At 38.5% G+C, this 72089-nt stretch overlaps 1 long non-coding RNA gene and 1 pseudogene across 2 annotated transcripts; one reads left to right on the plus strand and one right to left on the minus strand.

Moving 5' to 3' along the window:
- The first annotated feature begins 3564 nt into the window (after positions 1 to 3564).
- On the plus strand, positions 3565 to 24853 carry LOC308605124. The gene is made up of 3 exons (XR_014013608.1): positions 3565 to 3691; positions 22564 to 22729; positions 24143 to 24853. It is a non-coding gene; the product is annotated as an uncharacterized lncRNA (long non-coding RNA).
- Positions 24854 to 70451: 45598 nt separating this feature from the next.
- On the minus strand, positions 70452 to 70963 carry LOC308605084 (annotated as a pseudogene). Its single transcript has one exon. The product of its transcript is annotated as an uncharacterized misc_RNA (transcript).
- Positions 70964 to 72089: the final 1126 nt, after the last annotated feature.

Genomic DNA, 72089 nt, shown 5'->3' on the forward strand with positions numbered 1-72089 from the left:
TAATAGGAAATACTTAGAAAAGATCCTAGAATATAATAGTATATGATGAAATTAAATTATTGTTACTATTCTTCAGTTTCTAGTATTTTTAAAATAAATACTGACCCACAATGAAGAATAATTGTATTTCTAGTCTCTGAAAGGTTCATTAAATAATAATGAATGATAAATTCCTTTTTCAATTCGAAAACCAAATTTAGTAATCTCTTAGAATATTATTATAAACTATGTTTCAGAATTAAAACCCTTCCCCACAAAGAAGAATATACTTTTCTATGTTGTGCTATCATTTGATAGGAGGATGGTATTATACCAGGAGTTGGAAACTCTACACAGAGAAAAACCATTCATGCTGACTGCAAATGTTACCAGTGGGAGGAAGATTCTAGTATATCTAATTTCATCACTGATAAATCTATGAGTGACAATAGATCTGCCTTTGAACTAAGTCTAAGAAATTCTCTTCTCACATGCAAAATGTTTTTGCTTAATTTTATGGTCTACAGCTTGAGAGCCATTTCTTATCATTTAGAATTGATAAGGCAGCCAGTTTCCTGCCGTAGAGATTTAGTCCGATAAAATCAGGTTTTATCAGATTTCATCTTATTTTATCAGATACAACTCCTGATTTTCTTTTAACCTAAGTCATGATTATAATCTTCTCTGTGCAAGAAAAAGGGAATATTTTTACTAGATCATCTGTGATAAGATTTGTGACGTTTTTCCCGCAAAATATTTAAGTTTTGAGATTATTTCCTCTTTCCTCCAGGACACTATAAATAAACTTTTCCTATGTGACTATTTGGTTTTCTTCAAAATATATTAGATCATATTTATCACAGCCATATTCTCTATTTCAAGTAGAGAAGATGCTGTGTATCGCTTAACTTAGCAGGACTTTTTGTTCAGATTTCCAGATAAGGCATAAAATCAGCTTTAAAAATAAAAAGGGTAGGCTGTTTCCCACAGAGTCCACCGGTGTTCATAGGATGAGAAACTGGCCCCCGTGTTGTTTGATAAAAAAGGAATTCCTAGTACGGAGCTATTTTTAGTGCATCTGATGGAACATCAGTGCCATCCACATTTCCTTAACATGTTGTGCTATATTCTCCCCCCGAACATTCCAGGATTGTTTCATTACCCAAAGTAACAGGGAGAAGTCACTTAAGATTTTTCTCTCACAAAGGAGAAATGAAAAGCTGTTATTATTATACTAACACATGTTTCTCTTTCTGCATCAAATATACAACAGCATTTGTACCTCTGCTAAAAATGATCACACACACTGAGAGATGGACCAAGCCTTCCTGGAATTTTTAATTTATTTTGTGACTGTAACATCAATATGTTTAAATTACATGTTTATTTCTGTCTACATTTTGGATGTGGCCCCTAGTGACTAAAAATAGAAGTTTGTGTTACTTTGCTGCATTGATTTATTTTCCTAAGCAATTGACTAACAGTTGTTGACTTCTTTGTACAGAGAGATCTTGGATAAAAACAACACGCTGTCTCTCTCTCTTTTAAATAGAACACAAAAACAAGTAAAGAAATGTTTTTAAAAATCTGTTAAGCAAAACCTTGGTCAAAGTATAATCTGATTGTCCATACATAGAAAGCTTGTATTATAATTATAATTGTTCTTGAACATAATTGTAACATCTCTCCCCCTTCCCAAATATGCAATTTTGATTTAACACCAGGTTGATAATCACCTGACCAAAATTAGATTTCTTGATCATGTACGGACAGATAGCAAATTTGCAGGTTAGTAATGCAGATGGAAAGAAATTATTTTGGGTAATTTCCTTTTGACTAAAACTACTTTTATCACAGCTCAGTATCCCTCTTATCACATATAGTTTCCAAGACTTTATTAAAGACATTTGTCAGAAAGAAAATCTGGATTACAGGTAAGAGTAGTTAGATATATTCATATATATATATACATAGAATATAATAGAAGTTGGAACTGTGTATGGCTATGTGTGTGTGTGTGTGTGTGTGTGTGTGTGTGTGATAGTGTATAGGATCACATAATAAAACAGTTTTCCTAAAGTTAGGAATTTGAAGGGTGACTATCATATAATGCCACGCTTTTTGAGTTGCAAAAAGTCTACTGAACTTTATAGATTTGAGGTTTAAAGCTTAAAGTTTTCCTTTGAATTGTTTCATTCTAAAACAGTTGACCACCTGGTTTTTAAAAAGGAGGGTTTCAAAATATTGCAAAAGTGAAATGACTCATAAAACAAAATCTAGACAAGTAGAAATAAATTTTAAAAATTAAAATACAAATTTATTTTAAAGGCACATACGTTTTGCATTAAGGGGAAAGTGTAGCCTTCCCAATCATCTTTTTCTCTCAAATATTCAGAGTGCATTTTTAGCACATTGTGCCCACATTCAAATGTCAGTGGTTCATTATTTTAAAAACAGCATCTCTTTTAAATGACAAATATTGAAATATAAATTCTATTCTTTTCCTAGGGTCTTGTACACAACGTCTCTTTTATGGCTTTGAGATCCTTGCTAGGAAGCTTTTAAGTGTTCTTTTTGTATTCTTTTTGGAATTCTGCATAGGAACTAAACCTTTTTTTTCTGCTTGAGAAATGTTACCTGAAAGAAAATCACTTTCAACTGTTGTGACTCCTTACAATTTGTTTCTTCTCTTTTGTCGACAATACACTTCCCAGCATCAGTGAGTTTCAAATACCTCTGTTTTGATTCAGGGATAGAGTATTATCGTTTTTATATTAAAATGAAGAACATACGTGGGGATATATTGACACCTTGTCAGATGTATTAACCCCAGGGAGGATGGAAGGAGGGACACAGGGATGAATAACACTCTTGCCTGTGAGTCTCTACTGAGGGTTAGGAAAACATCCTGGCGTGTCCTTTTGTAGCTTATTGGTTTCCTGAGCTAAGTTAGGGATTAGGACAAGAGGCGTGGCTGAATCTCTTCCTGAAGATTGTGATTCTGAGACTCAGAGGAATTGAGACCCAAGTTTCCCACAGCAGAGCCAGAAAAATAAATAAATAATAATTAGGCCTGCACCTCTGACATTTAGCCACTTCTGTGGGTATTGTATCTGGGGCCTGATACATTTTCTTTACCTAGTTGAGGCTGTAACTGCTTAGAGCAAAGAGCAGATATTTGGTTCGCACTAAATACATACATATTTTCTGAACTCTACACATAATAAATAAAAATAATAACCAAATCCTTAAAGTCCACTGAGGCTGCATGGGCCCTCTCCCTTGTGAGATAATCTGTAGGGCAAGGTGTTCTTATAAATCGATTCAAAAGGAACTACAGAGTGATAAACTTGTGGATTTTGTCAGAATGAGAATTTGTGTTCAAGATTTCATTAAACAAACCATTTTTGTAGATCTGTTATTATCACAGCAGAGTTTGGAAGGGCTTGAAGTTGCCCAGAAGTTTACCAATTCAATTTAACAAATAAATAGGCACCTATGATGCACTAGGCTGGATAGCAGATGCTGGCGGGTAGAGAAATGTATTCTAGTCTCTTATTTCTCTCATTTTCTCTTTATAGCTGGACCTCAACTTATTAAAAAAAAATAAAAAGCCCACACCCTTGAGGGAGAGTATTCCTGAGGCTTTGGAATTCAACATCTTTGTCCTGACTTCACCCCTACCAGTTGTGCGACCAGAGCCTTGGCCTCTGTAAGTAAGCATGGTCTTCATACATGTATGACAGGTTGTAACAAGAGTTGTAGTGATGTATACAAGGTACATGAACGGGCACATGGTGACTTCTCTTATTTTCTTTTCTTTCTTTTTTTTTTTTTTTTTGTGGTACATGGGCCTCTCACTGTTGTGGCCTCTCCCATTGCGGAGCACAGGTTCCGGACGTGCAGGCTCAGTGGCCATGGCTCACGGGCCCAGCCGCTCCACGGCATGTGGCATCCTCCCAGACCGGGGCACAAACCTGCATCCCCTGCATCGTCAGGTGGACTCTCAACCACTGCGCCACCAGGGAAGCCCCAATATTACTTTTTGACCCAGTATTGGAAACTAGGTTTTGGCCTCCTTCTGGGAACCATAATTTCCATTTATGGAAATTAGATTCCAATCTTATTACTAATATTCCTAGTACCTCTCTCTACCTGCAGGATCACTCCTTGCTATTGCCAAACTCACTCCTACCTAAAAAGGTCCTGGCAGCATCCCCAAATCCCACCATACAGGCTGGGTCTCTTGTTCTGAGACACCTCCCTCTTGTTGATGATTGCCCTCCTAGTTCTCCAGGCATTGGTTTTGGGAGGATCAGAATCTTCAGCTGTGGCCAGCTGTTGCTAGTCCTGCAGCTACACTCTGGACTGCCACATTGATTTAAAGTAATATCTTTCCATAGCTCACATTTAGCATTGTGATGTATTTTAGACCCCACACATATTTTTGTATCTTAGGGAAAATGCAATTAATGTGATGCTAGATAAAATTTTTTTGAAAGCTTTATTTTGCTCAAAAGAGTCAAAGTTGTGAGCTATCTATTTAACTATGGCTATTGAATGCCTTGGTTCATAATGTCACAGTGTTTTTACAAAATATTTGTGTTTTTATTTCTCTGGTTAAGAGGGAAAGTTGAGTGCCTAAAGAATTTACAAGAATAAAATATTTAATGTTTAATGGCCTTGAAATAAGTTTTTTTCCCCCCTAAAACACTGTTAGTCATAGACACACTTTCAGCTTTATATTCTTTTTAAAAAAATCTGTATTTTAGGTTTATCTTGTATGGGACTCTCTGTGCTTCCTGGACTTGACTATTTCCTTTCCCATGTTAGGGAAGCTTTTGACTATAATCTCTTCAAATATTTTCTCAGACCCTTTCTCTTTCTCTTCTTCTTCTGGGACCCCTATAATTTGAATGTTGGTGTGTTTAACATTGTCCCAGAGGTCTCTGAGACTGTCCTCAAATCTTTTCATTCTTTTTTCTTTATTCTCCTCTGCAGTAGTTATTTCCACTATTTTATCTTCCAGGTCACTTATCTGTTCTTCTGCTTCATTTATTCTGCTACTGATTCCTTCTAGAGAATTTTTAATTTCATTTATTGTGTTGTTCATCACTGTTTGTTTGCTCTTTAGTTCTTTTAGGTCCTTGTTAAACGTTTCTTGTATTTTCTCCATTCTGTTTCCAAGATTTGGATCATCTCTACTATCATTACTTTGAAATCTTTTTCAGGTAGCTTGCTTATTTCCTCTTTATTTATTTGATCTTGTGGGTTTCTATCTTGTTCCTTCATCTGCAACATATTTCTCTGTCTTCTCATTTTGTCTAACTTACTGTGTTTGAGGTCTCCTTTCCACAGACTGCAGGGTTGTAGTTCCTCTTGCTTCCGGTGTCTGCCCCCAGTGGGAGAGGTTGGTCCAGTGTCTTGTGTAGGCTTCCTGGTGGGTGGGACTGGTGCCTGTGTTCTGATGAGTGGAGCTGGATCTTGTCCTCCTGATGGGCAGGGCTGCATCAAGTGGTGTGTTTTGGGGTGTCTGTGGGCTTAGTATGAGTTTAGGCAGCCTGTCTGTGGATGGGCAGGCTTGTGTTCCTGCCTTGCTTGTTGTTTAGTGTGGGGCATTCAGCACTGGAGCCTGCAGTCAGTTGGGTGGAGCCGGGTCTTGGGCATATACCCAGAAAAAGAACATAATTCAAAAAGACACATGCGGGCTTCCCTGGTGGCACAGTGGTTGGGAGTCCGCCTGCCGATGTAGGGGACGCAGGTTCATGCCCCGGTCCGGGAAGATCCCACATGCCGCGGAGCAACTGGGCCCATGAGCCACAACTACTGAGCCTGCGCATCTGGAGCTTGTGCTCCACAACAAGAGAGGCGGTGACAGTGAGAAGCCCACGCACCGCGATGAAGAGTGGCCCCCACTCGCCACAACTAGAGAAAGCCCTCACACAGCAACAAAAACCCAACACAGGCAAAAATAAATAAATAAATGAATTAAAAAAAAAAGTTGGCATGCTTCACCATCCCTAAATTTATATATATATATATATAAAAGACCCATGCACCCTAATATTCATTGCAGCACTATTTACAATAGCCAGGACATGGAAGCAACCTAAATGTCCATCAACAGAGGAATGGATAAAGAATATGTGGTGCATATATACAATGGAATATTACTTAGCCATAAAAAGGAATAAATTGGGTCATTTGTAGAGACATAGATGGACCTAGAAACTATCATACAGGGTGAAGTAAGTCAGAAAGAGAAAAACAAATATCGTACATTAATACATATATGTGGAATCTGAAAAAATTGGTATAGATGATCTTATTTACAAAGCAGAAATAGAGACACAAACGTAGAGAACAAATGTATGGATACCAAGGGGAAAGGGCAAGGTAGGATGAATTGGGAGATTGGGATTAACATACATACACTATTGATACTATACATAAAATAGATAACTAATGAGAACCTGCTATATAGCACAGGGAACTCTACTCAGTGCTCTGTGGTGACCTAAATGAGAAGGAAATCCAAAAAGGAGGGGATATATGTATACGTATAGCTATATACGTATAGCTATATATAGCTGATTCACTTTGCTGTACAGTATAAACTAACATAATATTGTAAAGCAACTACACTTCTATAAAAAGTCTGTATTTTAATGTATAGTAAAGTTTTTAAAATACATCAAGGTTTGTATTCTTCCTTAAGCAGAATCCTTGAAAGGGCATGTGATGGGTCACAGATTTTGTTTTTAAAAATCTGTGTTAAATAAAATAGAAAAATAAATTAAAGATGAAAATTTAAGTTTAAAATTATATGACCATTATCCAGCTACAACAACTGCAAAGAGAGAAAAGATGCAAGTTTCTCTTCTCTTTTTTAATGCAATAGATGCAAAGTTCTTGACAATAAAATGAACCTAAATACATACTAGATAATAATCAACTCCCTCTCTCCACTCTGGCTCATCCCCAGTCACTGCATGGATGAAACATACCCTCTTCTCAAACCTCCCAGAAACATGTTATGTATGGTAAGCAAAAAATAAAGTTCTTTTTCTCTCCTATTGCTTCATCCTCTCAGTAACCCAGGTGTTGTAGCCAGCCCAGTGTTCACCAGAACAGATGACCAGGGAAGCCATCACAGTCATCTGAGGGGTGCCCCTTCCCTAAAATAGGTTTCCCACTGCCTGCCACGTGGCAGAGTTCTGCCACTGGAGATTAATTTGGGGTGGGGGGTAAGGCTCTTTATTTCCAAGCGTGAGCTATAATAATTATATTAAAAAATTTTTATCTTTCAGAGTATAAGACCTTCAGGTCCTAAAATATAAGACAGAGGGACTTTAAGCTGGCTAGGAGATAGAGCTGAAGCGTAAAGGAAAAGAAGACCTAGATAATAAAATGAACTTATTTGTAAAACAGAAACAAATTTACAGTCATAGAAAACAAGCTTATAGTTACCAAAGGGGAAAGAGCGGGAGAGGGATAAACTAGGAGTTTGGGATTAGCAGATACAAACTACCATATATAAAATACATAAGCAACAAAGACCTACTGTATAGCACAGGGAATTATATTCAATATCTTGTAATAAACTATAATGGAAAAGAATATGAAAATGAATATATATAGGATGAATATATATAATGAAATGTATAATGAATATATATCTATAAAAGTGAATCACTTTGCTGTACACCAGAAACTAACAACAACATTGTAAATCAACTATGCTTCAATTTAAAAAAAAAAGAAGAAGAAGACCTAGCCCATTGAGAAGGGCTACAGAGAGAACATGTAGATGGTGGGGGACTCAAAAGGACAAGTGTCTCTTTCCTTCTTTTCTTTCCTTTCTTGCTCTCTTTAGTCTGCTTTGAGTGGGTGGCCCCTAGGACCACCCGATCACACCAGCACATTCAGGCTTTTCTCAGCCAGGTAGTAGCAAGTGAAATTATATCCTTGTAACTCTTTAGTCTTATTCTCTGTCTTTAAAGCAAAAATCCAGAGAACAAAGAAACTCAATCTTTTTATTTATGTTTTATACCTTGACATTTTAAGTTACACTAATAGAAAAGAAGCCAGAATCCATAATTATTTGGGAAAAAGCACGAGGAAAGGAGAGAGATCTTTATTAAGCTTATGTCAAAATATAACTTGCGGGCTTCCCTGGTGGCACAGTGGTTGGGAGTCCGCCTGCCGATGTAGGGGATGCAGGTTCATGCCCCGGTCCGGGAAGATCCCACAGCGGCTGGGCCCGTGAGCCATGGCCGCTGAGCCTGCATGTCCGGAGCCTGTGCTCCGCAATGGGAGAGGCCACAACAGTGAGAGGCCCGCATACCGCAAAAAAAAAAAAAAAAAAAATATATATATATATATATATCACTTGCTTTGAAGTTTCTAAAGATGAAAAATTACAGTGCATTGCATATAACTTTATATCATTATAATAGCTGATTTTTTTCATATATGCTTCTAAACACTTCTTTTTAAAACACTTTTGCTTTAAAGTAATGTCCTTTCAGAACTCATATTGATTATTATTATATATTTTAGAGAACCTAGTATATTTTTCTGTCTCAGAAAAACATAATTGAACATAATGGAAATTGAACACTAAGTGAAAGTTGTGGGAAAGCCTCATTTTGTCCTGAAAGATTGAAGCTGTGAGGTATTTGAGGCTGGGATGCATTTAACATCATAGTTAGTGCCATATGTACATGATTCTGAGCGCTTTACATTTATGATCAGTACAATGATGGATAAGGCAGGCACTATTACTGTCCCCATTTTACAGGTAGGGAGACAGACGGTTGAATTATTCCAGAGCCACAGAGCTGGGGTTTGAACTCAGGTAGTCCAGAGTCATGATCAGGAGCAGTACTTTATGTCACCTCTTTGGGACAACCTTGTGACTATGGAGAAAGGAATATTCGAGGATGAATCTTATTTTATAATGAGCTTCCTCTGCTGGGAAATGTATTTTTTTATTCAACTCTACAGGGAAAGGAAAAAAGCAAAAAAAAAAAAAAAGCACTAGAGTCTATCATTATATTCCCTTGATATACATGCTCATTTGTCACATTTCCCTGATGTTTCCCTAGTCATTATAGGGAAACAGTGGTCTAAGCTTAGCTCCTTCAGCCCAGCCCTGCACTGTGGTTGTGTCTGGACCTGGTGAAGGGAGTTTGCATGACAGACTGGAGAACTTCCTGAGAAAGGACTTCTCACAGGCAGACAAGATACCCAGTTTTTAAAAAAAAAAAAAAGCCTTAGCTCTCGGCAAAGAGGGCCAATTCCAAATACAGCATGAGATTTGGCTTCATCCATTTATCTCCTAACCCAGATGCTCATGGAATCATGTCCGCATCCTGCGAGGGCTGTGGGGCTGTTTCAGTAGGAACTTTGTGAGACTTTGTGCTCCTCAGGGCACAAGGGGCGCTGCTTTGATTCTTCTACCTTTCTGAGAAAGGGGTTCTCTCTCCTCCGGATGCAGAGCCCTATGTGACATGCTGATGAGTCCAGCAGCACATGCCGTGGGCACCTCCAGAGGAGCACATTGGTGGTGCTGCACCGGGATGATGGCGGGCTGCCCAGTGAGAGTTGAAGCAAGAACCCACCTCTTGCTTCAAACTATATTTCACCTTATCAAAATATACATGTTCTTGGCTCCAGGCCATGGGGACAGGGACATCACTGGATAGTATGGTAGTTAGAAATGGTGGCTTTGGAATGAGAAAATGTAAGTTGAAATCCTGGATTTGCCACTTGCCACTTCTGTGACCTTAGAGAAATCACTTAACCACTCTAAGCCTCAGTATTCTCATCTATAAAATGGGGATAATGACAGGTTCTACTTTGCACAATGGTTGATTTAAGTTAGGGACTGGCCAAGAGGCAGAACTGAGGATAGTATGTAAATAACTGCATACCATTTAAAATGTAACTATTTAAAAATTTAAAGGCTATTTTTATGTATGGCTTGTGTGCCATACACAGACAGGCAGTGGACCGGATTTGGCCTCTGGACTGTAGTTTGCTAACCCCTTTATTAAATGAATGAGCTACCTTGATGCCTGGCACATAATAGTAGTAGCTCATATGACTACCATTATTCCTTAAGGCTCTTGCACTCAAGTAAAGCAAATCTTGAAAGCGAACCCAGAGGCTGGTTAAATTATGTACTTACCAATGACAGAGAATTTTTATTTTCTTAGCAATAGAACCTCCCCCTATTCCCTCAAACCTATGCAGGGATTTTCTTCCTTCCTCCCACCCTTCCTTCCTTCCTTCCTCTTCTCCCTCTCTCTTTCTTTCTTTTTCTTTTTTGAATGAAGACTTTCATAAAAGTTCTGACACAGAAACTCCCAAGAGGCAGTCTTTGGAAACAACAGATGACATGTTTTTTTTTGGTTTTTGTTTTTTGTTTTTGCTGTATGCGGGCCTCTCACTGCTGTGGCCTCTCCCGTTGCAGAGCACAAGCTCCGGACGCGCAGGCTCAGTGGCCATGGCTCACGGGCCCAGCCGCTCCATGGCATGTGGGATCTTCCCGGACCGGGGCACAAACCTGTATCCCCTGCATTGGCAGGCGGACTCTCAACCACTGCGCCACCAGGGAAGCCCAGATGACATGTTTTTTAAGGTGGAAAGGAACAGCTAACTTCTGATTGTCTTTCCTTTCCTTTTTTTTTACTTGTTGGGGTTTCCAAACTGAGAGTGAAAGCTGAATTGTTCAGTACAACAAAAGAAATGATAAGGATTGTGTGTTTGTTGGCAGATGGGTATAGAGTTAAGGAGATGGAGAGATAGTTGGATTGGAAAGGGGCCTTGAGGAAAGAACAAATGTGGTTTAAATAAATATTTTAAAATATTACACTGAAAACTTTTCCCTATTTTCCCCCAAACTTGCATTATTTGCTCATGTTTTGTTAAGCTGGATCTCTTTTAGGGTGAGAAAATAGGGAATGTGAGAAGGGTCTCACTAGGGACAAAGGGCAAAGCCACAGTCAACCATGGAGTCTGGTCACCTGAGTTTCATGCAGTTTAGTTCATTGATTGAGAACACAGTTTAGGAGTCAGATAGAACTGGTTCCAACCTAAAACTCCAGTTTTTTTTTTCTTTCTTTCTTTTTAATTAACAGTACAAGTTGGGAAAGCTACTTGACTTTTATCAGCGTTAATAGCTTTATTTGTAAAATAAGTAAAACTCATTGTTTTCCTAATGAAATAATGTCTGTAAAACATTTAGAACAGAATCTGCTAAGGAATGCATGCCCTTGAAGGGCTAATTATTATTGTACATCTTAACAGTGTACACTGGGAGACACTGCTGGTGGGAATTGCAAGTAATCAGGCCAAGCAGCTCCTCTGAGGGCAAAGGCTATGGACTCTACAGGTGGAAGTCAGAGGCAAGAAGACCACAATGGCATAAAGTATCAGTGATGAATGTTTCTGAAACTCTTCTGTAAAAGTCACCCAAAAGCAAATGAGGGAAGCCTGTAGTCCTGGGCTCTGGTGGAGCAGGTCCAAACAAACCCCAGACATGGGATATCAGATAAGAAGAGGTTCCATGTTTAGACTTGTTGGCTCACCCCAGAAGTCCCAGTGATGGCTGACAGCACTTGCCTATTGAATCTTTTGGATTAGATAATTCTCTGTGATGGGGGCATCCTATGCATTGAAGAGTATTTAGCAGCATCCCTGGCTTCTACCGGACAGAAGCTAGTAGCACCTCCTCCAGGTAGGAAAACTGAATATGTCTTATTAGCTAGGTAGCCTAACGTCCCCTGGGGAACAAAATCATCCCTGGTTGAGCAACACCGATCTATGTGGACAGTTTCATTCTCCTCTAAAGACTTTCAGAAATAACTGTACTGGGTGGACTTTATGGAAAACTAAAGGCTCTTCAGGAGCAGGTGGGGGACAAGCTGGTGAAACACAAGTTACACATACAGGATACAAAACCTGAAGGATATGCACACAAGAGTAAGCTGTATAGGGCTTTTTCAGGATGTGTGATTTCTTTTCTCAGTCTCAGCATAGAATTGAATATCCTGAAGTATAAACTGTTAAGTGTTAGCTTCTGAATCCCAAAAGTCTAGAGACCTTCTAATGCCATCTTTGGCCCTTAGGGCCTTTACATTTGCTGTTCCTTTGCTTAAAAACCTCCTCCCTGAGGACCAGTGCTTCCACAGCCACCTTTTTTTGCTCTACCATTGTATCCTGTGACAGTTCATTTTATGTGTCAACCTGACTGGGTCATGGCGTGCCCAGATATTTGGTCAAACACTATTCTAGGTGTGTCTGGGAGGGTGTTTTTGGATAAGATTAACATCTGAGTTTGTAGATTGAGTAAAGCAGACTGCTTTCCCTAATGTGGGTGGGCCTCATCCAATCAGTCGAAGGTCTGAATCGAACCAAAACACTGGCCCTCTTTCAAGTAAGAGGCCACTCCTCCTGCCTGATTGGTTGAGATGGACCACCAGTCTTTTCCTACTTTTAGACTCAAACAGAAATATCAGTTCTTGTTGGGTCTAGAGCATGCTAGCTTTCTAACTGGAACAGCTTTCCTGGTTCTCAGGCACTCAGACATGGACTGGAACTACACTATTGGCTCTTGGGTCTCCAGCTGTCCAACTTCAGATCTTGGGACTTTTCAGCCTCTACAATCACATGAGTCAGTTGCTTATAATAATCTCTCTATATACATGGAGATGTATATATATATAATGTCCTGTTTCTCTGTAGAATCCTAATATACAACCGCCGCTCCCCCTTCCTTGACCAACTCCTCTGCATCTTTCCTCTCTCAGCCTAAATATTATCTCTGAGTATCCTTCCCTGAACCTTTAGATTGACTAGATGCCACTTCTTTGGACTCTAGCCTGCTTAGTGGTCTATTGCAGCCTTTAAAGTTTCCTCAAGGAAGAAACCATATCTTGTTCCCTCATGTAATTCCACGGCCTAGCGTGGTGTCTTACAGAGAGCTGACAATCACAAGGAATTTGTTGAATAAATGCTTAATTGCTTCATAGGAAGTAAGCGTGGCTTGAATAATCATATTTTTATGCTGTTTAAAAATCTCTCTATATTTCAGCTACTACTTAGGAACAAGAACCATTTTATTAACAAAGCACCGTAGAAGTCATTGCTATTTCTTTTTCCTTTTTTTTTTTTTTTTTTTTTTGTGGTACGCGGGCCTCTCACCATTGTGGCCTCTCCCGTTGTGGAGCACAGGCTCCGGACACACAGGCTCAGCGGCCATGGCTCACGGACCCAGCCACTCTGCGGCATGCGGGATCTTCCTGGACCGGGGCACGAACCCATGTCTCCTGCATCGGCAGGCAGACTCCCAACCACTGCGCCACCAGGGAAGCCCCATTGCTATTTCTTGAAACCAAAAAAAAAAAAAAAAAAAGTGCTATCAGATTTAGAAGCAACCTGGTGAGTGGGAAAGGATCCACTAATGAGGCTGAAACCTACTCTAAAATGTGAAAGTTGAAGAGCCCTTACCTCACTTTGGGTCGAATAGTGTTCTCTTCTGTATTTTTTAAAGATTGTATTTGGAAACTATTTTCCCCATTTTATGCCCTGTTATTTATTATCCTGCTCAGTGGATTTTTGCATTAGAGGTCTATTCCTGCCCGGTTAGCCCTGAGGGAAAGGATGATACAGAACTCTCATATGTCTCTGTTACTATGTATTATTACTTGGAAAGTGTCAAGGCAAATGCCATGTAAATAAATAAAATGCTCCAGACGCTTTAGCTCTCACTGCTAAGCAGTGGGGGGAAAAGAGCAAATGTTTAAGTTTTAAGAGATAGACTTAATAAGAAGCTGCCATTTTCCATAGCGTGGGAGAAAAAGCATATTCTCCTCAAGCATGTGTAATCTGGCACTGAGGATTAATAGAATACTACTGAGTCTGGCTTTGTTTTCTGTTTGCTGTTATTTGGTTTTGTCACAGCCTGGCAGTCTCAGTTCTATTGAATTTAGTGTATATATTCAGCTATCAAGTAACAAAATTAATCTATTGAAAGGATTTTTATCTTTTATTAGGAGAGGCTAGGCAAAGCTGTTTCATTTTCCATTACTCTGGGGACTCACTTTTGGTTAATCTCTTTCTGATTTCCCCAATCATGTGGAGAATCAGTAAAATCCAGCCAGATTCACCTTCCTCTAAACTCCACATGAGGGAACTCAGTTACTTTCAGACAGGGTGAATCTCCTCCCATGTACTCTCTTTAGGGTAGGGTATGGGGAGCTTCAATCTATTTATATCTTCTGGGCAGCTGAGGGCTGACATGTAAATGTGGAGATTGTCAACACAAAGAACATAGTGTAATTATTTGGAGAAAATTACAGAGTGCACTTTTTCCCTCCAGAAGGGTTGAGAATTGAGTGTTCTGGTGAAATGAACATCTTTGACAACAGAGACTCACCACACTGTCCCGAATGCTACCCGTACTTGCTATACATGGATTACAATCTTCACGCAATTAATATCCTAGACCTTGGAAGACACTGTTCTAGTCACATACTATGTGACAGCTACTCACCAAAGATGGCCTCTAACGAACCATGCCTCCCAATATTCAAGATCTTGTACTGCCCTCTTCACATTGAAGCTGAGCTGATCCTGTGACTTGCTTTCCCAATAGAATGGGGTAGAAGTGACAATGTGTTTGCATTTCCGAAAGCCTGAGCAGTCATGTAACAGGTCATATTGTTCTGAAGGAGAGACCTCATGAAGATACTATATAGGAAGGATATATGAAGAGAAGCCACTCTGAGTTTGTATGGAAATAGAGACAGAGACCAAAAAAGATAGAGAGGGAGAGGGAGAGAGAGACAGAGAGAGAGGAAGAAATCCAGCTGCCCCAGTATCCCACCTAAGCCTAGCTATCCCTGCCAAGGTGACAGGCACATGAATGAAGCCATTTTGGACATTCCATCTTTGAAACTGAATATGCAGCCACTATTTGACTGAAGTTGCCTGAGGAACTACAGGCAAGACCAGCAGAAGAACCATACAGCTGACCTCCAGTCAACCCACAGAATCATGAGAAATAACGGAATGAGTGTTGTTTTAAGACACTAGGTTTTGAGGTGATTTGTTATGCAGTCATAGATAACCAAAGTAGGAACCCTAAGACCCTAAAATAATTTAGTTCAGTCATCCTTATACTATAGGTGAGGAAACTGAAGACCAGAGCAGCGAACTCATTTGACCAAAGTTACCAAGTAACTTAGAAAAAATGCTGGGATTAGAACTCACATCTCTGGATTTCAGTTAAGACGTCTGTTCATTTTACTATGCTGAGTTACTTTAAATACATGAACACTTAAAACATCTCTGTGAGACCTACTTGAGAATGGACTTGAGGATATGGGGAGGGGGAAGGGTAAGCTGTGACAAAGCGAAAGAGAGGCATGGACATATATACACTACCAAACGTAAGGTAGATAGATAGTGGGAAGCAGCCGCAGAGCACAGGGAGATCAGCTCGGTGCTTTGTGACCGCCTGGAGGGGTGGGATGGGGAGGGTGGGAGGGAGGGAGATGCATGAGGGAAGGGATGTGGGAACAGATGTATATGTATGACTGATTCACTTTGTTATAAAGCAGAAACTAATTTAAAAAAAAGAAAAAAAAACAAAAACAAAAAAAAACATCTCTGTGACCCAGGAATTTCACTTTTGAGAATGTATCATTGGGAAATAAAGAAAAAACATTGTGTCTAAAGATGTTCACGTATTATTTATAATAACAATTGGAAACAAAGTGTAAGTCAAAATATAGAGGCACAGTTAAGAAATTTGTCTACACTTAAATAACATGTGGCTATTAAAAGTGATGCCTTTGAATAGCATGAAAAACACATGATATAATGTTAAGTGAAAAAAGTGGAGCACAACGAAAGCAGGACACAAAATGCTTTATGTGTCCTTAAAGTTAATACTTTTCTTTCCCAAAGACTAGACAGATGAAGCATATTGAAAAGGTATCACCAAAAAATTAACCATAATTAATAGGAAGTAGTAAGACTAAAGGATACATTTTCAGCCATTTTTCCTGTATTATTTCCATATTTTCATAAATGTATTGGAAAAAATAAATGTGTACTGTAGAGTAAAACTCTACTGATTTTAATTTAATGTTATTTATTTATTTATTTTGAAATTAATGTCTCTTATTTAAAAGACACTTTTGGGGTTTCTATGCCCTTTGAACAATACTTGTCATTTTACTGTCCTTTGCTGACAGAGGAGAAAAGGAATATAGTGTGTGATTTATTGCTTCTCCTATGGGTTCTTAATATGATCCTGATGTCAGCTTAATTTAATCTGTGTTTTTCATATAAAAGAATGGAACAAAATAAAATTCCATTCTAGTTATTTATATTCTTTGCTTTTTTCCCTCAATTCTACACAATCAGACTGTAAATAGTATTGCAAATACAAAATGTATGTTGTTCGCTATATGAGAAAATTAAAATATTCAATGATTACTTTAACTTGGTATTCCTCTTCCTATTTTCCATAACCAGTTTCTAAACTTAGAATGGATTAGTTCAAAAACGAAAACTGCCTGTCTCCTTAGTTACTGCTGTTGAAAGTTGTTACTAGCCTCTTATTCATTAATTAATTTACAGGTGAGTTGTTCACTCCAATGCCTACACAACAAACCTATTCTCAAATTATTTATTTTTATTGCTAAAATTTTATAGTTGGTATGATATATTGGAGAATAAAATATTAAAATTAAAGCTATTTTTATTTGTTAGCAACTATTTTAACATGTGAAATCTGATTAACACTTAAAAATCTAATTTAGATATTCTAAATCAGCTTTTAAATATGGATTCTCAAGTCCCTGTCTTTATTGCTGCTGCTTACGCTTTTAATTTCCCCAGTGCCTGGCTGTAACCCAGAACAGGTTTAAATACAGTTCCAATATCTGAAAAGGCTGATAATTTGAATCATAATACTACGGTGTAATAAGTAAAACAAGGAAGAAATACCTCTTAGGCAGGAAAGATAGGTCTGGGCCCAGGGACAGTCTCCTCCTGTATAAGTATTAGGCAGAAGGCAAAGCCACCTCCTTGTCTTGCAGTAATGAGGTCATGAGGCATGGAGGAATGGCATCGAAAACAGAAACTTTGTAGCATCTGACGAATGGCATGTGAAACAGAAACTTTGTAGCATCTGAGCAAGAAACTCTTGACCATGAAAACTATGGAGCATGAGCTTTGAGGTAGGCGATAGACAGGCTTTGGGTTGACCTGCTGCAACCTGTTTCACGGGACTTGGAGATAAACTACTGTTGGACTATGAGCCCTGATTGGGTGAAAGACAAAGCACCCCCCTCCCCACCCCGCCCCGCAATTCCGTCATTTTTGTGGTCAAGATTTCCCAGCCCAACACATGCGCAGAGGGGGTCTCAAGTTACCCTCTAGTAACCTTGGCCACATTGTAATATCCTTGTAATATCATTAGCATTGCCGTTTTGACCTCCTCCCTCACCCCCTCCCTGTGGTTTTCACTTAGGTGTTCATGGGAAAGATCAAGAAAGGAGCTTGGGGCTTCCCTGGTGGCGCAGTAGTTGAGAGTCCGCCTGCTGATGCAGGGGACACGGGTTCACGCCCCGGTCCGGGAAGATCCCACATGCCCTGGAGCAGCTAGGCCCGTAAGCCATGGCCGCTGAGCCTGCGCGTCCGGAGCCTGTGCTCCACAACGGGAGAGGCCACAGCAGTGAGAGGCCCGCGTACCGCAAAAAAAATATATACCTTAGATTTACTCTGTGTAGCCTACCTTGAGACTGCATACTACTACATATATAATAACAGTTATTTATCAAAGAAGATATCTGCTAGAAGTTGTAGATTGGACATGATACTCAGACAAGTTCTGGTGCCTGTCCAGTTCTTATTTCCTCCAGGAGAACTGTCATCCACACAGGGGAGTGCCCCAGAAGACAGATTTTTTAAAATATGTGACTCTATCCCTCACTACAGATGACTGGATTATAGGGAAACACGTGCTCAGCTGGGCCAATTATACTCTCTCCCCCCCTGATTTTGGAGTTGGGACGCAGCAATTTGGGCCAAGTGTGCGTGCCAGACATTGAAGGACATGCAAACTTAGTGTTCTGGGGCTGAAGCTAAGGCAGCCATAGGGCGATTACTCTGCAACAACATGAACTGAGAGATAAGCAGAGAGAATGGATCTTCAGCACGGAGCAGGATAACTAGAGACAATGGGGAAAAGATAGCTGGGTTTTCAATTCTGGAGAACAGCCGTTGTTCCTAAAGGCTTCCCGGCTCTAGCTCTAGCTCTTGGCCAGCCCTGGCCGTGTTGCTGCCACTGCTCTGTTTCAGAGGTTACACTGAGTCTTTATAGTATGTTCCACTCTTTTTCTTAACTTACTATGCGAATCTGTTTCTTGCCACCAAAAAAGCTTTGCCTAAGTCAACAGCCTTTTTCTAATTTATAGTAATGTGTAAATGCCAGCTTTGCCAGTGGTATTCCGTAGGAGACACTAAGCTCTTTGGTTGTATGCTTTGAAGGGCAGGGCCCTTATCTTACCAATTATTTATAGGTCATAGCACAGTGCAGAATATAGAGTAAGTGCTCCCCCGAGCTGTGCTTAATTAAATGAACAAGGGGGGCTTAAATGAAAATTTGGTATATCTGCACCACCCATTTTGTGATTTGCCCAATTATTCTTGATACCAATGGATTGTTTTCATATTTTTTTACTTGTTTCTTTACATTTGTAGACTGTACAATTGTCTTCTGCCAGCGTAGCTCTAAAGTGTTTATGTCATTAAATCACACATGAGGGGAAGCTTGTGTTCTCATTTAACTTTCAATCCAGACATTTATAAGGGCAATGAAAAATAAAGAACCCTCTAGGCTACTGTAATGTTCATGGCCTTTTCCCACCTTGCAAGTTTTCATAGATATCTTATTTGGAGTTTGTTATAGGTCAGATGAACTGAATGGATGAGATTTTCTTTCTCCCGGAGTAAGAGGCCATTATCTTCCATAGAGGATTCAGTCAGTAACAACCAGAATGCCCCCTGCCCTTTCCTTTTTAGTTGAATAAATCATGGTCATGACAGTTCATCCATTTTTCCTTTGATCCTGATCTTCATTGAATCATACTGTACTGTTTTCCACAAACAGTGATTTTTCTGCACCCAGGGGTGGAAATGGTGGCCATAGGGAAGGGGAGGGAAGTAGACAAGGTCAAGGGAAGAGGGGATAGTATTGAATTTTACTACTTGAAATATAAAGAATTCCTGGAGAAGAGCAATGGAGATTAATGGAGGGACACTTTGAAATTAAGAAATCAATTTTTTTTCACTTTTTCTCTGCTCTCAAACAGTTATTGTAATCATCTATCTTTATCCATTGATATGTTTGCTAAGTAGGCATTAACATTGATATATCAATGTTAGACAAGATGAAAGTTGTCTGCTAACTTGTGTTTGATGAGTTCTGAGTCATTTTTTTCATGAAAACCACAAAATCAAAGACAAAATTCTGGAGCTGGAAGAACTTCAGGAATTACATAATAATTATTCATTTTGTCATGAATATTAATATTTGTTTCAATTCCATCTTATTCAAACATTTCATTTCATTTTGTACATGAGAAATACAAGGCTTCATGATGAAATAACATTAATTGAAAGTTAGTGGCTAAACCCAGATCTTCTGACTCAATGCCTTCCCCGGTACATGACAATAACATTTCCTCAGATTTTTTGATATTTATTTGTGATGACTAGTATACATATTTCTATGTTTACCTGAGTGTATAACATTAAATATCCTTCAGTCTTGGAATTTGTTCCTCTAGGGATGAATTTATTGCTCTGAAATCAATCTATAAATTAATTCTGCTAGTTGGCATATTCATACATAATGGGCACTTACTCTGGTTTCTAGAAGAAGAAATCTGGTTGAAAAATAATTTTGTGAAAGTTGAATAATGTATGATTAGAGAATTTTGCAGTACTCTTCCTTTCCTGCTTTCTGTCATTATAAGTAAGTTTTCTTGGTTAAAGAAAAATAAGTGAGAGTAAATATTTAGAAAAAAGTCTGACCTAACTTAAACTTCAAAGTTTACTTATTTCAAAGATATGAATTTGACATTCATTCTAGGCAAAATCTTGACTGGATATTTAAAAGACTATGAATATTTTAAGGAATAACTACTAGGATATCACATGAATTTCCTAAGACATTTGGAAGAAGTCACATCCAACTAAACTCATGTCCCTCTTTCATGGGCTTACCTTATTGAATAGTCAAGAGTATATAATAGGTAGATGACAAACATTTAGAGGCCTTTGCAAAGCATTTGTTAAGTTTTCTTATGAGATTTTAGTGAAAGAGATTGGAAAATATGGACTAGATTTAAAACAAATAGATTTGAAAAGAGTTGAATAATTTTATTCAAAATTGTTCAAGTAATAATTATCTTGTAGCTATCATTTATTGAGCACTTACTATGTGCCAGGCATTGTACTAAATATATCTGTTATCTCATTTAATATTTAATTTGATATTTAATGTAACCTACGAGAGATATATTCTGATTTTACAGACGAGGAAACTGCAGGTTAGGGAGTAAGTAAACTTTTCCAAAGTTACTCAACAAGCAAAAAGCGATGTCAATACATGAACATAAGTTGTTTGACTCCAAGACCTTACTCCTTACTACTAGATTAACATAATATTAGTGGAAGAGCCTAGTTTAGTTCAGTTGAATTATTCTCCTTGAATGAAATGTGGAGGGCATACCCCAGTGATTATAATATCATATCATTTTATTGATATTAAACTATAACTCATTTATTTTTATTTCTTATAGTTTTGCTTGATTTATTCCATTAATAACATTTTATTGGGCACTTAGGCTTTGAGTGACAGAATCAGGATCTAGAATGATATTGAAAATTGGTATTATGAAGTTGAAATGAACAAGATACATTTTAACAAATATAAATGTAAGAACTACTGGCTCTTGGGTCCAAGAAAGCAAAGTAAGAACCTGAGAGAAACAATGTATGTGGCTTAGCATATGTGAGACTCTGATTCATAATAAAAATATATATTTGTTTTTTGTCCCTGGCACAGAGCTCCTAAAACCCTTGGAATTTCTTAAGCAGTGAGAGCAATCAAGGTGTCTTTTGTTATGTTAACGAGGTAACTCTGGTAAGCTCCTAGGTAACCCACAGAGGGGCGAGATGGTTGCCAGGAGAACCAAGCAAGTGATTAGAGGGTTAGAACTTTCAATCCTATTCTGAATTCCTGGGAGGGAGAGAGGTTGGAGATTGAATCAATTGCAAATGGCCAGTGATTTAATCAATCATGCCTATGTAATGATACCTTCATAAAACCTCAAAAGAATGGAGTCCATAGAGCTTCCAACCGGTGAACATGCAGAGATTCTGGGAGAGTGGACTGCTGGGAGAGGGCATGGAGACATAGCCCCCCTTCTTACATACCTTGCCCTATGCATATTTTCCATCTGGCTGTTCTGGAGTGATATCCAATAAACTGGTAATCTAGTAAGTAGTGTTCTTTCTGAGTTCTATGAATCACTTTAGTAATTAATTCAAGCTGAAGAGGGGGTTGTGGGAACCTCTGATTTACAGCCAGTCAGAAACCAGAAGTGGGGGCAGTCTTGTAGGACTGAGTCCTTACCCTGTGATACCTGAGGCTATCTCCAGGTAGAGAGTGTCAGAATTAATGACTTGGTCAGAGCTAATGGCTTGATGGTGTAGAAAAAAACCCACACACACACTGGAGCATGTGTGAAAAAGACTTTGGGGTTTTGGTTTATAGTCAGTTCCAAGAGAGGCAACACTTTGATGTGGGAGCTCAGAGAACTTCTGTGATCACAAGAGTATTATTAGGGGGACTTCCCTGGTGGCGCAATGGTTAAGAATCCGCCTGCCAGTGCAGGGGACACAGGTTCGATCCCTGGTTTGGGAAGATCCCACATGCCGTGGAGCAACTAAGCCTGAGCGTCACAAGAGCCACAATTACTGAGCCCATGTGCCACAACTACTGAAGTCCGTGTGCCTAGAGCCCATGCTCTGCAACAAGAGAAGCCACCACCATGAGAAGCCCATGCAACGCAACAAAGAGTAGCCCCCGCTCACCACAACTAGAGAAAGCCCGTGCGCAGCAACGAAGACCCAACGCAGCCAAAAACAAATTAAAAAACAAAACAAACCAAAAAAACCCCAACAGTATTTATAGAACAATGAAGGGGGCAGTGCCAGACTGTTTTCCACTGATTGCACTGAACACCTCTGGAATTTTTAGTTCTAGGTGCTATAAAGTATATGGATATGTGTGCATAAGAAATTGCTAAAAGGGCTGAAATCCTGTCATAGAGAAAATAAATGAGGAATGTTTTGGTGGGGGAGAATAGCATTATAGCTATCTTTAAATATTAAGAGATCTTCCAAGTGGAATGTGGCCAGATACTGGTATACTAAGGAGAGGGTTTGGGCCTATGGATGATAACAAAAACAGTTTTTTTGTTTTAACAGGAGGAAGACATTTTTGATAGTGCCATTTCAAGACGGCATGGGCTGCCCCATTAGGAGGTGGATATTTAGCCGTAGAGGCATTCAAGCAGACACAAAACAGCAAATGTCAGAATTTTGATCAACAAATACAAATTATCTCCTTCCTAAGAGAACTCTAACTTATGTGGTAAGTCTATAACTTTGGATACAGAGGGCTGAAGATGCCAGATAATGTTACAAATAGTCTCAAAGGCAGCCAGGGCAGACTTACTTCTATTGGTATTTCTATGCTGTTCAACCTACTTAATTTGCTGGTGCAAAATATTTTGCATATTTGAAAATAGGGCTTTACAAATATTTGCCCAGAATAACTGTGGCTTGCTCTAATAAAGAGTTCCTAGACTTTATAAAAATTTAGTAGAGAAAACAAAGTAGTCAATCTGGTAAAAAACATATGGAAAAATATGGATGTGTGCCATATATCATATGATATCATTTTATATGTGGAATCTAAAAAATGATACAAATGAACTTATTTACAAAACAGAAACAGACTCACAGACATAGAAAACAAACTTGTGGTTACCAAAGGGGATGGGGGGAGATAAATTAGTAGTTTGGGGTTAACATATAAACACTACCACATATAAAATATGTAAACAACAAAGGACATACTGTATAGCACAGGGAACTATACTCAATATCTTGTAATACCTATAATGGAAAAGAATCTGAAAGAGAATATCCTGTCTATTTATCTACCTATCTATCTATCTGAGTCACTTTGCTGTACACTTGAAACTAACACAACATTGTAAATTAACTATACTTCAATTTAAAAAATCATTAAAAAAAAAAGAAAAATATGGACTTCCTTGGTGGCGCAGTAGTTAAGAATCCACCTGCCAATGCAGGGTACACGGGTTCAAGCCCTGGTCCAGGAAGATCCCACATGCCGCAGAGCAACTAAGCCCATGAGCCACAACTACTGAGCCTGTGCTCTAGAGACTGTGAGCCACAACTACTGAGCCCGCGAGCCACAACTACTGAGCCCACGTGCCACAACTACTGAATCCCGCACATCTAGAGCCTGTGCTCCGCAACAAGAGAAGCCACCACAATGAGAAGTCCGTGCACACAACGAAGAGTAGCCCCTGCTCGCCGCAACGAGAGAAAGCCCACGTACAGCAACAAAGACCCAATGCAGCCAAAAATAAATTAATTAATTAAATTTAAAAAGAAAAAGAAAAATATGACTATGTGCCACATCTCTCCCAGTCCCAGTCTGGTCCCTTCTTCTTATTAATTTATTTTTGTTTGTTTAATTCAAATGAATTAGAATCAGTAAACAGCATTTACACAGGAACTTCTGGGAATCATAGCTGTCCTTTTTATTTATTAGATGGTCATATAAACTGCGGTGTATCCATCTGCTAAAAGTCATGTTTTCATGGTGTTTTGAATCAGAGAATGGCTCCTCTTCCATGCGGTTTGATCCTCCTCTTCGGGGAGCACACATTACAGTCATGCTTTTTTAGAGAAAAAGTATCAAAAAGTGGTTTGTCTTGTGACTTTTTGACTTCTCCTCATCCCCTTCCAGCCACAATCTTCTCCCTCCTTCCAGACTCTGGGACTTGAATGTATAATTGCAGCCCGTTGTCTGCAACGTAATTATAGCCTCATTGACTTGTTGCACAGCAGGATGACAAGAGTGCTGGCTGTCAGACAGGGTCAGAGGTCAGCCATTACCCCACGGATTGCAGGCAGCAGCCTCATCAGGATTCTCGGGAAGTCTCTTCTCAGCCGTGGGACGGGTCTGCAGCTGCCTGTGTGCCTCAGCAGATGACTCTTTGCATGAAAACACAGACTGTTTTCAAGACACAACATCCCAAGATGCCATTTGACTTCTTGTTTTCTTATTAAAGACATAACCATTCTGAAGTGAAAGAAGCTATTTTCTTGTGCTTTCCATATAAATCTCAAGCGGGATCTGTACATAGCCAGCATTAAAATATTACATCTATTTTCCTTCATACAGTTAAGATTTTAAAATCATATTTAAAAAGAAAGTTAAATCAGGAGGCTACATTAGGATGGAAACTGCTATGTACTAAATAGGAAAATAAGTTGGACACAAACAAATGAATTGTGTTCAGACTGAAAATCCTATAGATCCTGTAAATAAAGGATCATAAAATCATGATGTAAGAAAATAAAAAGCACATCATATGTCAGTTAACCTAATCTTACAGGTGATAAAAGAATATTCCTTAAACAACATTTCTTATGTTTCATCTAGTCTGGATTTAAGTCTCTGATGGGATGCAAACTCAGATATATTTTTAGAGAAGGAATGTCTTAATATTACTGAAAGATCGTTCAATCCCATTTTCAAACATTTGAAATATTTCACATAACTGATATTTTCAAAACTTTAAACAGACATACTGATCTAACTCACGGTAATTTCAATGAATAAATCTGACAGAAAATATAATTGAGAATTTTCTCATCGAGTTTTCAGATTATACTAAACTAAGTGACAATGTTAATGTCTGAGAAGCCAGGATAAAATATAACATGACCTTGAAAAAAGTGTTTAATCTAAAAAAGAGGACATTTAGTTAGGTGGATGGGGGACAATAAAGTTTAAACACAAACATAATGGGGGTGGGGAAATAACCCAGTAAGTTTTGTTGTTAATGCAGTAAATAAGAGGTATGAATAAAATACTTTTATGAAACATGCTGATGTGATATCAGGATTGAGTAAACGTGTTAGACATCAGGAAGCATTCCTACTATTCTATTTTTACAAAAAGAGACGACTGTATTTCATTTCTATGACTTCATTTCATCACATTATTCATGTCCGGGAGCTGTAGTGACCTCATTTAGTCAGAGTTTAGAGCAGCATTTTAAACCTTAGAAAGCCAGCAGGTCATCAGAGAAAAGTCGTTTTTAGGTTTACCAGGCTGAGGTGCAAACATAGACATCAGGCTGTGGTGTAACACTGAGTAAGCAAACAGGAAATGAAAGCAGTAGGAAACCTAAGGCAGGCTGAGTTAGATTGGCCGCGGCAGGGTCAGAGATGGAGGAAGTGAGAATCAGGCTGTCACACCAGAGGTGTGAGCACCGGGGGTCACAGCGAGTGTGTGGGAAGCCCCAGTCCAGTTCTCTGCCTGCAACAGGGGTGTATGAGACACAGGCAATTCCAAAGATGTGGTTGGTTGTACGACCTCCTTCACCTGATCTTTCTGGTTAATGCTAAGAGAACTACCACCATTACATATATCCATCATAACAATAAAAGTCTCCTTTATGAGGGCTTACTATGTGCCAGGGCGTAGGATAGGGATTCATTTATTCATTCATTCCTTTATTCTATAACTATGTATTGAGCCTAGAATGTGCCTGGTACTGTGATAGTATTAGGATACGATGGTGAGTAAAACAACATGGTCCTCAATCTCATAGCAAGGGTGAGACAGATATTAATCATATGGTGTAGGGCCTTCCCTGGTGGCGCGGTGGTTAAGAATCTGCCTGCTAATGCGGGGGACACGGGTTCGAGCCCTGGTCCGGGAGGATCCCACATGCCGCGGAGCAACTAGGTCCGTGCGCCATAGCTACTGAGCCTGCTCTCTAGAGCCCGCGGATCACAGCTGCTGAGCCCGCGTGCCACAGCTGCTGAAGCCCGCGCACCTAGAGCCTGTTCTCCTCAACAGGAGAGGACACCGCAGTGAGAGGCCTGCGCACCGCAACGAGCAGCAGCTCCCGCTCGCCGCAACTAGAGGAAGCCTGCGCACAGCAACGAAGACCCAACGCAGCCAAAAATAAATAAATAAATAAATAAAAAATCATATGGTGTATATAACCTAAATAAATAGAAATATACATATAATGAAAAGATGTGATAAGTGCTATTAACAATAGAAAAGGACGCCTAGGAGACCTGGGGCCCTGACTTGCTCTGAGAAAGTGCTGCAATGTGAATGATGAGTGGAAAGAGCTAGAGAAAGAGGAGAGAATGGGTTCTCTGGACAGAGAACAGTTCTTGGAGGATGTGAGAGCCAGTGAGGTATCTGGAAGAGTTCCACAAAGAAGACTGGGGATGTGGAAAGAGGCCAGATCACACAGGACCTAGCAGAGTATCTCAAGGAATGACAGGAAACTGTTGAAGGCTTTCAAGTACTGATATAACATTATCTACTTTTTCTTATGATAACCCTGGCTACAGCGTGAAGAATGCATTGGAACAAATATACAAACTAGTTAAGGAGTCAGTGGCTTGGCTCATCATGAGAAAAATAGGGAATAATAATTTACGCAGTGCTTGCAACCTAATAGGATCCTCATTTTACAGAGGAATAATAGACAGAGGCTTGGAGAGGTTAATTTCCAAAGTCACTCACTTACAGTGGGAGAGATTAACTCTTTCATGTTTAATCTTTCTAGTTACATAACTCATTGAGGCAAGATTCATACAAATGTAGAATTGGAATGGGAACTTAGATCCTATGTAAATTAATTCATTGATTCATTCAAATATTTGTTGAGTGGCTGTTCTAGACACATATTGAAAAAGTCCCTCTTCTAATAAAGCTTTTGAGTGGATGAAAATGGTAATGGATTAACAAACTAGCTACCTAAATGTCAGTGATACAATGATAGCAATAAAACAGGTCATGTGATAGGCAATGATGGAATGGTTCCTTTTGTTCAGTGGTAGCGAGAAAGGCTTCCTAAAACCAGAAAATGAAGCCAGCCTGAAAGAGGGCAACAGAAAGAGCCTTTCAGGCAGAGGGGATTGCTGAGACAAAGACCATGAGATGGGGACAAGCATGACATATTTGAGGGACAAGAAGAACCTCAGGGTGGCTAGAGTATCAGGGAGAGTGGCACAGGATGTCTGAAGAGATCATCAGGGTCCAGGTTCCAAAGGACCTTGTAAGTGTGGGGTTTAGATTTTATTCCAATTGAATGAGAAGATTTGGGAAGGTTATTAAAGAAAACAAGGTAAAGAAGACAGGATATGATTCCAGTTTTAAATGATCACTGCAGCTGCCATGAGGAGGGTAGATTGTAGCGGGCAACACTGGATGCTGGGAATGTCATCAGGAAGCTGCCTCATATGCCTCCCAGGTAAGAGATGATGGGGGCACTGACTAGGCGGCAGAGCAGTGGAATTGGAAACAAGTGAATGTTTGAAGACTTCTTTATTATGGAAAATTTCAAATATATACAAAATCAGAGAAAATGGTAAAGTAAAATCTGATATATCCATGACTCACAGTTAACCATTATCAACTCATTGCCAATTTTGTTTCTTCTATACCTCATCAACTTCTTTAGATTTTCTTGCAGCAAATAGTATGCCATTTCATCCATAAATATTACAATATGAATCTCCAGTAGACAAGGGTTTATATTTTGAACAGAACACTAATTTATACCTAAAAGTGAACAATAATTAATTCCTAATGTTATCAAATGTCCCTATCAGTGTTCAAATTTCTTTGTCTTATGAATTTTTTTTCAAAGTTTGTTTGAGTCAAGGTCCTCATGTTCATATACTGCATTTGGTTGATGTGTCTTCTCTCTCTCTGTGTCTCCCTCCCCCACCCCCCACCTCTCTCTCTCTCTCTCTCTCTCTCTCTATATATATATATATATATATATATATATATATATATACACATATATATATATATATATATATATATAAAATTTCTTTTCCCTGTAATTTAATTGTTGAAGAATTTGTTGAAGATTTTATTAATTGCATTATAATGGTGTCCTTTTACATGTTCCTCTATCCCCTGTATCTTTTGAAAACTGGCATTTAGAGTGAGAATTTTAATTGGATTAAAGTTTGATTTTTTTCTTTCCTTAGGCAAGTGTACTTCCCTCAGGAGGCATATAACATCTGATTGTCTCTTGATGCTAGCAATTGCTGATAATCATTGTTCAGATACTTTAATTAATTAGTGGTGCAAAACAGTGATAATGTTGATATAATTCTATTATTCAGAAGTAGATTGTTTTAAAAAAATTTTAAAGATAGTGTGAACAAGATCGCTGATGGAATTTTGATAACAGGGCGAGAAAGAGAGAAATTGGGAATGACTCCTAGGCTTTTGGCTTGAAAAATTAGATTGAGAGTACTGCCAATTACTGACTTGGGGAAGGCTGAGATAACAGGTTTGGGATATGTGAAGAATGAAAAGTGAAGGATTACATAGCTTATGAAAATTGAAGTGTCTGTGTAAAGAAGGCAGACTAGAATTTAGAAAAGGGATCAGAACTGTATAGCATAGTCAGCCTGCATACTGCTGTTTAAAGATGACTAAGATTACCCAGGGGGGAAGCATTTAGAAGGAGAAGAAAAAAGTTTTGAAGACTTTTAAGGAATGCTGAGCAATTAATCCCTAAGTAGAACCATGTTGAGAGTTGAACCGAAAGGCCAACACATCTCAGAAGGCCTCTTCATGTTCACCAGTATAAACTGGAGAAAAGTATGTCCCGTTTGCTCCACAGAGGAGAAACACGCTAGTTTAGGCTTGCTTAGGGATAAGTAGTACTAACCCACAAAAGGCAAAACAGGCCCTTGTGGCACACACCTGAGACGTGACATCAGGAAGAATCTGTTGTTTGTCCGCAAGGTAATAACCATTGCAAAGCCCTACAGCGAGAGGAGTTATAAACCCCATCCCTACTGTGGTATTGCACTTGGTGTTATAGCTGTGATTATGTTACATGGTGAAAGGCATTTTGCGGATGTAATTAAGGTTACTAATCTGTTGACTTTACACTAGGGAGATTATTGAGTGAGCCTAACCTAATCACAGGAGCCCTTTAAAAGCAGAGTTTTTTCATGGTGGCAGAAAAGAAGTCAGAGAGATTCTAAGTGTGAGCAGGATTGGAGAAGGTATTGCTGGCTTGAAGGTAGAGGGGGACACATGGTAAGGAATATGGGTCACCAAGGAAATAGAGACCTCAGTGTGATAACCACAAAGGACTGAATTCTGCCAACAATTTGAATAAGGTTGGAAGTGTGTCCTCCTGGGCCTTCAGATAACAGGGCAGCCTGGCTGATACCTTGATTTTTTTGCTCTTTTGTGACTCTAAACAAAGAATCCAGTTGAGCATGCCTGGTCTTCTGACCTCCAGAACTGTGAGGTAAAGAATGGGTGGTGCATGGGACTTCCCTGGTGGCACAGTGGTTGGGAGTCCGCCTGCCAATGCAGGGGACGCGGGTTCGTGCCCCGGTCCGGGAGGATCCCACATGCCGCGGAGCGGCTGGGCCCGTGAGCCATGGCCGCTGGGCCTGCGTGTCTGGAGCCTGTGATCCGCGGCGGGAGAGGCCACGGCGGTGAGAGGCCCGTGTACCGCAAAAAAAAAAAAAAAAAAAAAAAAAGAATGGGTGGTGCTTTAAGCCACGAAGTTGTGGTAATTTGTTACTCAGTGGTAGAAAACTCATATGCCTATGCTATGCTGGGCACTGTGACAGATGGCTACAAGGTATGCGACAATAACTGTGCATGAATCCTGCTTTCAGGCTGCAGGCCTAGGATGGAACAGTCATTCATTTATGGAAACAGAGGAGGTGGAACTAGATTGTGTCTTGAGAGTCCAACCAGCTCTTCTCTTCTGTGTGGAAACAAGCAGCCACAGACCTCGTTCTTTCTTCTGCTCTTCCCCTGCACTGAACACACACTTAGAAGTCACAGGATGAACCGACACACAGCACTTAAAATTGTCTGTATTGATATAGAATCATTGACTTAAGCTGGAATGTTGTAAGATGAACAATATTAACATTTGCTCAAAATCGTTATTTTTAAAAGTATCCAAAATCTACTAAAAGCACAGAATAAGTACACTATCATCCAGGTACAGTATTTTGGTGTTCTCTTCTCAGTGTACAAATATGAACGTGAGTGGATGGTGGGCCACAAGGTAGAGACAACCTGAGTCCCTGTATCACGACATGCAAGATTGCAGGCTGATCAGGGACACCTACAGTGGACTATTAAGTGTCAAATAAATTTCACTGTGTTAAACTAAGAAGTGTGTGTGTGTGTATGTGTGTGTATGTAAAAAATAAATGGTAACAATTCTGCAAACTTTGATCTTTATAATCTGAAAGTTTCACATATCTGAACAAAATTCTCTTATAGGACATCAAGATGTCACTAGTACTTCAAATCCATGTTATAAAAAGAAAACATAAAAATTACATGCAACTTGGCTTTTTATTTTTCAGAAATAAAGTATATCTTTACTTATAATGTGTCATTTTCAGATCACTCTTTGTACCCCTTTATTTTGTTATAAAAATAGTAACGAGGGCTTCCCTGGTGGCGCAGTGGTTGAGGGTCCGCCTGCCTATGCAGGGGACACGGGTTCGTGCCCCGGTCTGGGAGGATCCCACATGCCACAGAGCGGCTGGGCCCGTGAGCCATGGCCGCTGGGCCTGCGCGTCTGGAGCCTGTGCTCCGCAGCGGGAGAGGCCACAGCAGTGAGAGGCCCTCGTACCACAAAAAAAAAAAAAAAAAAAATAGTAATGAGATAATTTTTAGCTCTAAGTAAAGAATTTCCAAGGTTATTAAGCAGTTTTTATTTGTTGTTGACCCCATAATACATAGCTAAATTTCCATCCACTTTAATAATTATTTGATCCCCCAAAACAAACATGATGTAACAAGTATAAACAAAATCTGTGGTCAACAGGTAATATTTTCTCTTTACATAATTAATTGAAAGTAAATCAATAAGCAAACTCACTTAAATGTAAAAAATAATTTTCTTTAATTATACAGTAATGGGTATTACGACAGGTTATAAATAAACTCTGTAATAAATATTTAATAGTAAACTAACCTAAAATGAAATGTTTTCTTACTAAAGGCCACCTCTTTCCCATGTACCACACAAAAATATTGAATGACTTAAAAATTTTTTACAAGAATTCACAAGATTATATACATATGTTTTAAAAATTTATTTTATTTTTATTTGTTTATTTTTTTTGCGGTAGGAGGGCCTCTCACTTTGTCCCCTCCTCCCTTGGTCCCCTCCTCCCCTCCGTCCATATTTGATGAGAACCCACTATGGGTCAGGCGCTGTTCAAAGCTCAGGCATTGTACTGTGAACACGACCCCTGACCACAAAGAACATTAGGTCTAGTGAGTAAAACAGACAAGTAGCAACTTAAGTGACATTTATAATGCGGGGCTCTGTACGCTAAGATAGAGAGCAAAAAGGATGATAAGGAAACAGATGGCAGACGCAGCCAACCCAGACTGAGGAGGTGAGAAAGCCTCTCCCAAAACGTGTCTATGTCGGAGCCCCAGTGCTGCTGGACAGCTGGCCAAGCAGAGTTCAGGAAGGTGCCTAGATGAGAGTACAGCAGGGGTTGCAGGTACAGTGCAGGGCATTGAAGCTGGAGCTGTAAGCAGAAGCCAGGTACCTTATAAGCCATGGATCTTACATGCCTTGTTAAGAACTTTAGACTTCATCCTGGAGCAATGGGGAGCTAAGAAAGGATTTTAAGCAGGAAAGCAACACGTTTGGTTTGTGTGGTAGGAAGGTGACTCCTGCTGTACATAGGGAAAGTGGAGGTGGGCTGTCCCATTACCAGTGGTGGAAGGAATCCAGGAAGACATAATGATGGCCAAACTAGGGTATTGGCTGTGGATGTGGAAGAAGTGAACAGATTCTAGAGACATAAAAAGGGCATCAATTGGATTCTGTGAGTTCAGAAAAAGAGGTGGGAGTGGAAGTCTTTTTGTATTATACTTTATAATCACATATTTTAAGACTGAGTGGGTTTCTATTCCACTCTTTTGAGACCAGGCCCTTTTTTTCAAGCTAGCCCCTCATCTGATCCCAAACTGGGGATTCTAGTCCTATCTCTGACCTACATGTAAAGAGAAAAGTCATCCAAGCCTCTTGGTTCTGTCCCACATCTAATCTCCCTCTTGCATCTAGGGGCCAGAGCAGCCCAAGTTTGCATTTCAAATATGTTTGTTTTAGTGTGTGATTGTTCCTCATTCTTGTTATGTATTAGGAGTTTAAAAGTTACTCATGACGACCTAGAGGGGTGGGATAGGGAGGGTGGGAGGGAGGCTCAGGAGGGAGGGGATATGGGGATACATGTATGCATGTGGCAGATTCACTTTGTTGTACAACAGAAACTAACACAGTATTGTGAAGCAATTATACTCCAATAAAGATATATTAAAAAAATAAAAATAAAAGTTATTCATAATTTGAGACAGTGGATCTTAACACATCCCAACAGATGAAGGTTTTGTGTAAATCTCTCCCCGCTCCTTTCAGACTCGCGCTGTGTTCTCCAATACTCCATGTAACAGCAACCACATTTTAATGCAATGACAGCTATGAAAAAAATAAAACTATCAGTCACTGTCAGATACTTTATAAATGGAGACAGAGGAGGGGTTCTGTTCTCTGTGTAACAAGGACTGAGGAGAAAGGTCAGTGATATATCATGTGGTTTAGGATTTCCCCTTAAGCAATCTTCTGCTAAGACTTGCTCACAGTGTGGAAGCTTTTGTCTGGACAAGGACTCTGACGACTGCTCCTCCACTGAACGCTACAGAGATTTTAAGTCTCTGCTCTGTACCGTATTGAAGAAAGGAAAGAATGCCTCTCAAGTGGATTTGGAGAAAAAATTAATTTTTGCCATTCATGATGGCGAAGAACGAATATTAACAGTTGTTTAACTTATGAAAAATTAATTAGATGACATAAATATGTATGTGGGAAAAAGAAAATCTATCAATGGGTGGTTTGAGGATTCAGAAGCCCACTTAAATTGATAACAAAAGGTATTTTGTGCAGCAGGTCACATTTGGGGTGGGCTTTTGTCCCTCCTTTGTGCCTGAAAATGATGAATACAGAATTGTTCTTATGCAATTCCCTGGTAGTGAGGGATAGTCATTTCAGTAGAGTTTATCACTATGTACTTGTCTGCTGTTTGGACGCATAGAAGGCAATTGACAAAAATTTAATAGAAAAGTCGGAGAACTGAACTGGAATGTCTGAATACTGAACCCATGTGCCTGGCAACACAGCAGAGTCTCATAATGCGTCCTTCTCCCAGATCTCATGAGAAAAGAACAAACAGTGATCCAGGAATTCAAACCCATACATGTAATGTAAAAAGGAAACAACAGACTGATGCCAAAAGAAGTTTAGATTTATTTTTTTTAAATCTTGTAGAGTGATAAAACATATTTTCTTACATAATATCAGTCTTAATGGACTATTTAATTTACTGTACTTTTTTTTTTTTGGTTAGCTTCATCTTTTCCATACCAAGAAATATAGGCAGTGGCAATCCCCTTGAATAGTTGCAAATTGGAGCAGAATGGGTTGGAAATGTTTAATGTTGCTTTGAAAGACACATTGTAACTATGACTATCAATTAGTAGTATGTCCTTTTTAAAAGTTCCATAAATCTATTTTTGGAACAATGTGGGATACAGTAATTAAATGTAAATAAATATAGTTTAAATTCAAAATAATTTATTTCTAATTTAAATTCTATAATGAAACAAAAATAAATTATAGGGCCTCCCTGGTGGCGCAGTGGTTGAGAGTCCGCCTGCCGATGCAGGGGATACGGGTTCGTGCCCCGGTCTGGGAGGATCCCATATGCCGCGGAGCGGCTGGGCCTGTGAGCCATGGCCGCTGGGCCTGCGCGTCCGGAGCCTGTGCTCCGCAACGGGAGAGGCCACAACAGTGAGAGGCCCGCATACCGCAAAAAGAAAAAAAAATAAAATAAAAATAAAAATAAATAAATAAATAAATAAATAAATTATAACTGAGAAAATCTTAGCTATTCTAAGTTAATGATATATTTATCTTTGGTTCCAATCTTGATGCATATGATTGGAATCTTTAGTATAAATTAAATTATATTCTTCAATTAGTACACCATAGATGGTTAAGCATTAAATAAAAAATCTCAAATTCCTGGTACTACCTGACTTTCTATAGCTGATCTCTTTTACTGTTTTCCTTAATCTCAAAAAAAGATATATTTTCTTTAATTAAAGAAAATAGCTTAATTAACACTAAGCAACAGTGTCTCTAATAAAATTGAAAGAAATTAATGAGTTTGTCCTGGAATTAGAGAATTTCCTTAAAAGGAAAGTACAAATACAAATACAAATACAAATACCTAAAGGATAGTCTAAAATCAAGAGAATACTTTCGCCTGCATATTCTAGCAAGCAGGTAGGCATTTATAATCCCAGCTGAGTGTGACTTCTTTTTTGGGTGGGAGGCATGTCCAAGGGCTTCACTGTGGTATGGAATATGGAACATGCAGTATACAACTGATTTTCATGGTGATATTACCATTGAAATTTTATCGTACATCTACGGTTCTACCGAAGAAAAAATATGGATAAAAGTGTTAATTGCATCTGTACTGTCAATTCTAAGGGCCTCTTTTAATTCACAGATGCCCAAACAGTACCTTAAAACTGAGTGACTGAAATGTGTCTCATTATATTCTGGGCCTTTGCAGTGTCAAATCTACAGAGACAAGTGCACCTGGAGACAAATGACCAGACACCATAAAACAGAAGCTTAATTATGTTCACTTACATTTTCAAATTATTCCCAACAAAGTACCTTGGGTAGGTGATACATCGATCAAGGCAAGTTTCTAATTTCATATTCACAGTAATGTTCTCCTGTAAACTCCTCTAATAAGGCCCTAACTAAGTTTTCCTTGTGACCTCACTTAGCTGAAATATTGCAGGCTGTGTGTTTTGTAGTGTCTCCAATGAATTTCTGACCTTGGTGCTGCCTGGGCACAACGAGACAAGTGAAGGGTGGAGATCAGATTTAATTTTGAATTTCCGGACGGCTGCTGGTTTGTATCTCAACTTGAACATTACTTAAACATGTTATTTTTGGTCAATGACTTTTTATGCAGCATACTGGGCAAATGTAATTAAGTGGGCTAAGTTTTGTTCTCAGCTGTCATCTGAGTTCTTGCATAGGAACTTGGAATCTCAACAGGAAACACCTGTATGGTAGCTGTATACCAATCCTTTCCAGAGAATTAATACATAACGTTGTTCCTGAGCCTCACAAGCTCTTCCCCAAATAGAAATGCTCAGCTGCATTTGAAGGCTGCATTTTTAATTATTACTAAAAAATCAACTTCTTGGCTTAGAAGTGAATCTTTTTATGCGGGTATATTACACTTAGCTATAGGAATGGTCAGCCACATCATTCATTTATTTCATCATTCAATTTTAGAAAATCTGTATTCAACCAACCTGTATTGAATGCCTACTCTGTGTAAGGATTGTGCAAGTATACACAGAGAAATCAGATCTAGGTCCCACCCTCATGAGAGATTAACAAGAAAAATATTATTTTCTTAAATAGAGCCCAATTAATCCCTTCTTAGAGACAATCAGCTGATATTTGGATAGGCCGTTTGTTTTGTAAAAAATCGGTTGAAATCATGCTGTTAAAACACAATGTGAGGGCTTCCCTGGTGGCGCAGTGGTTAAGAATCCACCTGCCAATGCAGGGGACACAGGTCCAAGCCCTGGTCCAGGAAGATCCCACATGCCGCGGAGCAACTAAACCCATGCGACACAACCACTGAGCCTGCACTCTAGAGCCCACGTGCCACAACTACTGAAGCCCGTGAGCCACAACTACTGAGCCCGCGTGCTGCAACTACTGAAGGCCATGCACCTAGAGCCTGTGCTCCGCAACAAGAGAAGCCACCACAATGAGAAGCCCACGGACCGCAGTTAAGAGTAGTCCCCACTCGCTGCAACTAGAGAAACACTGTGTGCAGCAATGAAGACCCAACACAGCCATAAATAAATAAATAAATCTATATTTTAAAAAAGATTAAACAAGAATCTTTCTTGCCTATAAGAGAATTATACTTAAAAAAAGAAGAACACAATGTGAGCTTCTGTTTTTGGCAATATAGAGATTAAACATAATTTTAAAACTCAAAAAATCTAGAAATGAAGAATACACATAACAAAACTATTCTTTGAATTTCATAGCTGAACTCCAGATGAAGTTGGAGAAACCCTCAAAGCCAAAAAACTAAGAGGGTTTGAAAACAAAAGTGATAACTCAAGTTGAACATGAAGCTGCAGTTATCCTGGTAAAATTTGAGGTTTACCTTACTTAGAGGTTTGGGTTTTGGTTTTTTTTTTTGTTACTTCTTGAGGTCTGGGTTTTAATAGCTCAGTGGGCTTAGGAAATAAGGCCTTGAGCTCAAGCAAGGACATCAAAATTGAGATCCCAGCATAAAGTTGAAGGTCTTGAAACGTTGTATCCTTAGTGACAGGGTAGACCAGAAAGCTCATCTGTTGCAATAGAGAAATGGCAGGGATATTATATCAGTGTCCACCTCAGCTCAGGATAGGACAAAAAGTTTCGCCAAGAACCTGCAAGTACTGACTGCCCTCATTCAAGTTTAGTATTTGAATTTACTATAACAGACATATCTAGATAACATTAAGCTAAGAAATTAATTTGACGCGACCAGTGATCAATAGTGCCCTATGCAGTATAAACGAAGCAAACACAGTTCCAGTCAACAGTGATACATGTTTAGCCTAGACCTCACAGCATCCCTACATAGAAATCATCAGGTTATAATAAAAAATTAGTATTCATATCCAAAATATACAAAGAACTGTTAAAATTCAACACTAAGAGAACAACCAATGCAATTAAAAATGGGCAGAATATCTGAATAGGCACCTCATCAAAGAAAATACATGGATGTCAAATATAATAGCTATGAAGAGATGCTCCATATCATATGTCACTAGGGAACTGCAAATTAAAACAACGAGATACCACTACACACCTATTAGATTGGCGAAAATCCAAACATCGACAACACCAAATGACAAGGAGAATGTGGAGCAACAGGGATTCTCATTCATAGTTGGTGGGAATGCACAATGGTTTAGAGACTTTGAAAGACAGTTTGGGAGTTTCATACAAAGCTTAACATAGTCATACCATATGATCCAGCAATGACATTCCTAGGTATTTACCAAAATGGGTTGAAAACTTATATTCACACAAATACCTGCATACAGATGTTTATAGCAGCTTGAATTGTCATTGCCAAAACTTGGAAGCAACCAAAATGGATAAACAAACTGTGATACATTTCTACAATGGAGTATTCAGTGATGAAAAGAAATGAGCTATTGATCCATTAAGAGACAAGGAGAAATCTTAAAAGAACACATGTACTTCAGTAAAATTTTAAAAAATCCAAAAAAGTTTTAAAAAGCATACTGTAAACGAAAGAGGCCAGACTGGAAAAGCCTATGCACTACTATATATTGATAATTTCAACAATGTAACATTCTGGAAAAGACAAGTGCAAAAGAGATAGTAAGGCATTAGTGATAGTCAGAGATTCAGGGGGAGGGAGGAGGAGAGATGAGTGGTGGAGCACTGAGGATTTTTAAGACAGTGAAACTATTCTGTGTAATACTGAAATGATGGATATATATGACATTATACATTTATCAAAATCCATAGAACTGCATAATACAGAATGCACCCTAATGTAAACTGTGGATTTTAGTTAATAATAATGTAGCAACATTGTTTTTAATCAGTTATAGCAAATGCACCACACTAATGTATAATGTGAATAACAGGGGAAACTGTGTGTGTGGGCAGGGGAGGAGGCATATGGGAATTCACTGTACTTCTCATTGTTTTTTACAAGTCTAAAACTTCTCTAAAAAATAAAGATGATTAATTTTTTTAAAATTACAAAACACATAAAGAAAGAAGCTACCATAAAGGGGAGTCAACTGGAACAGTTAAAAGAGACATAGCACCTTGGTAATATCAAATAAGTGATTTATTAGAATATAAAATTAGAGTGTTTGAAATGTTTAATGGGCAAATATTAAAGTGATCAAGAAATAAGAAAAGATGAAGAAAAAAAAGAATCAGGATTATTTGAAAATTAGCCAATAGGTATTCTAGGAATTGAAATGAAAAACTTAGTGAGGACACTAGACTTCCACTTTTCAGCCAAGGTGGAATAACAGGGACTATATTTAACATCCCACCTGAACCAACTTAAAAAAATGAACAAAATATAAGAAACAATGGTTTTCAAGACACTAGATATCAGATATCAAGGGACACTGATATATGTGAGACAAGAAACAAATAAGGTGAATCCTATAGTTGCTTGAGATTACTGTCTTGAGAGAGTTTCCAAGCCATGGTGCAAGGAAGGGGAACCCAAGCAGAACCCAGCAGGCTCCCTGAGTTCAGGAGATGGAACTGATAGTCCTGGGAGACCAAGGTAGCTAGATATTGCAGGATAGACAACCTGAAAGGAGAGAGCTGTACAGACAGAACACTGGAGTTCTGCAGAGGAGCCCCCTCGAGTATTCAGCAGAATTCTGCCTACGCATGCGGGGAAACTACTGGAGGCTGGAGCTCTTGAACCACTCAGAAGGATTAGAAGTAACAATGCCTGATGCTTATAGAGGTCTGAGAATAGTGTCTGTCCCACTAAGCTAAGTGAAAAGTCCCCAAATTTAAAGGACATTTGGTAAAGTATAGAGAAGAATCTTGCCTCAGTAATATGGAATAAAGAGCCCTAGACTGAGCACAGCTTCAGTTTTACCCAACAAATTTTTTAAATGAGACCAAAATGATCAAACTGTTTCCAAGTAACCTAATTAGATCCCAGATAGAGCTCATAACTGTTTTTGGGAACACAAAATGCCCAGCATTCAATAAAGCAAAATTCAAAGTGCCCTGAATCAAATAAAAAATTTACCAGGCATGCAAAAAAGCAGGAAAATTCCATTCATAATGCGGAGATAAATCAATCAGTTGAAACTAACCCAGAAATGACACAGATGTTTGATCTAGCAAACAAAAACTTCAAAACAATTATTATAACTGTGTTCCATATGTTCAAAAAGTTGTGGAGACATAAAAAGGACCTAAATCAAACTTCCAGAGATGAAACTTACATGTGTTAAGCAAAAATTATATTGGATGGGATTAATAACTATTAGACACAGGAAAAAAAATATGAGTAAACTTGAAGACATACCAATATAAACTATCCAAAATGAAAACCAGAGAGATGAGAGAATTAGTACAAAACAAAACAACAAAAAAAAACAAACAGAGCCTTAGTGAACTGCAGGACAACTTCAAGTGGCTTAATATATACATAATTGGACTCCCTTCAGAAGAGTACAGAGCAGGAGACAAAAAAGTTATTTGAAGAAGTAATGGCCAAAAGTTTCCCAAACTTGATGATAATTATAAATTTATAGATGAAAGGATCACAATGAAGCCCAGGCATAAGAAACATAAAGAAAACTACATCAATGCACATGATAATAAAATTGCTCAAAAGCAGTCACACAGAAAAGTCTTAAAAGTGGGCAAAGAAAAAAACACATATTACAGTAGAGAAACAAAGATAAGCAAACTGGGGTTAGAAACAATGTAAATGACAGTGGAATAATATTTAAAATACTGACAGGAAAAAAACAAACAAAACTGTAAGCCTAGACTTCTATACCAAATCAAAATAAAGTTCAAAAATGAAGATTAAAAAAACTTCTTTTTCAGATATAAAAAGGTGAGAGAACTCACTGCCAACAGAGTCTCACCACAAGAAATATTAAGAAGAGTTCCTTTTTGGTGGAGCTAACGGCAGACTCTAGGAGGGCTCACACCAAGGAGTACTTCCCAGAACTTCTGCTGCCAGTGTCCTTGTCCTCAAAGCCATACACAGCCAACACCAGCCTCTGCAGGAGACCCTCCAACATTAGCAGGAAACTTGCACAAGCCCCTTAGATAGCCTCATCCACCAGAGGGCAGACAGAAGAAGCAAGAAGAACTATGTGGAACAATAGAACAAAAACCACATTCACAGAAAGATAGACAAGATGGAAAGGCAGAGGGTTAGGTACAAGATGAAGGAACAAGATAAAACCCCAGAAAAACAACTAAATGAAGTGGAGATAGGCAACCTTCCAGAAAAAGAATTCAGAATAATGAGAGTGAAGATGATCAAGGACCTCAAAAAAAGAATGGAGGCAAAGATCGAGAAGATGCAAGAAATGTTTAACAAAGACCTAGAAGAATTAAAGAACAAACAAACAGACATGAACAATACAATAACTGAAATGAAAACTACATTAGAAGGAATCAATAGCAGAATAACTGAGGCAGAAGAACAGATAAGTGACCAGGAAGACAAAATGGTGGAATTCACTGCTGTGGAACAGAAAAAAGAAAAAAGAATGAAAAGAAATGAAGACAGCCTAAGAGACTTCTGGGACAACATTAAATGCAACAACATTCGTATTATAAGGGTCCCAGAAGGAGAAGAGAGAGAGAAAGGACCAGAGAAAATATTTGAAGAGATTATAGTCGAAAACTTCACTAACATGGGAAAGCAAATAGTCACCCAAGTCCAGGAAGCACAGCGAGTCCCATACAGTACAAGTCCAAGGAGAAATACGCCGAGACACATAGTAATCAAATTGGCAAAAATTAAAGACAAAGAAAAATTATTGAAAGCAGCAAGGGAAAAATGACAAAAAAATATACAAGGGAACTCCCATAAGGTTAACAGCTGATTTCTCAGCAGAAACTCAACAAGCCAGAAGGGAGTGGCATGATATACTTAAAGTGATGAAAGGGAAGAACCTACAGCCAAGATTACCCTACCTGGCAAATATCTCATTCAGATTTGATGGAGAAATCAAAAGCTTTACAGACAAGCAAAAGCTAAGAAAATTCAGCACCACCAAACCAGGTCTACAACAAATGCTAAAGGAACTTCTCTAAGTGGAAAACACAAGAGAAGAAAAGGACCTACAAAAACAAACCCAAAACAATTAAGAAAATAGTCATAGGAACATACATATCAATAATTACCTTAAACGTGAATGGATTAAATGCTCCAAACAAAAGACACAGCTTGCTGAATGGATACAAAAACAAGACCCATATATATGCTGTCTACAAGAGACCCACTTCAGACCTAGGGACACATACAGACTGAAAGTGAGGGGATGGAAAAAGATATTCCAAGCAAATGGAATACAAAGGAAAGCTGGAGTAGCATTACTCATATCAGATAAAGTAGGCTTTAAAATAAGGAATGTTACAAGAGACAAGGAAGGACACTACATAATAATCAAGGGATCAATCCAAGAAGAAGATATAACAATTATAAATATATATGCGCCCAACATAGGAGCACCTCAATACATAAGGCAACTGCTAACAGCTATAAAAGAGGAAATCAACAGTAACACAATGGACAGATCTTACACCAATGGACAGATCATCCAAAATGAAGATAAATAAGGAAACAGAAGCTTTAAATGACACAATAGACCAGATAGATTTAATTGATCTTTAATTGATCTAATTGATTTAATTGATCTTTATAAGTCATTCCATCCAAAAACAGCAGATTACACTTTCTTCTCAAGTGTGCATGGAACATTCTCCAGGATACATCACATCTTGGGTCACAAATCAGGCCTCAGTAAATTTAAGAAAATTGAAATCATATCAAGCATCTTTTCTGACCACAACGCTATGAGGTTAGAAATGAATTACAGGGGAAAAAACGTAAAACACACAAACACGTGGGGTCTAAACAATACGTTACTAAATAACCAAGAGATCACTGAAGAAATCAGAGGAAATCAAAAAATACCTAGAGACAAATGACAATGAAAACACCATGATCCAAAACCTATGTGATGCAGCATAAGCAGTTCTAAGAGAGACGTTTACAGCTATACAAGCCTACCTCAAGAAACAAGAAAAATCTCAAATAAACAATCTAAACTTACACCTAAAGGAACTAGAGAAAGAAGAACAAACAAAAGCCAAAGTTAGCAGAAGGAAAGAAATCATAAAGATATGAGCAGAAATAAATGAAAGAGAAACAAAGAAAACAATAGCAAAGATCAATAAAACTAAAAGCTGGCTCTTTGAGAAGATAAACAAAATTGATAAACCATTAGCCAGACTCATCAAGAAAAAGAGGGAGAGGACAAATCAATAAAATTAGAAACGAAAAAGGAGAAGTTACAACAGACACCACAGAAATACAAAGCATCCTAAGAGACTACTACAAGCAACTCTAGGCCAATAAAATGGAAAACCTGGAAGAAATGGACAAATTCTTAGAAAGGTATAACCTTCCAAGACTGAACCAGGAAGAAATAGAAAATATGAACAGACCAATCACAAGGAATGACATTGAAACTGTGATTAAAAATCTTCCAACAAACAAAAGTCCAGGACCAGGTGGCTTCACACATGAATTCTATCAAACATTTAGAGAAGAGCTAACACCCATCCTTCTCAAACTCTTCCAAAAAATTGCAGAGGAAGGAACACTCCCAAACTCATTCTATGAGGCCACCATCACCCTGATACCAAAACCAGACAAAGATACTACAAAAAAGAGAAAATTACACACCAATATCACTGATGAATATAGATGCAAAAATCCTCAACAAAATACTAGCAAACAGAATTCAACAACACATTAAAAGGATCATACACCATGATCAGGTGGGATTTATCCCAGGGATGCAAGGATTCTTCAATATATGCAAATCAATCATTGTGATACACCATATTATCAAATTGGTGAATAAAAACCATATGATCATCTCAATAGATACAGAAAAAGATTTTGACAAAATTCCACACCAATTTATGATAAAAACTCTCCAGAAAGTGGGCATAGAGGGAAAGTATGTCAACATAATAAAGGCCATATATGACAAACCCACAGCAAACATCATTCCCAATGATGAAAAACTGAAAGCATTTCGTCTAAGATCAGGAACAAGACAAGGATGTCCACTCTCACCACTATTATTCAACATAGTTTTGGAAGTCCTAGCCACGGCAATCAGAGAAGAAAAAGAAATAAAAGGAATACAAATTGGAAAACAAGAAGTAAAACTGTCACTGTTTGCAGATGACATGATACTATACATAGAGAATCCTAAAAATGCCACCAGAAAACTACTAGAGCTAATCAATGAATTTGGTAAAGTTGCAGGATGCAAATTAATGCACAGAAATCTCTTTCATTCCTATACACTAATGGTGAAAAATCTGAAAGAGAAATTAAGGAAACACTCACATTTACCATTGCAACAAAAAGAATAAAATACCTAGGAATAAACCTACCTAGGGAGACAAAAGGCCTGTATGCAGAAAACTATAAGACACTGATGAAAGAAATTAAAGATGATATCAACAGATGGAGAGATATACCATGTTCTTGGATTGGAAGAATCAATATTGTGTAAATGACTATACTACTCAAAGCAATCTACAGATTCAATGCAATCCCTATCAAATTACCAATGGCATTTTTCCCGGAATTAGAACAAAAAATCTTAAAATTTGTATGGAGACACAAAAGACCCTGAATAGCCAAAGCAGTCTTGAGGGAAAAAAACGGAGCGGGAGGAATCAGACTCCCTGACTTCAGACTACTACAAAGCTACAGTAATCAAGACAATATGGTACTGGCAAAAAAACAGAAACATAGATCAATGGAACAAGATTCAAAGCCCAGAGATAAAACCACACACCTATGGAGAAAAGACAGTCTCTTCAATAAGTGGTGCTGGGAAAACTGGACAGCTACATGTAAAAGAATGAAATTAGAACACTCCCTAACCATAGACAAAAATAAACTCAAAATGGATTAAAGACCTAAATATAAGACAGGACACCATAAAACTCTTAGAGAAAACATAGGAAGAACACTCTTTGACATAAATCACAGCAAGATCTTTTTTGATCCACCTCCTAGAGTAATGGAAATAAAAACAAAAATAAACAAATGGGACCCAATGAAACTTACAAGCTTTTGCAAAGCAAAGGAAACCATAAACAAGATGAAAAGACAACCCTCAGAATGGGAGAAAATATTTGCAAATGAATCAGCGGACAAAGGATTAACCTCCAAAATATATAAACAGCTCATGCAGCTCAATATTAAAGAAACAAACAACCCAATCAAAAATGGGCAGAAGACCTAAATACATTCTCCAAAGAAGACATACAGATGGCCAAGAAGCACATGAAAAGCTGCTCAACATCACTAATTATTAGAAAAATGCAAATGAAAACTACAATGAGGTATTACCTCACACCAGTTAGAATGGGCATCACCAGAAAATCTACAAACAACAAATGCTGGACACGGTGTGGAGAAAAGGGAACCCTCTTGCACTGTTGGTGGGAATGTAAATTGTTACAGCCACTATGGAGAACAGTATGGAGGTTCCTTAAAAAACTAAAAATAGGGGGCTTCCCTGGTGGCGCAGTGGTTGAGAGTCTGCCTGCCGATGCAGGGGACACGGGTTCGTGCCCTGGTCCGGGAAGATCCCACATGCCACGGAGCGGCTAGGCCTGTGAGCCATGGCTGCTGAGCCTGCACGTCCAGAGCCTGTGCTCTGCAATGGGAGAGGCCACAACAGTGAGGGGCCTGTGTACCACACACACACACACAAAAAACAACTAAAAATAGAATTACCATATGACCCAGCAATCCCACTACTGGGCATATACCCAGAGAAAACCATAATTCAAAAAGACACACGCGCCCCAATGTTCATTGCTGCGCTATTTACAATAGCCAGGTCATGGAAGCAACCTAAATGCCCATCGACAGACAAATGGATAAAGAAGTTGTGGTACATATATACAATGGAATATTACTCAGCCATAAAGAGGAACGAAATTGGGTCATTTGTAGAGACATGGATGGATCTAGAGACTGTCACAAAGAGTGAAGTAAGTCAGAAAGAGAAAAACAAATATCGTATATTAACGCATATATGTGGAACCTAGAAAAATGGTACAGATGAACCAGTTTGCATGGCAGAAATTGAGACACAGGTGTAGAGAACAAACGTATGGACACCAAGGAGGGAGAGCAGTTGGGGATGATGGTGGTGGTGTGATGAATTGGGAGATTGGGATTGACATGTATACACTGATGTGTATAAAATTGATGACTAATAAGAACCTGCTGTTTCAAAAAATAAATAAAATAAAATTCAAAAAAAAGAAATGCCACATTCTAAAAATTTTTAAGTTCTTGAAATCATCAAAAATTTACTTTGAACTAAAGTACCAATTTTTAGATTACAAAACGTCTTGACATCAATTATCACAAGCTTTTAATTAATGTCTCAAACAAAGAATAACCATCAGCATATTAATTAACTGACATTTAAAAAATATTAGTATAGTATCAACTTTTAACATTTATTTTAATTGAAGCCACCGCCTTCCATTGTATTAATTAGCATCTGTCATAAAATAATGTTTTACTGAATGATTTTCACACTTTTGTGTTTTTCAAAGTATTATCATTGTCAATATTTTCAACACAGCTATATTTGTATATAATGTACAATTTGTGTGTATAATGTATGTGTGTATATGTATGTATATATGTGTAAATAAGTACTTTATGCAATAAAGTATCATTTAGTTAATAAAGCATTGGTCATCACAATATAAAGTTACAACAAAAATAAAGAAGAGTTCTTAAGACAAAAGGAAAATGATACAAGGATCTGTAGATCTACACAAAGGAGTGAAGAGCAATCGAAATGGGAACTACATAGTTAAACATATATCCAGTCTTTCTTATTATTTAAATCTCTTTAAAAGATAATTGACAGATTAGACAAGATAATGACAACGTTGTATGGGTTTTACATCATACGTAAAAAGCACAGAGGTCAGTAAGGAAAAAACTGACAATACTATTGCACGTTCCTTATATGTTCAGTGGCATAATATTACTTACAGATAAACTGGAGACTAAAAAATGTATAGTCTAAAGAAACACTAAAACAACAAAAACCAAGAGAAGGTAAAATCAAATCATTTAAAATGTTTAATCTAGAAGAAGGTAGAAAAAGAGAAAAGAGAACAAAGAACAGATTGGGACAAATAGAAAACACTTAGCAGGAAGAAAGATTTGAACCTAATCATACTGATAGTCACTAAGTAAATGAAGAGATACATCATGATCATGAGTCCGAAACTGAATATGGTTAATGTTAATTCTCCCTAAACTGATCTCTACATTTAATACAAGCCAAATAGAATTCCCAACAGGCTATTTTGTAGAAATTGACAAAATTATTTACAAATTAATATGGAAATGCAAAGAATCTAAAAGAGCCTAAACAATTTTGAAAAAGAAGGACTAACACTACCCGATTTCAAGAGTTATAAATCTACTCAAATCAGGACAGCATTGTATCAAGATAGAAAAACAGACCAATAGAACATGATATAGAGTCCAGAAACAGACCCACACATATATGGGAAATGGATTCAGATGAAGGTGCAAAGGCAACTCAGTGGAGAAAGAACAATCCCTTTAACAAGTGGCCTTATAACAGTTGGATATTCATGTGCAAATAAGAAAGAAAAGAAGGAAGGAAGGGAGGGAGGGGCAGAGGGAGGAAGGAAGGAAGGAAGGAGGGAAGAAAAGAAAGAACTTTAATCCATATCTCACACCATATACAAAACTTAACTAAAAATGAGTCATGAACTAAACATAAAGCATAAAACTACACAGATGATAGATAAACACATGTAAAGATGCTCAACTTTAATCATTAAGTACATGCAACTTAAAACCACAATGACATACCACTACACACCTAGAAGAATGACTAAAATCTGAAGAGATTGACCATACCAAGTATTTGCAAGGATGTGGAGGAACTGGAACACAACTATATTGGAAAACATTTTGGCAGCCTCTTAAAATGGTAAACAGTTAGATATTGAAATCATTAAGAATGATGACAATTGTATAGGATAAAGCGCACGTGCACACACACACACACACACACACAAAACTTTTAAGGACTGACATGAATAGCCCTGGGATTTGTAGATATGTTTAACAAAAGCACAGTGACTAATCTTCTAATATGATGACAAGAGCTTCAAAAATGAGGCTTTTTCAGGAAGTAAGGAAGGGCAAGCATCTGGAAGTGCCAATGAGGAGCAAGACATGCACTTAATCATCTCCAGATCCAAAGACAAGAAGACTGTGGAGAAAAAAGCTCTGCTGGAGAGGGCTTCCAGGGAAGAGTATCTCTGGGGACAGCCAGGGCTCCTTCAGAGCAGGAAGGTCAAGGAAAACATAGGGAAAAGAGACAGAATATATAGAGAATGTTGATGACGACAGACTGTGAGTTCCAAGAAATGTTGACAGAATTGTTTATGAAGAGACGCTGTTTATCTGAGGACTATGAATAGATTTTATTTTGTAAACTGTGTACGAAGGCAGATGTTTATGTGTAGACTGTGCCTGTGGTTATGTTCCCATTCAATGAAGACATTTTCTAGAACACTTACCTAAAACATTAAAAGAGAAGAGGGTTCTGTCAGAATATGCACTTATACATAGTCCCAACCCGGAGCACACTCCATGTCTGTTACTTGTATTTTGATTGCTTGAAGACAACTTTGAATAGAGTCTTAATACTCACATAATATATATTATATATTAAGTATACTGCAATAAAAACAGTAATCGTGGCTATACCATTTAATTTTGCATATTATTCTGTCTGTCAATTTATGTTTTGTTTTTATGATTCTCATTAAAACCATAACAATGTTTAAGAATTTTTTTTACCAACTTTTGTTTGAGCAATGGTCATTGCTTAAACACAGGCCTATATAGAACCTGCCAATTATTTGTCAAAGTTCTTAGAATAAGTACGTTTGTCATTGTTTTATTGCTTCTATCATCATAGGTATCACAGTGGGTAGTGAAACTTAACACACCTTTAAAATTGTCCTGAGTTCTAATAGCAGTTTGTAGGAGAAACTTCCCTTCAAAAAAAAAGTCGTGTTTGAAGCCTAAATTCATCCAACAGATAATAATCAGGGGTGTAGTGTATGCTTGACTCTCTACTAGGCAATGAGAATGCAGGAATGAGAAACACAAAGTCCTCAAGGGCCAGAAGGTCACCCTCTGGTGGTGGTGAGGACAGTGAAAGGGATCAGAGAAGTCAACAGTTAACATCAAAATAAATAAATGTCATAATCAGAGATATGTACAAAGATCCATGGGGATCCAGAGAGAAAAGAGAGAGAGAGAAAGAGAGACAGAGACAGACAGAGAGGGGTAGAGAGAGTGGGGTAGGGGAGAATCTCTATTCAGGGGAAAGCTCCTCAATGAAAAGGGATGTAATAGATGGAGCTAAATTTAAAAAACAATTAAAAAAATGTTAAAAAAAATTTTTTATACAGGAGGTTCTTATTAGTAATCAATTTTGTACACATCAGTGTATACATGTCAATCCCAATCTCCCAATTCATCACACCACCACCACTCCCACCACTTTCCCCCCTTGGTGTCCATACGTTTGTTCTCTACATCTGTGTCTCTATTTCTGCACTGCAAACCGGTTCATCTATACCATTTTTCTAGGTCCCACATATATGCATTAATATACGATATTTGTTTTTCTCTTTCTGACTTACTTCACTCTGTGTGATAGTCTCTAGATCCATCCATGTCTCTACAAATGACCCAATTTCGTTCCTCTTTATGGCTGAGTAATATTCCATTGTATATATGTACCACAACTTCTTTATCCATTCATCTGTCGATGGGCATTTAGGTTGCTTCCATGACCTGGCTATTGTAAATAGCACAGCAATGAACATTGGGGCGCGTGTGTCTTTTTGAATTATGGTTTTCTCTGGGTATATGCCCAGTAAGGGGATTGCTGGGTCACATGGTAATTCTATTTTTAGTTTTTTAAGGAACCTCCATACTGTTCTCCATAGTGGCTGTATCAATTTACATTCCCACCAACAATGCATGAGGGTTCCCTTTTCTCCACACCCTCTCCAGCATTTGTTGTTTGTAGATTTTCTGATGATGCCCATTCTAACTGGTGTGAGGTGATACTTCATTGTAGTTTTGACTTGCATTTCTCTAATAATTAGTGATGTTGAGCAGCTTTTCATGCGCTTCTTTGCTATCTGTATGTCTTCTTTGGAGATATGTCTATTTAGGTCTTCTGCCCATTTTTTTGATTGGGTTGTTTGTTGTTTTAATATTGAGCTGCATGGGCTGTTTATATATTTTGGAGATTAATCCTTTGTCCATTGATTCGTTTGCAAATATTCTTTCCCATTCTGAGGGTTGTCTTTTCATCTTGTTTGTAGTTTCCTTTGCTTTGCAAAAGCTGGTAAGTTTCATTGGATCCCATTTGTTTATTTTTGTTTTATTTCCATTACTCTAGGAGGTGGATCAAAAAAGATCTTGCTGTGATTTATGTCAGAGTGTTCTTCCTATGTTTTCTCTAAGAGTTTTATAGTGTCTGGTCTTACATTTAGGTCTCTAATCCATTTTGAGTTTATTTTTGTGTACGGTGTTAGGGAGTGTTCTAATTTCATTCTTTTACATGTAGCTGTTCAGTTTTCCCAGCACCACTTATTGAAGAGACTGTCTTTTCTCCATTGTATATCCTTGCCTCCTTTGTCATAGATTAGCTGACCATAGGTGTGTGGGTTTATCTCTGGGCTTTCTACCCTGTTCCACTAGTCTGTATTTCTGTTTTTGTGCCCGTACCATATTGTCTTGATTACTGTAGCTTTGTAGTATAGTCTGAAGTCAGGGAGTCTGATTCCTCCAGCTCTGTTTTTTTCCCTCAAGACTGCTTTGGCTATTTGGGGTCTTTTGTGTCTCCATACAAATTTTAAGATTTTTTGTTCTAGTTCTGTAAAAAATGCCATTGGTAATTTGATAGGGATTGCATGGAATCTGTAGATTGCTTTGGGTAGTACAGTCATTTTCACAATATTGATTCTTCCAAAACTTTTTATTTTTTATTTATTGAAGTATAGTTGATTTACAATGCTGTGTCCGGTTCTTGTGTACAGCAAGATGATTCAAACATATATGTATATATGAATATATTTCTTTTTCAGATTCTTACAGACATAGAAAACAAACTTATGGTTACCAAACAAAGGGGGGTTGGGATAAATTAGGAGTTTGGGATTAGCAGATACACATTACTGAAAAACAAATAATAATCATCATCATGGTAGGAGGGAGACGCTCAGGACAGAAAACCCAATGGGAGAGGAGAGGGGCTCAGGCCAAGAGAGCTGAAGGAGGAGATGCTCTCAACACACTGCCCAGCAAAATGAAAGGAGAATGTGCCGAGAGACCAGGATGAGGAGGCACTAATGCAAATGGCATTACTACCCGGCTGGGAGGCAGGGCACAGCAGAAGACAAGACTTCCTAAGGTCAGTCTAGGGGGAGAAGCAGGACTTACGCCAGCCCGCCTGGGGTGGAAAACGGCGGCAGCGAAGTGCGGTTCTTACCTGTGCGGAAGCTCAGGAGGATCCGGCCCGGTGTGGGGTCATGGCTGTGAAGAGCAGCGCCTGGCCGGGAAGCTGGACTCCAGACAGAAGCCTGAGAATGGTGTCTGCTGCTGGGCCGAGACTCTGGAGTAAATGGCAGCAAAAGTTCAGACCTCTGAATCCTGGAAGCTCTAGGAAGCAGATGGCACATTGGAGCATTCGGGGTTTGGGCAGCCTCTTCCCGGTGGGGCTACTTCTTGGCACGTATTCCCCCTGAACCACGGTCTGAGTTTGTCCCCTGACGGGGCCAGTGCACCTTGTGAGTCCCGTGGCGGCCTTGCTCCCGGGTGCACGGCATCGATTTTGGCCCTTCTGGGCCACCATCCTCTGAGGTCTGAGTGGGAACCCCGGCTGCCTCCAAGGTCAGAGCCTCTTCACCTGCACACCGTTTAGAGAGGGCAGGTCAGTCTCCCCAGGGATGATGAAAATGGAGGCTGCGGTGGAGGAAGCTTTCATGCTGCCGAGAAGCTCAGTGGTGCCGGGTCACTGGAGACTGGCAGAATCTGGGCAACAGGACCAGGGGTGCCAGTCCTGCCGGTATCCATAGCAGCAGGGGTAACCTCGTTCTTAGGCCCACCGGCCGCCTCACCCTGCAAGAATTCAGACTGCTGCTGCTTCTCTCTTCCTCCCAGCCTGACTAGGTGGCCATGACGCCAAGTTCTCAGAAACGAGACACTTCGCTGCTAACACCGGCTCAGGTGGAGCCCGCGGCAGCGGAGCGAGGCAGCTGGGCGGACTCTGGTCGAATCTTCGCTTCTGATTGGTGAGTCGGCTGTCGCAAGACTCTTCTGTCTTCCCAGAGCGGTCCAACCCAGATCCTTCTGGCCGCAAACGGGAGAGTGTGCACCGCCGCTTTAGAACCCGCCCGGGACTAGTCAGTAATATGAATATCCTCAGTCTTTAAAATAGCCCCAAAAGTGTGTGACTGTGTGTAGGAGGGTCGAGCTCTTTCGAGTGACCCCAAATCAGCATGTCAGCATCATTCTGGTGGCTCCAACTCAAGAAATCACTTAAAAGAAATACCGCACTGGTCAGAAAAAAATAATCCCCTAGCTAGGTCGTCCTCATGGAATCTGGTCAGAACACCGGGTCTATGGATGACCCTAGAGGAGACAGCCCTGGGACTCCTCCTGGCATCTGTATCACCGCCTGCCAAAGTGGTATGGGTTTAAGAGTTGAAGCTTGGCTTTCCGGAAGGTGAGAAACGGGATGAGGGCCACGCTGTTCTTGAAATGTTCGGCACTGTCGCCTCTGTAGTTCCCAGGCATTAGCGGGAGTTTGAAAAATTTAGCTCAAGATGTTGAATATGGTTCTCCGTGCTACACAGTAGGACTTTTTTGTATATATATGTGTGTGTGTGTATGTGTGTGTGTGTATACATGGAAGAGTGTATCTGGGGTTTTGGAAGTTTGGAAGACTGCTTTGGCCCACCTGGCCCACTGAGGCACAGGCAAGGATTGCCTGGGATTAAGAGTGGTACTGCCCTTAAATATACAACATTTGTATAGACTACATAGTAATCTAGTAATGAGTGTATGCTCATTTATTTGACCTTGTTTCATTCTTGGCCACAGATGTCTAGTTTCTGTTCATATAAATATGTTCTGATGCACAGACTTTAATATTTAGACATTTATGTTAGTTATTATTACAAAAAGGTTGCATGTTTAGTACCCAAAACAGAAAAGCAAATGTAAGAAAACTTGCACCTGAATTTCCACACACCCATAGGTAACTACTGGAAATGTTTAAATATATGTTGGCAGAATGGCCATTCACATAAAAAACAAAAACAAAACACCCCCAGATACACACACACACAGACACACACACACACACACACACACGTATATGTAAACAAAAAAGGCCTACCATGTAGCATGGGCATCCATATTCAACATCTTGAGCTAAATTTTTTTGTGTGTGTGTGGTATGTGGGCCTCTCACTGTTGTGGCCTCTCCCATTGTGGAGCACAGGCTCCGGACGCGCAGGCTCAGTGGCCATGGCTCACGGGCCTAGCCGCTCCGTGGCATGTGGGATCTTCTCGGACCGGGGCACGAACCCGTGTCCCCTGCATCAGCAGGCGGACTCTCAACCACTGCGCCACCAGGGAAGCCCTTGAGCTAAATTTTTAAAGCTGGCTTTGCCATGTAGAAAAGGCAGAGTGAGGAGAGGGTATTCCAAAAGAAGGGGGTGCTATGTCCAAAAGTAGTACAGAGTGAGTACAGAGTAGTACAGAGGTACAATAATTGTAGTTCAGTATGGCTGGAATATGTAATTAATAGGGGGGAGCAATGGACATGAGGCTCAAAAAGAAGATAGCAATCAATCATGAGGGGCTCTGCCTGCTGTGGGATTTGTTCATCTCTTGGTGACGGATGGACTTTGAAGGATTTTTTTTTTAAGCAGGGAAGGGGCAAAACTAGATTCATATTTTCGAAGATCATTTTGGCAGTCATCATCATGGAGTTACTGACTGCTTGCTTTAAATACATTATTATGGTTAATCCTGAAAATCACAGTGTGAATGAAATATTATTATTTTCCACATTTCACAAATAAATGATTAGGGAACTTGTCTAAGGTCATTCATCTATTAAGTGAAAAAGCAGGGATTCAAACCAGGGCAGTTTGAACTAAGCTCCCTCACTCCTAACCACTACATTTCATTGCTTCTGAGTAAATTCTAGTGAAGTGTGGATGATCAGGGATGGTCAAAGAGGTTATTGAAATAAAATAGGTAAGAAAGTGGTTGATAAGAAACAAATCAGTTCAAGGAATATTTAAGAGGAGGGTTTCCTAGTACCTGATTTTGAATTGGATCCACCAGCATTTGAAATGTGTGGGAAGTATGTTGAGAAATATTTTATATTTTTAAGTAAAAAGTATTATTATTGTGTTATGCTATAACTTTTATGCAAGTTTTCTTGCTCATTCTCTGGGGCTACATTGTGATAACTCAGCTTCTTTGCTGTGTGGTTAGCTTAAGTATTACTGTACAATCAGTGCAGATCACTATGGCCAACTGTGTTATTTTGAATTTATACGGGCTTCTCTAATATGAGGCAATGTATAGACACACTATATCATTAAAGTTTTTCTTTTCATAAATATTCATGGTTTTGTTCAGCTTTTATCTTTCTCATAAAATGTGTGTTCCTTTTGGGAAAGAAATATTTGGTGGCTTTAATAGGCTGGCTACCCTAAATCAAGTAGTTTGTTCAGCACTTTCTTGGGATCATTAGGAACACCTGCAATATTTTGTTGTTTTGAAAGTTACATTTGCATTGTAGAAGTACTTTTTCTAGTTTTTTATAGTCAGTAGATGTAATTTTAAATTTATGTATGAAACACTAAGTACCAAGAGTGTTTAAATATCTGGTGATCTGGTTTCCTTCTGATATTTCATTACAGCATGCCTTAAATAATTACATCTAGCTCTGGATAGCTCCCCCTCTAGCTCAGTGAAAAAGGCAATGTCACATGACCAACCTAGACATTCCAGCCTACCTGTTACCCATTGTCTGACCAGTCTTAGCTTCTACTTCATACCCTTACTCATTTTTCTTGGTTACAATGACTGCCTTGCTTTTCCTCAAACAAGCCAAACACGCCGGGCCTTTGCAATTGCTATTCTCACTATCTGGGATGCTCTATCCTACAGTATGCATATGGCTGGCTCCCTCACTCCCTTCAAGCCTTTGCTTAAAATCTCTCCTGATGAGAAAGGCCTCCCAAACCACCGTATATGTAGTACTTCTTTCAAAATTCTCCTTCTTACCCTGTTTCATTTAGGTTCATTGCACTTATCCTCACCAGATATATTGTATTGATACATATGCTTGTATATTTGTCTGTTTCCTGGCAGAAAGATGTTGAACAGAAAAAAGCTTACATCTGTGTGTCTCTCCTTTACTACTCACACAGAACACTTCACTTCAGACACTTCTGATCACCAAATGTGTGTGGGGTTTTCCCAAACCAAGCAATTCTCTGTAACCCTAACATGTGTCCTACAGTTCAACTTGATTCTGCCACTTAAGGTCGGATCCCATAGGTTAAGGGCTCAGCCTTACAAGACTGCCACCCCCTCTCCACCTGCATCGGACACTGGTTGCAAGTCAAGGTTGTCACCTGGGCTTATGACAACTGGCTATGCTTTGGAGGTTCCCACTGACCCCCTCCTCAGTTTTGATTAGTTTGCTGGAGCTGCCTTCAGAAGTCAGGAAAACAGTTTACTTACTAGATTACCGGTTTAGTATAAAAGGATTTAAGTCAGGAACAGCCAGATGGAAGAGACTCATAGGGCAAGGGATGTGGTAAGGGGCACGAAGCTTCCATGCCCTCTCTGAGCTTGCTGCTCTCTCCACACCTCCGTGTGTTCACCAACTTGGAAGCTCTCTGAACCCTTCTCCCCAATACCTTGGGGATTTTTATGGACACTTCATCACATAGGTGTGCTCAGTCATTAATTCAGTTTCTAGGCCTTGCTCCGGAGAAGAGAGCAGGTGATGAATGTTCCAAACTTCTGATCATGGCTTGGTCTTCTTGGTGACAGGCCCCTATCCAGATGCCCAGCAAGAGTCACCTCATTAGAACAAAAGACACTCCTATCACCCAGGAAATTCCAAGGGATTTGGGAGCTCAGTGTCAGGAACCAGGATCAAAGACCAAATATTAGAACAAAGGATGTTCCTAGTGTTCTTATCACTTAGGAAATTACAAGAGTTTTAGGAGCTCTATGCCAAGAACTGGGGGCAGAGATATATATATATGTATTTTTTTCTATTACCTCACCAATGTAATCTCCATTAAGTTAATACCTAAAGCATAATATTCACTGACTCTGAATAGAAAAAAAAATCTATTAATAAATGGACAATAGGAAATCTTTTTCTCCTTAAATACACTGCTTCTCTAAACTTGTTTAAAGTGGTTCAATATTCTTTTTCAATTACCATATCCTGACAACATAGGAGGGATATTTAATGTTAGGAATAATCTATCCAGGGATAATTGCAAATTTTTAAGTTAAGTCAGTAAGGCATAGACTTGGCATTGTTTAGTTTTTAATATGCCATTAATCTCTTTGAAAACAAAATGATGCATTTTTGCAAAATAAAAACCATATCAAATCTATCTATCTAGTCTATCTACTAAAACATGAAGAAATTTTAGGCCATCATTAAGAACCTTCTTATATTGTCAGTACACACTTTGTGCCGTATGGTTTCTTAAGAACTAAGTATTTTTTCTTGATGATAGCTAATGGAAGAATCTACAGAACCAAATTGCCAAGTTGGCAGAGTGGGAGTGAGAGAAGGAGTTAATTAAGGTTTCATCTGTTGCTATCTGGGCAGGTGGCCATTTCATTAACCCAGACTGAAACTCAGATTGAAAGTTCAAGATATGATTGCTGGAAAAAAGAGTAGAGATGGAATAATATGTTGCTTTTGAGGTACTGTTGCCCAGTTATAGTTTTCCAGTGAGAGGCGATCAGAATTATAGAGTTAAACGTTAGGAGTATATTCTGGAAATAAAAATTTTACAACTATTAGAATATATACTGTCATTGATGCATAAGGGTTGTTACTTGGTGGGGGGGGAGGTGTATATGTCAAGATAAGAAGGTGAGGGCTTCCCTGGTGGCACAGTGGTTGAGAGTCCGCCTGCCAATGCAGGGGACACGGGTTCGTGCCCCAGTCCGGGAAAATCCCACATGCCGCGGAGCGGCTGGGCCCATGAGCCATGGCCGCTGAGCCTGTGCATCCAGAGCCTGTGCTCCCCAACTGGAGAGGCCACAACAGCGAGAGGCCCGCGTACCACAAAAAAAAAAAAAAAAAAAAAAAAGATAAGAAGGTGAGGAATATTGTATAATAAATGCTTAACCCACTAACTGAATCATTCTTACCCCCATTGTAATAATTTATTTTTCTTTACCTGCATTCATATTCTTCTGTTCTTTGCTGTATGTTTTTGATGAATTCCCTTTTTTCTCCCTCAATCAGTTATGCTAGTTGTTTTTATTTTATTAATTTATTCAAATAATTGGCTTTTAGTTAACATCTCAATAGTCTTTTTGTTTGCTTTCCATTTCTTTTATTTCTACACTTATTTTATAATTTTGGTTCTTCTACCTCCTTTGGGTTTATTCTGTTGTTATTTTTCTGGTATTGAGTTGAATGCTATGGAAAGAGAAAATTATAAATCCCATTTTCTTTAATACAGAAATTATAAATTTTATGTTCCTTGATTCAGGTTTTGATTTTGTTAAATTCTATTTGGGTGTTAAATCATGGTTGAAACCAAAGACTGAGAGCCTCTAATTAGCACTCAGCAGTGAAAAGCTTTGGCAGAATAAAAGATTGTTGGAAATAGTACAATGTATGTTGGTTAGCTATTGGCACAAAAATGCAGCACAGCCAGCTACCCCCAAAACTCAGGGACTTAAAACAATCATCATCTATTCTTATAAATTTGTAGGTTCACTGATCTATGGGCTCAGCTGAGTGATTCTGTTAATCTCAGCTGGGCTTGCTTTTGTGTCTAGGGTTCAGCTAGAGGTTAGCTGATCTAGGCTGTGTGCCTAGATGTGGTGGTTGAACTCTGCTCAACTAGACATGTTCTTCTCAAGGTGATGGCAAAGGTGCAAAAGAGCTAGCTCAAGAAGGCAAGCACTTCCCAAGTCTTTGGTCACATGACACCCAATACCATTCCATTGCAAGTCATGTGACCGAACCCACAGTCCAAGGTGAAACCACATAGTCCTCTTTTGTCAGACTGCAAAATCTCTTGTAACAGGGCATGGATACAGAAAAATGAAGAACCAGAGTCTTTACTGCTAAAACACACACACACCCCATATATAGCTTGATTGAGTAAATAAAAGCTTGACAGTATGAAGAAAATAAATCTAACCTATGCTGATATAAAAGACACTTTCTATCAAACTTTAAAATACTTTGAATGTTGTAACCATCCTTTTTCTATATCCTTGTCATCATAAATGTCTTTGTTCCTTTTCTTTTTCAGAAGTCCCACTGAATGTTCATCAAGATTTAATCTTATCTCCTGTGAAATTAACTGTTCATCTCAAAGCCACACATGTCAATTGGTGGTGAAGAAGACACCATTAAATCAGCATCTATAATTGGATGTAGAAAATTAGTATTCCATTGTTAGAAGGAAATATCCTAGATGCTGTCTGTGATATTAATATTGATAATTCAATTTTTGTTTCTTGGTATTTGTCAGGTGTGTTCTTTTTTTTCTCTTTCTTTAACTTTTTGAGTCATTTCATTTTAGAAGTGTTTTCATTTTTTAATAGTCTGGTCAGATATCTTTTAGTCAGAAAATTTAATCCACCAATTTTTATTGTGGTTATTCATTTATTTGGAATCCTATCTACCTTCTAATTTTTCCCTTTTCTCTTTGCCTTCTCTTTTTGTTTGTTTTTGTTTCACATTTCCCCTCTTCTTTCTGCTTTCTATTGGACTGGTAATTTTTTTCCCCTTGCTAGTTTGGAAGCTATAGATTATATTTCTACTCTATTTTCACATACATACTTGACTATAACTTTCTCTAACTCAAATGTTTTTCTCTATCTCTTGCTTCTTCTTGTATGAGACAAGGTACTAAATTGAATCTCCCTCCTGTTCCCTATCCACCTCCATCTGATTGGTGTACCTTTGAATGTAATCAATCTCTATTACTTTATGAGATTTCTCTCTTCATCTTTGGTAACTTGCATTTTCACCATGGTGAATTTAAACATGGCTTTATTTTTATTTGACCTGCTTGGCACTCAGTATTCACGGTCTGAATACTCATATCTTTATAAAAATGTTTAAAATTATTAGCTACTTGCTCTCTAAATATTGTTTTTTCTGCCAGTCCCTCTATTCTCTTTTTCTGGAGTCCCATTTAATATGTGTTTGAATCCTCTCATGCCATTTTCCATCACTATTAACTATGCTTTTATAATTTTAATCTCTATCCTGCTGCAATGCTCTGGAAGAACATCTCAGTATTTTTTCCTTTTTCACTAATTTTCTCTATTTCTGGGTCCAGTGTAGAGATTTTTGGTGTTTTTTAAAATTTCAATTACTGTATTATTTATTTGTACTATTTTTACTTCACTATTTTTCATTTTCTGTTCTCATTGTTCTTATCCTATATTTTCCCTTTTTATCCAGTGGACTTATGCCTTCTTATATCTCTTTGAAGATCCTTAACATACATACTTTAAATTGATTTTCATATTACTCAATTATTTTTTCATTTTATTAGATTGAATTCTTCTCATGGCTGTTGTTCCTACATTGGTTTTCATCATGAATTTTGGAATATTGTTTTCCAGGTTCATCTTGACTGGAAGTCTGTCATGTTCTGTAGTGTGTCTTAGAACCTCTATCTCATGGTGATATTGTAAATAGTGCAAATCCAGATGCCAGACTCGTGGGTGGTATAGTCTCTGCCCTGATTTCTAGGCCCTACTTACTTCCTCTTGTTTCTCTAGTGATACAGTTTTATAAAAGTTCTAACCATCATCGGTTCACATAGATGGTGAGCACCCCTGTTCTGAGCTTCAGCTCACGGCAGGGAGAACTCACTGAAGCTCCAAGTTTTAGGTTGTGCATTCTGGTATAGTCTCATCTTGTATATGGCACTTTTAATTTTTATAACCAGAGCCATAACTGTCAGCAGTCTCTACATGTTTCCAGTTTTGGAACCAGCAAATCCCACCTACTGCTTTGTATTTCTTTTCCATTTATGATCAGGAAATTGTACATCTTGTCTTTGAGAGTGGTTTTAACTTTCCAGTTTCTTTTACTTTGTTTCAATTAAAATTCATATGGGAAATGGGTATGAATTTGTGAACTTAATTAACACTGCTCATTTTTTGATAAGTTGGAAATGGTAGAGATATTTAATTAAACTTTTTTATTCTGAATATCACAGCTGCTCTTATTTAGGCAAGTGGTTCTGTGGCACTTGGATAGGCAATGAAATAGAGTTTGGTATAATTCCTCCACAAAATAAAAATAGAACAGCCTAGCTACTTTTTGAAATACATAGTGTATTGTATATACCCTGTTCAATTCAAATATTTGTCTACTGAGGTTAATGGCATTCTATTTCATTTTATTTATTGGAGACCTGGGCTGAATATTTCATTCCCTCCCAAAGACTAGATGTTCTCAATGTAACATTCAGGGAGCAGGACCAAATATGCTCTGAGTATGCTTTGGAACCTTGTTATAAAAGATTAATGATCTTTCATTCAACAGGGTTTTTTTTTGTCTTCCTTCAAATGTTCACGTGACCGATAGCTTATCCATGTGCATTGTACATTACAAATGAACTTGTCAGAAAAGGAATTATAGATGTCCGGGAACCAGAGATAACTTAACCTCAGGACCCATTTCCCATGCCCCACCCCTGGATAATGTGCAGAGTGTTCTTTCGTTAGGAAGAAAAGGTTTTCATTATTGTCAGACAATGATTATTGTAGTAAGTTGGTCCCAGGATTATAGAGATTTTTACATATTTTAAGGTTTACTTTGCTTTTTTGCTGGGAGTAATACCATTGCAATAAATGCAATGTGGGTGGTTGTCCTTAAGCCCCTAATGCGAGAATAGCATGTTTGAGGACATGTTTGTAATGGAAAACTAAAGATCATGGATTGGATTGCTTTCCAAAGGGGGATGAAAAGTAGAATGGTTGCAAACACCCTCCACCCAGAGCAACTTCATTTTAGAACATTTCCTGTTTCGCTGAAGTTGACAGTTACCATTTTACATAGCATGTAAACCATCTTTAAACAAAAATTCAAATTGTTAAACAGCTCTCATTATTGTACAGAATTTTTAGCAACAAAACCATGGGGAAAAAGTATTTCATGGGTATAAAATAGGAGAGGCAATATTGACCAAAATTGAGATTGAGTTAAATTAGGAGGTTTTCTCTTATTCAATAAGCCCAAACATTAGATGCTCATAAAAGAAGATGATGAGGACAGTCCAAACATGCTCATAGCTCCCCACATACACTGTTAATCGGGGAGAGTTGTCAGACTGGGAGACAGAGGAGTCAGGAAAAGGGAACCTGGGATTCCAGTCCTGCTAAACACAGTGGCTGCTCCACAGTTTCTGAAAAGAAGGGCTTAAAGCTATTTTTGTATAACACTTTTTCATTCAATATAGAAAAGCATCAGTTATCCATATCAAAGACTGTGGGGAAGGAGGCAGTTGGAGATTACAGGTCCCTCACTTTCTTCCCCCATCTAATGCCACCAGGTGCTACTAGCTGTAAACACAACAGCGCCTGAAAAAAAAGAGTCTGTATACTTTGTGTCCCATAAGCTGTCCTTCAGTCTCACTCACTGAGTGATAAGAAAATGCAAAAAGCCTGTATTGACAAGTTAAACGTTTCAGCCAGTCTATGAAACAAGACAAGAGAAAGATGTCCGAACTTGGGGCATCCGAAATATGATCTTGGGAAGATTAAAACAGAGTAGGTCAAGCCACAGTCTGTGTGGGTCACCACCAGTGCAAATGAGCAGATGTATGGTGTCCTTGTCCTTAATTGCTATAATAGGTAAGGTTGACGTAAAAAGCAATAAGCCAGTTTTATAAGTATTCAGATGCACCAAACACAACCAAAAATGTGAGAGAAATATCTAATAGACATTTTTTGGAGGTAAGAATGGGATTATATTGTTTAAATTGGGACCAGATGAAAATCAAAGTGTTCTCCTCCTGCCTAAATGGGAAAGGTTTCAAAATAAATTTGGTAACTCAAAAATAAAGATTTTTACATTAGACATGAGATAACTCTGAGATAACCAATGAACTAACTTTCTAATAAATATAGATTTAAAAAAAATGATCAGTATTCTTGACTGCATGAAATTTTTGTTTGTCTTAAATAATTTTGAAATGGTTCTTTATTCATAAACTTGATGCAAGTTTACAAAATTTACTGTACATTGCCAAATAAATCTGCAATGAAAAATAAGGTATCCCCCAAAAAAACCCAGAAAACAAAGCATGGGGGGGGCTTGGGGTAGTGGTGTGATGAATTAGGAGATTGGGATTGACATGTATACAGTAATATGTATAAACCTGCTGTATAAAAAATAAAATTAAATTTAAAAAAATTGAATTACCATCTGATCCAGCAAAATTCTGCTTCTGGTTATATACCCAAAACAATTGAAAGCAACGTCTAAAAGAGATACATGTGCCCTCATATCCATAGTGAAACGGGAGGGAAGGGGGCGGAGCACAACCTAAAAAAAAAAAATCAAAAAAAAACAAAGCATGCCAAATGTGCAGCTACAAAAAGTATCCACAAAAAGCTCACAGTTGCCTGTCATTCATAAATAATTTTGAAAATAAATACTTTTTTAAAAAGTCTTTTATTTAAAAAATTATTTATTTATTTGGTTGTACCGGGTCTTAGATGCAGAAGGTGGGCTCCTTAGTTGTGGCTCACTGGCTCCTTAGCTGCAGCAGGCAGGCTCCTTAGTTGTGGCTCCAGGGCTTCTTAGTTGCAGCATGTGGGCTCCTTAGTTGTGGCTCCTGGACTCCTTAGTTGTAGCACACGAACTCTTAGTTGTGGCATGCATGTGGGATCTAGTTCCCTGACCAGAGTTCGAACCAGGGCCCCCTGCATTGGGAATGTGGAGTCTCATCCACTGCACCACAAGGGAAGTCCCATGAGTATATATGAAATAACTAGTAAGATTTAGACTCTGTTAATTGGAAATTTGGTGGGCTTATTTTAATGGCCAAGGATGCTGGATTGGTCAAAGAACAGTACTGAAATCTTTTAAATAAGTATCTTTCACTAAATATAATTGTCCATGTTTAACTATTACTCTTTTCTCCTTTTTGACCAAGGCACTGTATGTATATAAGGGAGCACAGGCTCTGTAGACAGACCTGTTGTGTGACCTTCAGCAAGTTATTTAACCTCTCTGTGCTTCATTTTCTTATATATAAAATGCAGATAATAGTACTTATGTCAAGGACTGGTAAATATTAAAAGTTTTAATATGCTTAAAATATACATAAGGTGCCTGGCACATATATATATAAGTTTTAAATAAATAAGAGCTACAAAGATAATTGCATTTTACCCTCACATATTTTTTTTTAGTTTTTTTATGAATATTTTCGTGTATACTATTAATTACAATATTCCTGTAAAATAACCATTGTTAACCTTATTTTTTGAATATGAGACAACAAAAGAGGTTGGCCAATGAGCCAATAAGAACCAAATTTAGAAACAGAGTTCAGGCCCCCTGGTTTCTGCTCCAGGCTGCAACCCCCATCCCTTGAAAACTGAGTTTTAATTAAGTCTAAGTCACACACACACACACACACACACACACACACACACAATGTGAGAGAGAACTTTGGATAAGCAAGGAAAATAATCTCACTAAGAATGAACTTCAAAGAAGAGAAGTTGTTATTAAAACACGGCCAGAGAAGTGGACAGAGCACAAGGAGGAAGCAGTTAATCCAAAGGAGTCCACCAGCTTGTGTCATTTTATTTCTCAGTATATTGAGCACAATGTCCATCTGTGGCTAAGGAAGAGACCCAAGCCCTGAGTCTGTGCTAAGGGGATCCTGAGTCTGTGCTAAGGGAATCTTGAAAGTCTTCCCCAGGGTGGTCAGTACTTTGCTGCGAGGCCAATGGAGCCACAGACCCCGATACCCGCTGGGTGAAGGCAAGGCCGTGACTGTTCATAATTAAATCATTTGTAACCCTTTATCTTGTTCTGGTTCTTAGAAACAAATCAAGGACACCACAAACGGAATGTAAATTGGCCTTTGTAGTCTTGCCCTCTGGTATGATTAGCAGATGTCTGGTCATAAGGCAGACCAGTGCAGGAAAAATCTATTTACGTAATGAAATATGCTATTTCCACATTTACTGGAAAGTGCTTCTTCAAGTTCCTGTGTTCCTCTTGTTGAGATGACTTGGAAAGCGGGTGTTTTACCATGTTGATTCCAGCATAGAATCCCTGGACCTGGAGTCTTCAAATTATAAAGGAACATTTAAAAAATATCAACAAATGAAATGGAAATGTAATATATGTTGTGAGCTTTCCTAAGGGAGTCTTTCCTTAGATCTACAATCATGAAAACACTGGCAGCATGGATTAAAAAAATGCAACTTTAATATTCAATAAATACAGCATCTTTTGTTAGAACAAATGTTTGAAACTTGAGGTATATGGGGAAGAGAGAGAGAGAGAGAGACTTTCAATTGAAAATGTTGGGAATCTTTCCCTAGTAAACAACAAAGGCAGGCCATTTTCAGATGGAAGAGAAAAAGAGATGAAGGTACGAAGGTTCAGAGACTCATGAAGGAGGAGAGAAACACCGGGAGTATAAACTCGGTAGGCACTGTCACAAAGACTTAGCAAGGTCTGGAAAGCAACGTTTCAGTGCAACTTGGAATTAGAAGAGAGAGATGCTAAATTTTGTTTGGTTACCCAAGTCTCCTCTCATTTCATATGCCAAAGTACACTTCATTGAAAAAGGTGGAAAAGATTTCTAGCAGGTATTTTATAGGATCTCTTTACAATAAAAAATGTTCAGAAGTAGAAAGCATAGCCATCTGTAAACTGGCAATCTGCCAATTAATGTAAAGCTTACAATCAAATTTAGCTATACATAAAGTAATAAAATTTAAAGTGCGATATCTTAAAGCTAAGAATATAAAACCAATAATTAAAAAAAAATAGCAGCTATGCTGAGATTATCACAGCCCTGGGAGTACTGCTGAAATATTAAGAGTAAGACTTGTGTCCATGATCAGTGTTGTTTAGAGTATGATTAAATAAAAAACTCCAGACAGATTTCTTTTAAAGCTTAGATAAGATGGATAATTTTATAAAAAAAATACTTCCGACTCAAATTGACCCCAGTAGAGAGAAAACCTAAAAAGACCAGTTGCCACAGAATAAAAGGGAAAGTAGTTAAAAAGCACGTGACCTTGATGGCTTCATGCAAGACTTGCTTCATCCTCAAAAGTACACTTTAAAAATCATATAATCTCAATGTTCCTTAATTATTTGATTGCAGGGAAAAAGAGGTAAAATTTTTAAGTTTATCTAAAAATTAGTAAAAGATTTTTTCCCCAAAACTTGACAGATTTCACCAAAAAGAGAAAACTGCAGACCAAGCCCACCTATTACTATCTGAGTAAAAATCTTAGATCAATTACTAGCAAATAAAATTCAACAATGCATTAAAAACTTAAGCATTCTTATCAAGTAAGATTTATTCTAAGAATTGAAGAGTGGTTAAATATTAGAAAATCCATTAATAAAATCTAACACATTAACAGAGTTATGATTTTAAAAAAATCTTATGGGCATTTCTGTTCTTCATAGATGCAAGAAAGGCACTGGACAAAATTCAACACCTATCATGTTTAAAAACAAAAGCACTCAATAAAGTTAGAATTGATGAATAAATCCTTAATATGGCCATGTATACTATAAGCCTCTGTTGAGCTGGACTGAGTTATATATGCTTCTCTGTACTACATTAACATTTTAAAAATTGAGGGAAAGTATTACATGGATTTAAAAAATGAGAAATAGTATTAAAGAAAACAATAGTTTTCAATATTAAAAAATAGAGCAGCAAATCCGTAAGATCTTTTAAAGCTGAAGTACACTGGGGACTAGGCAGAACCTGGAGAGGGAGACAAACCCCAAGAGAATCTGAAGTGACATCAGTAGGGCCTGGAGGCCTTCACCAGAGCTCTTCCTAAAACGTGAGTCCCTAATGTGAAAGGGAGCAAGAGGCGCCCTCTGCCACTTGAACTTCCAACAACAGTGTTTCTTTTGTTTTTTTATTCGCCTCCAGTTTTTGATAGTTTGGATGTCTCTAGAGTGATATTGATAATTTTTGATATACTGTTTTTCACAAGAATCAGTTTAAGAAGTGTAATGTAAAGAGAAGTCCATACGTTATTAATTTTAATACCCTGTCAGTAAGATCCAGGTTTGCTTCCTTCTACCTCACTTAAATATTTTTTCCCTATTCCTTTGCTGTGATTTACACATTACTCCAAAACTTTGGTCTTCCTGGAATTCTTTTAAAAATTATCACATCTTGTCAATAATTTTTAAATATGACAATTCAATTTACTTTGTAATGAGAAACTGTAGAAGTATTTTGAGAATTTGAAAGTGATATATAAGGAAAATGTTTTATAAGTATATTTGAATTTCACATATAACAGAAGGATAAGGATAGCAAAGATGTTGGTAATTTTGCATCAGCATGTATGCTATTTGTCATGATTGTGTAAACACCTCTAATCCATTACTTCATTTTTCTAGCCTCTTTTGGACAGACATACAGAGAAAGGAGGATTAACATTCCTCTGAATACAAAAACTTGGGATATTCTTTCCCTTTAGTTGAGGGAAAAGTGCAAACGGCATAGGAAAAGAATCAATGGTCTGTAACACAGACATCTCTTCGGGTTGACAGTTTGAGTCAACCACAGGGGCAACGCCACTGGATGGTGCACTTCCTGAGAGTGGGTACCACATCTGTTTTAGGCACTGCCATGTCCCTAAGGCCTAGCAGTGTGCCTGGCACATGCTGGATTAGTGATGTTGGATGAATGAATGAATGATTGTTAATGATTTGACTAAGTTGACAACCTTTTCCTCTTAAATATTCTCCCCATGCCACACTGAACGTCACATAATATAACCTTCTTTGCAGAGGAATGGCTTTCCTCAGTCAATGCTAAATAAGTAATAGGGACTGACTACAAAAAAACTCCTATTCAAGTTAGAATGAATGTCACCAAGGCCATTTGACTTAGTCATATCAAAGTTAGGAGTCAGACAAGAGGTTTCCATGTTGAGGAAGCAAATCAATGAGGAATTAAAGAAAGTGTCTAGTTAACAAACGCAAAATTTGTAATAAAAAAACTGAGCATCACCTGAAAATTGTAAGCTTTTTAAACAAACAGAAGGACATGGAGGTAAATGTTTCTAATTAGATTCACTTATCTAAAGTCTTTCGCTTTCCTTAGTAGCTTGAGGCTCACAGCATAAGGTCAATGTGAGATTAGTGATAAAATACACAGGATTGTAGAGTTCGTAACACAGCCTGCTTGGGAGGATGTTACGTGCATGGCCCACAGGCAGGAGTGTTTATTTCAGCCGGTGACAAACATGACAAATGACATGCCACCCTGACATCATTGCTACTGGTCACTAGAAATGCTGGCTGAACATCAGCCCAGAGCCCAATTCCCACAGGTCCACTGCCAAACAATTTGAATAAATCCAGGCAAGTTTACAATTTTTGCTTTGGCTGAAAAATATTTCTTTCCCTTGGCTGTCTAAAGAACTTCAGAGTATTTGAGGGGGGATTGTCACCTCCCATGCCTGAAGAGTACTGTTAGTCTTTTTAAAAACATCTGTATTGAAATATTATTCACATATCATACAATCCACCCATGGCTTTTAATATTTTCAGAGAGGGCTTCCCTGGTGGCGCAGTGGTTGAGAGTCCGCCTGCCGATGCAGGGGGCACGGGTTCGTGCCCCGGTCCGGGAAGATCCCACGTGCCGCGGAGCGGCTGGGCCCGTGAGCCATGGCCGCTGAGCCTGCGCGTCCGGAGCCTGTGCTCCACAACAGTGAGAGGCCACAGCAGTGAGAGGGCCGCGTACCGCAAAAAAAAAAAAAAAAAAAAAAAAAAATTTCAGAGGTGTGCAACCATGACCACAATCAACTTGAGAACATTTGCATCACCCTAAGAAAAAATCCCACACTCCTGGTCACCTCCCCATCTTCGTACCCGAGCTCTAGGCAAGCACTAATGATTCCCCTCCCCGGCTCTGAGGCTTGTTATTTGCTTGTTTGTTTGTTTAGTGACACGCTAAACTGTTTTAGTGAAGTTTGTCTCTCCTGAAGTGTGAAACCCGGGGTGTCCGAGAGGGCACAGCCCCACAGTTATCTGAGGTGACGGCGTTTTTAGCAGGGTTCTGTTTGAGTGTCTCCTTTCCTGATCATTCGGCCTCATCTGGTATCACACCCACCTGTTGGGCACCACCAATTACCAGCTGACTACTCGATAGTTTTTGACAATGCCCTGAGGCATAAATAGCTCTGTAGTCTGATCCGATTAAATTCAGACAAGAGTATATTTTTGAGAACAGTCTTTATCTTTTGTACTCAGGAGGGTACTTCTTAGTTATCTCTGTTTCTCTCTGGTGAACTAGCTGGCCTGTAGGAAAGCTTTTTACTCCTAATTAAGAGAAGCTATTGTTTTCAAGAACACCCTTAGGCTTGAACCTCACCAAACTCTATTTCTAATAATGACTTTATCATTTCCTTTGGAAAAAGCTTCAGAGGTCTCTTAGAAACTGCTTCTCAACCTGGGCAAAATCTCTCACTCCTATTCCAGGGCAATCTGCAGCAGTTAGCCTCTGGTCCTCTGGTCCTTTGACCTGACTCTCCTGGTGTGGAACTTCTGCTCTATGATTGAGTTGATGTCAGGGTGATTAGGACCCCAGTATTCTTGCCAGCCATGGCTGGAGAAGACCTTCCAGGTTCTAAGTGAGGGCTGGGTGAACCTCTCAGTAACTCTCAGCCAGCCTCCAGTAATACCTGGAATTTATCCTCTGCAACTTGGAGTTGGAGGGAATGAGAAATTCTGGTGATGAAACCAAAGGGGGCCCTGTGGGGTGCCCAGGCACAGAGGCCTTTTATTTTCTAAGCTCATCAGCACAAACAGAGCTTTATTTAATTACAAGTGATGTAACGTATGTACACATTTGTTTCCCTTCCAAGTTTAACTGCTAAAATTACCCTTACAGAGATTACATTGTAAATTGTATTTCATTAGTAATATATTAAATTTGCCTGTCAATTGACACATTCTGTATGGAGCCTTAAAATGATGTTTTGAGAGTTTATTTACAATCATTGAAAGCAACAGTTCTGTCAAACAGGTAATTACAGCTCTTTAAACTCACAACATACATATATTTAAACATTTAAATAGAAGTCTATTTTCTTCAAAAGTAATTTTCTACTGCTTTTTCATAGAAATATGAAAAGACAGCATCTGTACTTTAAAAACCTATATTTAACCCAAATCAAGATTTTTCTACAAATGATACCTCTTTCCAAAAAGTTTAAAAGATATCACAAAATAATGTGATGTTAAACCAAATAATTTCACCATGGCCTACTACTTTACTTTTAAGAAATACTGTGCAGTATTTCTTTTTAAACTTTCATGCTAGGTTTCAACTGTGTATATGCTATGTAAACATACCAGATTAATCCAAGTCATTCATATTTATGCAGTAGACTGTCATATACGATCAGTTACCATATAAACTGTCATACCACAATTGCAAAATGGTAAAAGGCAATCTTTATGAAAACTTAAGAATACTTTAGTAAAAGGCAACCAACGTCACTCTAATTTTCTATAAAAATTACCTCTCTTCCTCCTACCTTTTTTTCCCCGTTGAATGGTACCTTTTATAGCATATCAACACACAATGGTATTTATATCACTTTTACTTAAGTTAGCTTTTTAAATGACTATTTTCTTTTCTGATACACTGAATTTGTCAAAAGACACCAAGATTAGAGTCCTATGTAGTTTCAGAATTTTGTTCCTTTTTAAGTTCCTCTAGAATAATTTTTGTCATAAAAGGGTAACTCTAAGAACCAGAAGAAAATGAATGATACAACATAGTAACTTGAAACTTGTACCATCCAAAAGGTATCAATTTATTAATAGATTCCTTGAACTTTTCATTTAGGACAAGAAGTCAGAACAACTTTCTGAACATAAACATAAAAATAGAGCACATTTATTAACAGTAGGAAAACTCTAAGTTTATAGAGGTATTAAATCTTACATAATAACATACAGCCAAAAGCATTAGAAATTCACTGCCAGATAGATATTCTGAGGCATTATCCTGAAAACATGTCTGGTACATAGCACAGACATATAACAAAATATGGCATTTATTTCACAGGGAGAAGAGATAGGTTTCATCACAGAAAGATTTACTAGATTTCAGCTTTGATTAATTTTAGAGATATATTTTAAAGATAAAAAAGAAAAACAAGATTCACTCCTAAAACAAAAAAGTCTTTATATACATAATCCATTATTAATACTCTTTATGCTCTTAAAATGTAAAACATTTAGAAACTTTTGAACTCTAAAAATTTTGATCAGTTAACCTATTTGGTCTTAACACACTCTAAATTCCCTTCTAAGAATCACATTGATGTTTTTAGTCCATCAGTCCAATATGGATGGAACAATTCTATTTCTTTTTCTTCTTCTTTGGTGGTTCATCCTCAGAGCTACTCTCTGTGCTGCTGCTGCTATTACTAGAAGAGCTGGAATCTCTTCTGCATCAGAGGACGAGGAAGAGCTTGTGGAGGAGGCTAAAGATGATGAACTGGAGGAGCTTTCATCAGAGTCACTGTCCTCTGAGGAGGACGAGGTAGACAGCTCTTCACTCTCTGGTGAAGAATCGCTGGCTGAACTGTCACTGCTATTGCTACTGGAACTGGTAACACTCTTAGACCTTTTTTTCTTGGTCTTTCTTTCTACAGTAGTTTCTCCAATGCTTTCTTGTAATAATAATCTGTTTTCTTTTTCTTTTAAAGCTTTCTTTAGTTCTGCTGTTCTTGAAGGCCTATGTAGGTACTTTCTTTTTCCTGTGCATTCGTAAGTCCGATGCCCAAATTCCAGGCATTTCTGACATCTTACATGTTGCTTATTTGCTTCCGCTTGTCTCCGGGCTATGAGCCGATGCATGGGAGTCGCCATCTTCCAGAGGCCTTTTTTGTACCCCGTTTCTTGTAGGCAAGACTCCAGCCTCTATGACCTTCCCTGAGTTCCAAAGGGCAGATTTGAACAGTTGCTAATCAAAGGAGAAGCAGCCAAGAAACCACCTGAGGCGAGATTAAAGGGACCAGAGAAGCCCATCAAGATTAGGAGACCCACCACCTGAGACAAGATGAAGGGAGTACACGCCCTGCACACAACCTAATCTTATCATGTCAGAGACCCCACCCTTGAACCATTGTTTATAAAACCCCTCGTCAAATCCTTTGGGGTTGGGACACATAGTGTCCTGAGTCAGGACCCCACTGTGTCCCACTGTGCCTGGAAAAACAGTAAAGCTATTCGTTTCTACTTCACCCAGAACTCTGTCTCCGAGATTTGATTCGGCACTGGTTACAGAGAGACCGAGCTTTTGGCATCAGTGACTTGCCTCTCTCAATGAAATATGGTAGCCCTTCCTTGGAAGCTGAAGGGAGGGAGAGCCCATTTCTTGGCTACATTCACCTGGATTGGAGTTTTTGTCAGGATGAACTGGGGGTAGAGATGGAGCGAGCAGGTTGGCTCAGATGTACAGACTCTCAGTGTTCTTCCTGAGTTTTAGTAGGTTTTCTCACATAAATGTTTCATTTGCTGTATGCCATTAGGACAATTTCCAGACACTGAGTTGGTGTTGTTTTTCTTCTTAAAAATACTGTTCACTGGTTTTGCTTGCTTTGCCGGAGAGAGGGTCCAAAGATCTCCTCCTGCTGTTATCTTGGAGGTGGGTCTCTGATCCCTTTTGAGTCTTTTTCATGAGATTCTTTTCTTTATCGTTTGGACTCTGTGTATAACCCATGCTGAAAACAATGGCAAGAAAATTTAGTGTTTCTTTGAAATCCTTTAAGTGTTGTAATTTATTCTATCATTATTTTACAGATGGAGAAAAACCATTATTAAAAGATTTTTTGTGGATAGATAATGAAATTAAGGAGAAAATTAGTATAAATAACAATTCTTAGTGTATTAACTCTAAAACCTTTTGGTGCATTTAAAGCTATTTTAAAGATTCCAAGCTGTATCACTCCCTGTGTAAAAAGATAACCTTTTATTTCTGTAGCTTTAGTATCAA

The sequence above is a fragment of the Mesoplodon bidens genome (assembly GCF_964165515.1).
Source record: "Mesoplodon bidens genome assembly, chromosome: 17".
NCBI lineage: Eukaryota > Metazoa > Chordata > Mammalia > Artiodactyla > Ziphiidae > Mesoplodon > Mesoplodon bidens.